General features: G+C 35.4%; 2 protein-coding genes across 9 annotated transcripts in view; both read right to left on the bottom strand.

Annotated features, from left to right (window-relative positions):
• Positions 1-9,892: 9,892 nt before the first annotated feature.
• LOC145691126 (uncharacterized) lies at positions 9,893-39,794 on the bottom strand. Of its 6 annotated transcripts, none has more exons than XM_081766851.1 (5): positions 39,134-39,794; positions 32,846-32,965; positions 21,966-22,337; positions 18,032-18,265; positions 9,893-13,079 (listed from the first exon to the last, which is right to left on the bottom strand). In XM_081766851.1, the coding sequence occupies exons 3-5, from the start codon at positions 22,286-22,288 to the stop codon at positions 12,323-12,325; spliced, it is 1,314 nt and encodes a 437-aa protein (XP_081622977.1). In that variant the 5' UTR covers positions 22,289-22,337; positions 32,846-32,965; positions 39,134-39,794; the 3' UTR covers positions 9,893-12,322. The 6 variants fall into 6 exon arrangements, with proteins under 6 accessions (XP_081622977.1, XP_081622978.1, XP_081622980.1 ...); XM_081766852.1 differs by lacking the exon at positions 39,134-39,794 and adding an exon at positions 38,796-39,006; XM_081766854.1 differs by lacking the exon at positions 39,134-39,794 and adding an exon at positions 38,506-38,659.
• Positions 39,795-58,128: 18,334 nt separating this feature from the next.
• The window catches only part of LOC145691125 (uncharacterized), a 16,560-nt gene continuing 13,740 nt past the window's right edge, over positions 58,129-60,948 (bottom strand). For 2 of the 3 annotated variants that reach the window (XM_081766850.1, XM_081766849.1), the window contains one exon: positions 58,129-60,948. This exon is cut by the window's right edge and continues 4,152 nt beyond it. The gene's annotated coding sequence lies outside the window, so the exon portion shown is untranslated. The other variant, XM_081766848.1, reaches the window with a different exon arrangement.

The raw sequence follows: 60,948 nt of genomic DNA, 5'->3' as shown, positions 1-60,948 counted from the left end.
GTTACGCACGAGACATTGACAGATTTATGCAAGAAAGTGAATAAAATTAAGTTATTAAGATTTCAATATCTGTTTATTGTTATTGAGGTTAAATAATGAAAAATAAACTTCTATACTAACTCAAAGAAACATGAATTTGCTGAGAGAAACTGAATCGAACACAACTAAACATAACTACTAAAAACGTCTACGTTAAGTTACATAGAAACATGAGGCTTAAATACAAATTATCATGATAAATCACATATTTTCCTTTTCATTAGAAAAGTAGGTATCTAAGTTGGTTTGACAGTCTTGTAGGGGGCGAATGGATTCGCTTCAAAACTCTTTAGTTCTGTACAAAAACGGCTATTGTTCACTATATTCTTTCACCCTTTATCAGCACATTAGGTGTTTGAAGTATATTTAAATCTTGATCGAATGAGTCATAAGATCTGTTCTTTTCATCAAAACAAAATATTGTACAACTGTTGTCCATGCATTTCAGATTTGTTACTCTGTAATGTCCCCATTTTCTTCTACATCACTTTCAGACACACATACATACCGATATTTAACCCTATTTCTGGAAGGACCACAATCAAATTTCACTAGGAGAAATACACCTGCTCTAATATTGTCTATATTGAACTCGACAGTTGGAGGATTGGAATATCATTATGAACATCGTCTTCAAAGTTGTATTTTGAATTAATGTCGCTCTCATCACTTGATAAATATATCATTCTGTACACTGGCACTCTTTTAGTTTTCCTTGAACCAATCTAACTTGAATTACCTTGTTCTTCTTCACATTTAAGAGTGTTTTCCTCTTCTAAATAGCCAACAACGAAACAATGAGAAATGATTTTTGCAAAAGGAACGTAAGAGGAAAGAGTTAATTTTTTAACTAGCCTATAACGTTGCATTCTCCCTTTATTTTTCAGTCTCATATTGTTCCTAGGTTTAAGTCTATATTTTCTAGCCCTTTCAGCGCCACTCATTGCTTTTGTTGATTGATTCAGTTCATCATGGACAATATTACTTGGAACAGAGTTACTAGCTTGTGAATCCATATTACTCACTTTTAAAAAATGCAAATCTTCACTGTGAAGTAACAAAAAATCATACCAAACAACCAAAACCCAACTATTTCCCTTCAATTCACTTTCCCGTATTTCAGTTGACAATGGCAGCGTTCAAATGAATGAATGTTTGTTAGGTAGCACAGAGGATCGAGCAGCTCAACAGTTGTACAACATTATGTGCTTTGAACGCCATCAATCAGCGCTCAGACAAATACTCTAAAGACATGGTAATAACACTAAGCGAGTTGCCTAGCAAAGTTCGACTTTGATACTTTGGAATGTAATTTAATGCATTTAAATTAAATTATGGATGCAAATTTTTTGTGCTTGTTAATGTCCAAATGTTAGTCTTAAAATATCAATCTTTTTAGTAAAGATATTGCATACTAACAGTCTTAGAACAGCCAAACAATTGCATGGTTACTTTTCTGTCCCGTGCGTAACGGCGATTCAAAAAAGAAAACATAATCTGACGCTAATTAAATTCTATTTTCCAATTTAAAAACATAATGCACAGTAAGGAGAATGAATGTAGAACATAAGTGATGGTATATAAAATGAAAATGCTGCCGAATTTGAAGTTGTCAAATGAGCTTTTCGTCTGAGTCCCGTGCGTAACACTTAATTTTGGCTTATAACTCAAGTTTGCAGTTGTTTTGAGTGTTTCATTTTATTTAGTTATGCGCTAATAGGTTTTTCCTTAATTTTGACATACTTTTTATTTTATTGTTTTAAAAAGCAGTTTTTGTGTACAAATGTCCCATGCGTCACGCTGAGAATCGCCCATTTATATTTTTGATTTCTGCCATTGTATTCCTTTGCAACAATCATTCTATTCTAATCATAGCATAGATTTCCAGTGTTCTCGTGAAACTAAATTTTGCAGTTCTATTGCTTTATTACCTGAGAAAAAGGAAACTGCAGCAGAGGACAACTCGTCCTTATTCCTAGTAGCAAGTTTGGTTGACTCACCGTTGGGGATTAAGTGGGATTTGGCCAAAACGGTGGGTGATTATTGGTGCAGCTTATAGCGGAAAAACTTATATTCGTTAAATGTGTGGTTGGCCAACCAACTGTTCTCCCGACCTTCATGCAACGATACTAGAATTGACTGTTTTCCCGATCAAGAAATACATTACTAAATGCCCGGAATCGCTGCTTTGGTTGGGAAATCCTTGCTAAAGTGGCTAAACCTGACGTTGGGGCACTATTGATATATAGCATCGTCACCATTTACCCAACGTGGGCCAACAGACTTCGCTACTAGTGTTGTTCATTCTTCCCTTTGGTTGTGAAGATTGCGCAATCCCAGATTCCGAATGTGTAGTTGTCCGCAGTACCAGTAAGCATTTCTTCCTTCTGTGATGTGATGAACAACAAATCCTCCCCTTCCTTTTTGCTGACAAACACTACCTTCGAAATATACTACAGATCTTGAAACAAAACGGTTTGGTTTTGTTCTCTCGGAAGATGTGTTTACAACTTCCAGAATAAACGGGAAGCGAGGCAGGACCAGGGGCTCCTAAACTTAGAAAACAGAATGATTATAAATATTTTGCAGCAGGAATGCACCTATAAATTTTTGTTGGGACTGGTCCAAAGTTTGTGGTGTGCAACACCACAAGACATTACACCTATGTAGTATTGAACCTGTTATTCCGAACTCGAATAGACGACAATTAATTGTTAAGTATTGCCACTTGTATTCTAAACAAAAATAAATAATTAGATGGTTCTTACAAGAAGATGGAGAGTACAGTTGAAGTTTAACATCAAATCTCTACGCTACATTAACCAATTTTCTGCTAAACAAATCTAGTTTTATTAAAGAAGTGTGCAAATGTATTTTGAGTTACAATGTTTTGGAGGTATCCGGACCCCATGGACCATCCCGTGGGTGCGATTCTGTTTTGCAGGACCGACATAGAAACTTTTAACCCTGCTTGGGACGACATTCGCCTAACCAAAAGCCGATATGATTTTTCCATAAGGGTTAATCCCAGACATCCTGCCTACAAGTCGAATACTGGACTGAATGCGATTGTTCTGAGTACCTCCATGACCTGGGGCGCCTGAGCCCTGCTGATTTTACTCTCAGCTCCCCTAAAACTTTCGGTTGTTTATTGGTATGCATGTATGAATGTTAGATGAAAAGTAAACCCTACCAAAATAGTCTCGCTCTTCTATTATAATGTTATGACTACAAACTTGGCGCCCTCCGTCATCCTAATCCAACGCACAACCCTGAACGTAAGACTTGAATGAAGCAATCTAGGAACTAGAAAATAAGTTCAATTCTTATAGTTAGCTATCAAGATTCTACATTATTATTTGTAAATACGTCTAAACTTTGGATACTTATAAAATTCGAGAATGGTTTTCACCCAATAATAAGAAGGAAGTCTATCAAACATGAAGTTTCAAGTGCCCCCTAAACAATCTATCACTCCCTAATCGCCCGTTTTTGTTCCACCGCTGCTTGAAAACGGGAATGGCCCCTGGGGGGCGTTCACGCTGGGAATCGCTGTTCTAAACAATACTCATACCTAAAGCCTCTGAACAAGCCATTGAAGTTGTGAAATATTGTTGTCTAATAGTCGTTGCTATATGAAAATTGACATTGTTTTGGAATTAACTCTAATCCATATAGAATCGTTTATTGTCCGATTTTCCATTGCCACAGTTTATAAAGAATTTAGATGTAATTATAGTGGTTATACTGTATTGTAACCACATTAGCCCTACCTGGCATGATTGATATTTCGTGATCTGATGTTTATTTGTCAGTGATAGAAGACTCTGAGAAAAAGATCCTCCCACTTACGTTATTGAGGATAATGGAGGAGTTCATTGATAACCTAACTTTTTGTGCTCCTTAACACCTATTTACTGTCCGATTTTCAGCGCCCGTATTCAGTACATATATTTCACTCAACCGGTATCTGACTAATTTGCTCAAGAAGAAAAATCGTCTCAACATTTACCATTTGTTACAGTTTTACATAGTGAATAACTACAATAAGGATCAAAGAGACCAAGTGGTTATTTTTCTTCTTCTTTCTTTACGACATAGGTCAGTTACTGTAAGTCTCGATCTAGTACCTGTAGTGAACAGTTACCGTAGTTGACAAAACGTAAACCATTATATTTATTTCGCTGGCTGTGATTTCTTCTAATTTTTTTCGTATCCAAATGTAACTCTCTGGACTACTACTCAGAGTTCTTCCTGGATCATCAAAACGAAAGCAAGAAAGAAGCCTCTGCAATGGTGTGTATAACGAATATTGCAATTATATCACGTAGATTAAATAGCAAGATAGTGTGGATGAAGTAAATGGATTTATCAAAATGTTAAGCAGATGACCGCTCCGGATAAAAACCACTTAAACCTGTCTTCAACGTTGTATCACTACCAATCTGTTCTCCTTTCATATACCTTACCCACAATTACTGCGCTTTCGTTTCAGATCTTCACTATATTTACTGTTAATAACAAGTATTTATTTTCATCCTCCGTTTGCTCTTTCCTTCATCCGTATCCATCTATATAGTGCTACTGTGCAAAATTAGTATCTTCCGACTATTAAGTGTTGCAAACTACGCACTATTCAGAAATTCCTAAAACAATGAATCCTTACTTATCTTCTCACTACGAGGATGTAGGTTCGAAACTATTAGGGTGCAAAAAATTCGTGAATGATATCAGCCTTCCTTGTTGCGTGTTTCAGGGGTATTTGGGGCTGCAGTCCCCTATCAAAGACATATCCTAGGATATTAAAAGTTACAAAACACACACGAAAATATTTATTTTCCTCCGTGCTAACCATTCAATAAATACCATCATGAAAATAAATTTCCTCCAACATCATATGTACTATTTCTCTCTTAGAAAGTCTCTCTTAAAGGAACGTGCATATTGACTTCACGAGGGCTGAGTATACAGTAGATTTAGCACGAATCAACTTGTGCTAGGTCGCCACTAAGAGTACGAATGCTATCTAACCGTTAGAGCAAGACGGCGCCACCTAGGGGGAGAGGCTGGTGGACGCGCCGAGAGCAGGCGCGTCAGTGACGGTAGGTATACGTATAAATAAGAGTAGTGGAAAAACACGTCATACGGTGTAAAACGTATGCATTGTGTATCGCAACGTTTTGCGACACATTCATTATCACTTTGCACATTGCATTGGCACATATTTATTTTCACCATATCTTTGTTATTGAGTATTATGTGGTATAGCGCACAGTTTTCATTTCGTTATTCTACCATTTTATACATTTAATGTATAACATTCTGATATATTTTTATTACTTTTACATTCCTATTGCAAAATTAAATACTCAACTTCTTTCGTAGATTTTACAAATATGTGAAAAATGAGATGAAATCTTTTAAGTTTTACCTCCTACAATTATGGCGAAAAGACTAAAGGAGACGGTGATGATGAGAAAATATTGAAATGGTGCAATGAAGAAATTGGGAGGAAACGGGAGAACCTCGAGGAAAACCAAGAAGACTGTGTCCACCACAAAGTTTACTTGGTATGAAATGGGATCGAGCGAAGGTCCTCATGCACCAGAGGTGAACAGTCTACCACTGAACCACCTTGCCCCAAACCCCATAACATGAGATAACACAAACTTTTGCGACATTTCACTAACCTTTATCTCTGATGCTACTCCCCTCGTATTAGTTTCCGCTCTATATTTATGTATTTCACTTCATTACATCAGTACACACATTCTACACTCGTTAATAACATAGTGGGTTCGAAACACTAGCATATGCTCTAATGTCTGTTTACCTCATATCACATGAATCTGCGAATTCATATGGTCCAAAATTTTACATCGGATTTCTCCATTATTAATCAAGTTACACTGATTATCTCCATTACGTTTTTTGCTACTGGTACTCTCATGATGACATTTTATCTCATACTGTTCATTTCTCCGCAAATTTTGCATTTCGGGCAGCGATCTACGGCAGTTAACCAATCTTTTACACAATAAGTAAAACTCACCTCAGTTATATGACTACCCGACTGTAAAAAGTATGAGAAGTTTATGACTGTGCTCCATATTTCAATTAAATGCAGTGGGTGTTACATTGATAATTTGGTTATTTGGCTCAAAAATATTTTGTGTTTACTTTTTGGAAGATTAAAAATAGCCTGAGTGAGCGTTTACTTTAATGCTGTGATGTTTCCTGTATCAATATAATGGATATCAAAAGCCTTATTCAATCATGTGCACAACTAATTATTGTGTTTGCTGAAACGCGTTTTATACACTGGACAGAGTTCGCTCAATACCTTAGTGTTTGTCAACGCATTTTGGCTGATTGCATTCAACGTCCACGACATTGCGACACGTAAATTTGATTTTCAGTTTGGTGTTCCTTCCGGCACCGAAGCTATATAAGACGGATGTAGGCTTGATTAAGTTAGTTCGTTGCATGAGTTCACTAGTACAGTCTTCTCAATACTAATTATTACTAAAGTGTCGTTAATTCCATACTCATAGTCAGTGGTGTTATTCTAATATTTTAACAATCGGTACTATATATATTAGGGTGTCCCTTATTTTAGATAAATTCGTGTTGCAATACGCACACCCCCCAAATGTATTCTATGTGACCATAAACACGCATTAGTGAAATAGCACAGCTCTCTACAAGAACGTTAACCCGTCCAAAGTCGTGAAATGGCGTTTCCATATTATTATGTAATTTAGAATTTCCAACCGTGACAACGGAGAAACTTGAAGAGACAGGGAAACGAAACTTTGCACGTAGCAACTGGGCGAAGGACGACATATACTCGTGTATTGACAAACAGCACCGAATTAACAGTGTTGCCAACTCAAGACAAAGTTTTGTTTTTGTTAATGAAATGACAAATTGAATATCATCGTTGGAAGCAGCAATAAAAATAAAGGCAAAAGAGTTTGTAATGGCAAAACAGTTATGCAAACTTTTCGAGCAGTAACGTGTAAAATATGTTGGCTCACACAGAGAGTGAGGTAGTAACGTTTTGTACACCTTAAATCAAATATTGACAAGAATTGTTTACGTTGGCTCTAAATCTAGAAGAATCCACTGAACAGTGTTGCAATCAACAGAAGGGAGAAATTGTGTTTGGAAGAGATACAATAACTCGGAAAAGGTCACTAGTACTGTATGGTTTAAAAGCTATAATGCAAGGCAGAAGAGCATGGCAACTAGCCGTGGTTATGTGAGATTGATAACTCACGTACTGACAGATATATTCGGTATCTTGTTAAAGCAGAAAACTAAGGTTTGTACAAGATAGCAACGCTGCACAGCAGCGGCTTTCTTCTCGATTTCATCATGGTTATCAGCGTCCTGAAAAGCCCACGAGTACGTAAACCCATGCAAATTGAAGTGAACTTTGTGGTGGACAAACACCGTGTGCGTGGGTTTTCTCGGGGTTCTCCCGTTTCCTCCCACTTTCTTCATTCCACCATTTCATTCCTTACTCATCATCACCGTCTCCTTTAGCCTAACCGGCATAACCGTGGGACGTAAAACTCAAAGATTTCATTTCATTTTTTCCTTTTCCATGCAAATTGAACGCTGTTTTCATATTTTAACCAGGTTGTTGGGATTTCAACCCGCTGTGCAGCGTTGCCATCTTTCACAAAACTTATTTGTCAGCTTTTACAAGATACCGTATATTTCGGTCAGTTTCGATCTCACATAACCACGGTTCTACTGCTCATGCTCTACCGCCTTGCATTATAGGTTTTAAAGTATACAGCACCAGTAACGTTTTCCAAATTATTGTATCACTTTTCAACTCTATATTTTTCTTCTGTTGATTGCAACACTGTTCAGCGAGTGCTTCTACACTTATAGCCAACGCAAACAATTCTTATCAATATTTGATTTAAGGTGTACAAAACGTTAGTACCTCACTCCCCGTGTGAGCCAACACATTACACGTTGTTTCTCGAAAAGTTTGCAACATTGATCTGCCTTTACAACCTTTTGTCTTTATTTACATTGATGCTTCCAACGGTGATATTCAATTTAGGTCATTCCATTTACAAAAACACAACTTTGTCTTGGGTTGGCAACCTGTTCATCCAGTGCTGTTTGTCAACACACGAATAGATGCCCCTTTCTGTAAAGTTTCGTTTGTCTGTCTCTTTTAGTTTCTCCGTTATCACAGTTGGAAATTCTAACATATTATAATGGGGAACGCCATTTCATGACTGTCGTCAAGTCACCACGGGTTAACGTTCTCGTAGGGAGCTGCTATTTCACAAATGCGTGTTTATGGTCACATAGAATACATTTTGGGGTGTGCGTATCGCAACACAAAAATACCAAAGAAAAGGGACACCTTAATATATATGTAACAATCGGTCTGTATATCAAGAAAGTGCGATCCACGTATTTCCTGAATGCCTTTTTTTACCATCTCTTTAGTGGTAGAAATGTTAACTACATATTCGTGTTATAAAAAATTTGTATGTATATATAGTAAGTAACATTGTGACACTAGTGCGTATGACCTTTGCAAATCCTTTACTAGTTCCTCTCTGGGTCTCCTGAACCTTATATTTACCAATATCGTATCGGTTATTTATTAATTATTTTACCGGAAATTTTATTATTTTTATTAAATGATGGATACTAAAGTCTTGTGGTAATGAACTAGCAAAGGTACGATAATATTAGTGATATTGGTGAAAAGAATCGGTTAAAATATGTGCGCGAACTTTTCTCCCATGGGTGCGCTGGTTGACAGGCATACATACATGACATCGTATTACCGGTATGATAATTGTAGAAGATAAGAAAACACAAGTTGGAGAAAAGAGAGGAAAAGCAAATTTGATGGACATACGAAAAGGAAAGTAGATTGTATGTTCTGTACAATTAAGAGATTGCTGGGTAACCCACGAACTAGAAGCTTCTAAATTTGTAGGGAATGGTCCCCAAAAGATGGCCAAATATTATATTATTCAATATTCAATTTAAATAATGTAATTTTATGGCACAGAATTAAAGGGTTCAAGAGAACAAATATCCCAAAATAATAAGCAAATATTGACAATGCACCATTTAATATTTTCAATCCATTGAATAACATGCTAAGATGTTACACTGTTATGTTTGGCACACATACATACACTTCTTGATAATAAATATTTTTACTATAAATCAGAGTCCAGTGACATAAACTTAGTGATAGATTACTGTAGTTATATCTAATGCAGTTAGTAGTAACTCTTTAACACTGAAAACTTAAATTTATATTTAAGGTCCATGCGTTGACCACAAACATCAACTCGACCTATAATATCTTGTGGTTTTATAGTTTCTTCATTTTATATTTCGAACTGGACTTACGTTTTCGTCTTACAGTTTAGAGATATTCATCTTACATGACTTCTTTCTTCCTTCGAGCCTCAATATTCGTTAATATTGTTACTATTTTTTTAAATAAATTTATTTAAAGCACAAGATATCTGTACAAATAAATTATTGAACCGATTTTAAAATAACTGTTTCCCCACGCTTTCTTGTAACATGCAGTTTCGTTTTAAAATAACTGTTTCCGCATGCTTTCTTGTAACATAGTTTAATTTTGAAATAACTGTTTTCGCTTTCCTATAGCACAGTTTAATTTCGAAATAACTGTTTTCGCATGCTTTCTTATAACACAGTTTTATATATTGTACGACATGGATGAATAAACAATGAATGAATGAATGAATGAATGTATAGTACGAAATTAATTTGTCAGACGCTGTTTCGTCATTATTATGCAAGTGTGGCCATCACATGTTGAATTTTTAAAAATTATGAAAAGAAAAAAGTTTTTATTTTATACACTAAAGCAATGTCAAATTTTCAAATATTAACATCCAGTTGTAAATGATCGAAGCCGAATGTTTTATACTTTCAGCATACGAGTGTATATGAAATAGTAATATTATCAACATCGACAGCGTAGAATGCATGCATTCATTCACTAATATCTGAAATCAGTAAATTTTCCCTCTTTCAAAATAAATATACAGCTATACTATCTCTTTCATACTCTTCTTTACTATTGTGAAGCTCTGAAGCACACAAAGATAAATCTTAGTTTCATAAAAACCGAATAGCGCAAATACGCACATCATTTCAAATTAAAATAGATGATTTCTAAAGAGAAGCTAATCACATTCTTCAAAGATTACACAATACTCCAGAACAATCTCAAAGTAAAATATACAAAATAGGTAAGTTTTGCGATATTTCAACATTGAGAGAACCAAATATTTTTTTCACTATTGCTCGTCGGTAAAATTTGGGACTGGATTGAAATTACTCAAGAATTTGACTTAAGTGCTACGCGCTAGATCCAGACTACACAACCTCTCACGAAGTATTCCATGCCCCGTCTCCTTTAGTCTAGCCAGCATAACCGTGGGACTTAACACTTAGATATCATTTCATTTTTCTACGCCGACGACGCGTGTGCAAACCAGTACAAATAAACAGTTTTTTTTTTTCAATCTAACCTCCCCTAAATATTAATTTTATTTATACTAGAAGTCTTAAATCGAAAAATTACCTGCAGTTAGACACCCGATAATACACGAGGCGCCATCCATTGACACGAGTGCCCTCACTGCTGGTCTAGTGGCTAGCACGTGTCCTTTTGATGTACCTGGTCCCAGGTTTCATACCTGGTGGGAGAGCACAAAAGTTTGACAATCATTCACTTTCATTAACCATCTGTATTCCTTAGACTAAAGGCATTAAAATATTTCACTTTTTCCGTAACTATTAGCATGTCTAATTGTTATTAGGATTAGCGTGACACACAGATGTTCGCGTTTGTCATTACGCTAATCAGGAAAACAACGACTCCGTCATTAGAGAGTACCCTATTCTGTAAATTATTGTCGGAAGTACTTTTACAACATCTTTTGTGAAATTATAACCATACCTGCGTAACTGATTAAAATATCGCACACAACCACTATATTCATTGCTTTCCAATAATATTTGCAATTAATCCGGAACGTTGACATAACAGCATTTACGAAAGATTAAGCAGAAAAAAAGAGTAGCTGAATGCTAATAGTAATGTGTTCATGTTTTGTATGTTTGGTATTTTTCCTCCTTTTTTTTTATTTAAAACAACAAAACGGAGAAAATTAATAAGTTTAATATTATGTCGACCTATTTGGTTATGGTCAACTGCTTTGTTTCTTAACCTAGTTATTCCTCCAAAGTGAATAATTGCATATACTTTCTCCCAATAAACATAATGCTCTCCATCAGTCAATATAAGCACAACTAAGTAATTTGTAGTCACATACACCAGTTCACGGATAGGTAACTACTATAACCTATAGCGGCATGAAAATAACAAACGGACATGATGACGCCAAATCTATCCAAGTTTTGGACCCACGAACTGGAGCGATGCCTTTCGAATTTAGAAACCAGGATCCATATTGGATTAGGCTTTAAGATTCCGTTAGTGATGACTAAAGAGGCTATCAATTACTCAGACAAAAATTATTGGTACCATCAGTTTCGGTTTAGTGGATAAGGTTGTTCTTGTATGTATCTTCCAAACGAAAGTGATGTATATATCGGCTTATGAGCATGTTTGCGCATCGAACTAACCTTAATCGAGAACGACGATACGGACTGTGCCGCAGGCTATCCGCGCACCATCTCGAAGAACTTCCAACCTCAAAGTTTTCCCTAAAACATGGACACACCTGTTGTGGTTGTTTTATACAAAGGTGTTAGCTAAGTGCACAGAGATTCTTTTCCTGTGATGAAGTTGATCAATACCAGATACATATCATCATCATCCAACTTACACGAAAAGCGGAACGTTTGATGCCTAGATATATGAGCATTTCGAGAAAGACCTTGATTTTTCTAGTAAAGTCCTACTATACTCTTCAGTATGTCTATCTGGCAAACCTCGTAATACCTACACGTGCACATGCTTCACAAGCAAAATCTTAGGCTTGTCATAATACAACCGTGTATATATATTTTGCACTCCTTTTATAGCTCTACAGATTAATTTACCTCTGGCAAGTCAATGAAATGGTTCCATGAATATACCGATAGTCGTAAAATTGATTATTGCAAGTCCTGGAGGACTGCAAAATTTACCTCATGGTATGAGACTGATCAGGTTGTTTAATACCAGATGTGAGGCTGACTGGCTGGTCCAATATTGTCAGATGAATTTTTATGATTATGTTACAATATGTTGTAACATGTGAGCATCCAGATACCTTCGTTCCGTAAACAATTCTGAGCACTGCTTACATTTATACTTGCGTCTCTCGCCTGTATGAACACGAGAATGTACTCTCAATCCATTTTGATATGTGAAACTTTTATTACATACATTACAAACATACGGTTTTTCACCACTGTGAATCAGCATGTGTTGTTTCAAAGAACCTGCTCGTAAAAATGTGTTTCCGCAAATCTGGCATTCATGTGGCCGCTCACCAGTATGTTTAAGCACATGAATCTTCAGTTCCCAAGACTGAACAAACGATTTCGAACAATATTCACATATAAAAGGCTTTATAGAGTTATGAACTAACATATGTCTTTTCAAAATCCGATCCTGTATGAAACCTTTTTTACAAATATCGCAGTGATATGGTTTTACTTCATAGTGTGTCTTTAAGTGTAGTTTTAAGTTTCCCATTCGTGTGAAACCTCTCTTACAGTGATCACACTTAAAAGGTTTGTATCCTGTATGGGTATATGTATGTTCTCTGAGAGTTCGAGGATGTTTGAAAGATTTGTCACACTCTTCACACTGGAATCTTCTTTCTTTCTTATTATTCACTGACATATTGCAAGCATTTGATGATTCGCCAGAAGTCTTTAAATGCTCTGGGTCTGTAGAATCATGCTCGGAATCTGACTCTTCATTATTATCGTATGACGTCGACACTTTGATATACCCTTCCAATGTACGGTCATCATTCACGCTAAAAAAGAATAAGAATTTCGATAAGATTTTGAAACAATTGTAATGCAACACAAGAATAATTTTCAAATGCAAATTGTTTTCACATCAGTTATGTAAATCCATATTAAATAAATAACTTATTTGTGACTTATTTCTCATTGTTAAAACACCCACTGTAACAAGCACATATTAGAATTAATAAAATAACCTTCATAATATCTCACACTAATATGCAAACAAGAGTTCTGTAAAAGGTGATTTCCTGGAAAGCTCACCTGGAGCTTAGATTCCATTTCAGATCAAATCCAACGAAACAAAACCTACATAATTTTGCACCATGACTCAAGTACGTACAGCTGTTTTTCTTATGCCAACCGTTTTCCGTCTATTATCATTGCATTAGCCCTACCTCTCCTACTGATAGTTATGAAGACACTTGGATTAAACAAGATTTATGATATAATACATTATTTTCTCTCTACTTGAATCTATATCAACAATAGCTAGTAGAGCACAATCAAAGCCGATCTCTGCTTACTCACCCCCTCTCCTCCTCACTTAAGTATCTGTGTAGTTAGTGCTGTGATAATTTGGAAACTACAAAGAATAGAAATTCCTTTCAAGAACGATGCTTACGAGTTCAAATTTATCACTATTCACATTCCAACCAGTATGTTTTAGTTACAATTGTCAAAACTAGTAGTTGTATAACCAAGACGGAGAACATAAGCAGCGCGTGACATTTGATAATATATCTTACACCTATACAAGACTATGCAGAGGAATCCATCCAGCTCATTGACAGTCTTATTGAGTAAACTGTTTCAACCCATCTGACAAAACATAAACATTTTTACTATTTGCATACAGGGTGAGCCAAAAGAAGTTCTTCCGTGAGACAACCATATTCGTTTCCACTCCTGAGCCACGGGTTTGTATATTTTGAGAGCTTAAGCAACATTAAGCAACTGTTTCACACATATCAAAAAGACAAGACAATTATTTGCTTCAGCATGACTGTACATACATCATGTATGTTTATGTGTTGAATTTATAGACAGACGTTTGGAGCCGAACTGTTATTCACATTTGAAAATTGTTATTTCACTGGCGTTTATACTTTAGATTAATACACGCCTTTCAAAAACACCAAGTTCGCAAAGATTCATCTTTATATATATGCTGCCACAATTTTATTTATTATAGATGAAGTTCAGTGTCCCGTCTTATTTCCGAGGCTATACTAGACGTGGACATACAGTTTGAAGTGAAATCGGAACTACTGTAATGTGTTTGCTTTTCCACCAAGAATCAAACTCAAGTTTTACGTGACAACCACTACACTAACGGTGAGAGCTGTATTTTATTGCATTTCTTGGTTTGTGCATACCACATATTCTCTTAAGTAATATTATGATCACAAGAATGTTTGAGATGCCATCACTCCTACAAAGAAGCTTATCACTCAAACAATAATTTTACAGACTTATCTGCTACTTCTAATATTTAATACTATTTTATTAAATAATCAATATTTGTGAGTTTCTTTTTAGTGTTACGCATTGGTCGTAATCAAGTGTGTATGTGTGTGGAGTAAACTGCACTAGCGAAGAAAACGTCTAGGCATCAATGCAATGGAGTTGATGAAAATGATATTGAACCCGGTTTGTAAGTAAATATATCTGTAAACCGATTTATAAGTAAATGTAAAATGTAGTATAATATAATCTATAATCTAGTATGTCGCTAGGAACCTATGTTAAGTTCACGATAGATACACAGAAATAAATAAGACACAAAAGGCAGTCAAAATTGGCCATAACAAAGAGTAAAAATAATAATGAGCCCTAACAGAGGCTGAATGATACTTTTCGTAGTTATTCTGAGAAATGACGTTTATAATTCAAATCAGCAGAAAGCACTTTATGATAATACGAAAAGACTAATGGTTGCTAAAATTTTTTATATTGTTGCTGTATTATTTAAAATGTTAGATATCCAAGCTAATACAATAGTAGTGCCTGCGAAATATTATACATATTTAGTGGCAATTATCTCTTCTTTCAGAGAAGCCACTAAACATGCTGAACATTACATACATATAATATAATGTGTTGGTTCAAACCGTCGTGTAGTATTCTACATAAATACAGAAAGCACATATTAACATTTTTTTTTACAACTTTTGTCTCATATCAATGTTATAAAACACTGTCTGCCCATTTCATCTCCAGTCACCAGAGCGTATTAAGCCACAATTTATTTGAATATATTCCCCCGTAGAGAAAATCTTGGGGAAAGTATTTACTCGTAATTCCAAGGTATCAGGAAACTTAGATCTCTGAATTTTACAAGATCTTGATAAGTTAAAAACTGCATAAGTAACTTAACAGTGGTGTCTGCACATCTACTTAGAATACTTTATAACATTTCTCAAGCTGTACAATGTCTCATCTGATGCAACTAATGACATATTTACCTCTCAAGTGTTTCTCCATTATTATGCTTTAATGCAACAACCTTAATCTCTCATTGCATGTATGTTAATAATTTAGTGCAAATTTATTTTTTCTGGACTACGAATTTGTTTTGAAATTACTTTATAACGCTATAATTATCTCTAATTATAAAATTTTGAAATACACTATTTCAAATGGCTATGGTTTCTAGGTGTTGGAAACAGTTTACATAAATTTAAAATTTATCCGGTGCAGAATATTACTGACTCTGACAAGCACGCAACTGTTATTTTAATGCCTTACGATTATGCTCCAATGCAAAGGAAACGATTATGATAAACGCTGGAATCACAGAAGTGGAAGGAACGGAATAACTCGAGAAAACACACACGGTTTTGGTCCACCACCACAAAATTTATTTAGCAAGCGCTGGTATCAAACCAGGGACTCCACACCAAAGGAGACCGCTTTCCCATTGAGTCATTGCAGTCCGAGATTACAAGGTAATTCGTAGATCTTGTGATCGTGTTCTGTTTTCTCTTGTATATAAATCAAATTCCTTTAAGAAATATTTGCTTCCCGGGAATCAATGTTTTATTTTACAAGAAGGCTAAAAATGGGCATTACATGTACTATCGAAAGCAGTACTTTGGGCACCCACACATTCAAAATTGTATGCATATACGAACGTTTCCTTATATAACGTTTTATTCCTTTATCTGGGCTAATATAACAGAATAAATTATGCTAACCAACAAAACTAGGTTTTAAATAACTAATTAAGAGGTGGTAATAGACAAGATATTAAAGAACAAACATGTCATACAGGTTAATACAATACCATACCATGAAAATAATTAAAATCAAATTACTGCATGTTGTAGAATATAGTTATCGCAAATATTCTTTAGCAATTACCTTTCGGATAATTACTGCCGACATTCATTTATATATGAACAGCTGGAAGAAAACATCTTTATATTAACTCAAATTAAACGTAGTATTAATTTCTTGGTAGTCATAGGTTTCACTTTAAAAAAAAAAACTAATCCAAGTTTAGAAAATGTAAGGAACATATACTATAATTGAGGTATGGAACAACTAAAAAACATATTGAACACAATCTCAAAATTATTGCCAGAATTCATACTTCTAGCAAATTATGTTAAAATATCATACTAAGGTTCTGAAGTAATTATAGTAATTTAACAGAAAATGAATATTACGTTAGATAAGCTGTAAAGGATATTAAATAAAACGGATGTTAAACAGACGTAAATCGGTTCACAAGTACACTGAAGGAAACCAAAGACACTTCCAGAAGGATGGCTTTGTCATATTTTGTATGGAAGCTTAACTGCAAACAGTAACTTGACACAAAAAAGCAGCTTGTCATAAAAATTCGTATTATAGTGGTAGCTCACGTAACAATAGCAGGTGATTAAAGCTGACCGAAAGCGATTCCCCCTGTCTCCAGCAAACATTCCTTTCATAGACGACACCCCAATTATGATAGGAATAAATGGAACTGAGTAGAATGCAAAAAAATTGGAAAGAATAATGTACAACACATGATCAGTTATCGGTACATTACAAAATTGTAAATAAGAACGGCAAACAAAATGATCGACGGGAAAAATGCAAAAAAAAAAAAAAAAAACTTTTACAAAAATAATCCATATTTATGGTTGTTAAAAAGGATGTTTCGTACCAGACTCCTTATTATCTTCAAGAGAAAAGTGTGTTCATTACAGAAAGGCGACAAAAAAACAGACACTATCGAAATTTGGATACAAAGAACAATGAAGATTATAACGTGGGCGAAACCAAAAAACAATAATTGTGTTAAACCAGTGAAGCAAAAATAATAATATTGACGATATTTTTCAACAGGAAAAGAAGTATAGCAACAATTGAGCAACAAAGTGTTCTGAAACACGTAATAGAAGGTATGGCGGAAGGAAAAAGTATGAAAAGAGATCCCAATTGATATCTGTCAAAATTTGGGTCAAAATCAAAGTTAAGAACGTAATGCATGAAAGCGTTTCATTTCGTTACATGATGATGGTCATCGTAAACTATTTAATTGTATTGGTCTAATTCAAGCATATTATCTATCTTAACTCTTTCAGGTACAAAAAGAAATAATTGCATTGAAATTTCCCTTTTTAGAATGATCATTTAGTATAAGATCAAATAAAGTCAAGATTGTTGAATTTGGAACATCACTATTTTTAGTTTCATTGAGAAATGACATTCAGAAATAGGACATAAATCGACATATCCCCATAACAGCAATATAGACCTTCAAACTGAGCATATCATAAAACTACAAAGTATATTCTACCTAGGTATAAAGAGTTCAACAGTTGCGGAGAAGAAAATGCATGTAACATCACCTGTTTAAACATTTTTAAAAAAATAAGAATCGCAAAGCTTATATGTTTATATATTGACGGAATCAGAAATGAAGCATTGATTCGAAAACGTCACGTGCAAGTTTTACACTTACCTTTTATTTTCTGTTTCATTAACAGTGTCCTCTTCCAGAGATTCCTCCATCGAAATACTTAAGAAATTAGTCGCATCATTGCCCACGTCATCATTATCGTCTTCCATGACTTCTTGTTTCACTTTGATTATTGTATCCGAATTTACATCTTTTTCTTCTGCAACAGAATTATCTTGGTCTTCAGAATGTTTCTGCGTATTCGACGCACGCACATCGCAACTAGCCAGTTTTTCTCTGAAAAAGAATATATTTTACTTCGGTTTTCAGTTTAGCTTACCTTTCAGCCGAGTCTATATGAGACGTGGACCTACAGCTTACAGTGAGATTCGAACCACATGACCTTCCGCCTGAATCGAACACATGTCTCCCACGTCAAAGGTGCATACGCTAATCGCTTATCCACGAGGGAGCTCAGAATACATGTAGTGATCCTCTTCATCCAGTAGAACGCTGCATGTTTGCGTAATACACCTTCGAAAACTTCGACACTTAAACATTTTGACTGAATAAGTTACACCAAATGCTCTCTGCTTCATATTTTCAATTTAAATCCCTATTCTGACATCACCACAAAAGTTCTAACTATAGAGGAAACATCAAATAGATAAATGAATCTCAAGACTATTCAACATTAACTAAAAATATGTATATGAGGTAATTTCAAAACAAAAACGTCGGAATGTATTTTTCTGAAATTATGTCTCTTACGAAATTCTTCCTTAAATGTACGGTAAAACACTTCCCGACAGCAACCTATTTCTTCAACGATTCTTCTTTCTATGTTCAGACCACTTTATTCTACAATTAAGTTTTCTGAAACATTTCAATAATTTTATTTCTATTAAACATAACTGTAATAGACTGCTAGTGTTTACTAAAATGTCTAAATTTTAAGTTTTAGGAGAAATAAATTGATTATCGCATCTGTTTCGTGACGCGTAAGTTCTTGAAGAAATTGGTATTTGTGACTACATTTAAGGAATTCTATTACCATTTACTACTGATCAATTACAAATATTTATTTTGAGAATGTAACATCTGTAACAAAAGCTAGAATAATTCGTTTACAAGTATTTAGAAAATTTATGCCGAACAAACTAATTCATGTATTAATTAAACAAGTTAGAAAAGTATATGAACAAAAGAAGTTTAGTTTATAACATTTATAATAATTCTAAATTACGAAATGTGCACTTTACATAAAATTAAACTGTTATAAAAGTACTTGCCAATAAACAAAGTACAATAACTAGTAAAATCACAAAATCGTAGTGTCATTAATTTCGCAAAGCGAAATTGGTATGCACTCTCCTTATATTATAAACTAATTAGAAATACGAACTCAAGAATTTGGTTCCACAACAATAATTTATATTGTTCAAAAAAGAAATCAATTTACCTACTTACTCTTCTTACTATCTTAAAAAAATTACTGCTCGACTTTTTATAGCCTATGTAAACTAAAACTTGCTTTGACGGAACTGAGACTAAATCCTATAGTTACCTTCCATTTTCTGTTCGATTATCACTAAAAGTGACTTTGTCTGCAGATTCTTCCACTGAAATGCTTAAGAAATCTGTAATATGATTTCCCATGTCATCACTATTACTTTCAATTACTTCTTTTTTCACCTTAATCGCTGTATCTGGACTTCCATCTGTTCCCTCCCGAGTAAAAGTATATGGTGTTCAAAACGTTTTTCTATATTTTTGTCACGCATTTTTGTCGAAACCCCTTCATTAGCAGGGTAGTAATCATTCTTAGGCACCTTTTCCTTGAAAGACAAGGAATAGTAGCGATTACTGGTTTCAATCCATAATCGCTAATAACGTGTACAAAAATAATTTCCCATATGTTACTCTACGAAGTTTTTATAAATTTTGTCACTACGGTGTTATGCACAAATGGATTTTGTGACGTTAATGTTCACGCCCCAGGAAATCACCAGTACTGGGTAGCTTGCATAAGCATTTTCCCGTATAATAAAATAATTCTGCCAGAGGAAATGCACACCACCGATAATTAAATTGACCAGCACTGATAATTTACAGTGAGACAGTGTAGGAATTTATTATTTACTTTCTTATACCAGTACTATTATCAACTAGTTTACTGTACTATTTCTGCAACAAACAAATTCGATTTTCAGTCGATAGCATACAACTTTATTTCAACAAAATATATGACAACAAAAACAAGTAAGATGGCTTACTAGATATGTCTTCATTAAAATAGCCACTTTCATCTCATATGTGTTTAACAAATGTATTGTTTTCTTTTCAATTTCGTTTGATATATAATCTTAATTTTAAAGCTTTCTAGAATAATGGTACTTCGATGTGCCAATATGAAATTTCCGCAACTGACTTCTTCTTTTAAGCATTGCTGATAAATTTTAAATAAATTAGTAAACGATGTTCGCAGCAACTAATACTAAAATTTCAACATATCTCATTTTCTATGAAATGTGCTTTTGTATAATGACTCTCAAATATTTACGTGAAATTAGATAAAATTTACTCCAAATATATATATATATATATATATATATATATATATATATATATATATATATATATATATATATATATATATATATAATTCGCGTAACATGCACACATGTTCATATAATTACAAAACATATTGACACATTTTCCACGTTCTTTAACTTTTTTCTCCTTTCCACACTTAATTTTGATGTTTCTAGTCAATGATTAGATTAAATTATTTTAATTAAAACCAAAACGAAATTTTTTGACGTGTCCAATTTTACTACAACTTACCAGTAACGTTACTTGTCTTTAAATACAAAGCTAATGAGCTGATTCGCAGGCAAGAAACCCCCACATATAACATGCCATCGAACTAGTGCCATAGCGGTGGAGAATTTTGCAAATGTTCGCTCTAATAAGGAGAGCATCTTAGTAACTGTTCCCATCTAGCGATTATTTCTCCAAATTTAAGAGCAGAGATTTTGTTTACATCCTTGCTTTACAAAATCTATATTATTGGACTAAAGTACATAACAATTTTCAATTAAATCTTTCTATTTCGCTAATATAAACATACAAGATGTAAAAGAAATTTTAGAAAATAGAAAATAGTGTACAATAAAAAGACACAAATTAGGATACACTCCGAAAGATAAATATCTGAAATTATAGAGGTTAGCATTTGTTTTCAATTCCAAGACACTTTGTGTTGAAACCTATTAGCTTCATTCTCACAGTGCTACAATGCACTACCTTCTGTTTAGTACAATTTCTTTTTTCAATAATATGTTTATTATTTAACTCAATAAATAAGCAATCCTTTTTGAAATATCTAAAAACGGATGTTCTACGAAAAACAATAATCGCTAGAGGTAACGCGTTTTCTTCCCTGATCTATGTGCATTTGATAATTTTAAAGAGTATGCAGTATTTTCTATCGCAAAACAAATTATAAACATATATTTTCCAAGTCAAAAATTGGTAAGAAACAAAAATCCATCATGATCACATCCACATGTACCGACGATTCATGGTGAAGAAAATGTTTGTGGATTAATTAACTAAATCGGAAAAGTTTCCAAATTCAGTGATTTTTACAAATTATAATATTTACAAGAATATCATATGCTAAAAATCGTGGCAATATATAAAATACACTAGTGTCACAATAAGTTGAATAGCACTTATGCTAATAATAGAATGGTAATAAAATTTGAAAAATCGTAATGTTCTATGCATTAGCTGTAAACTACTTAAGTAACATAATAAAATATGTGATTATGTAAATTATTACTTTACTTGCAGTCCATATATGTTCTTCTTTCCTTCTAAGATAAGAACATTGATTCGGATAAAATTTCCTGTAACCTGAAAGAACTGACAGAACAAGGAACGAAATTATTTCCATACTTAGAAACGGACATGAAAATCCATTACTTACCTTTCATTTTCTCCTTCATAATCATTATGAATGACATTTTGTTCTGTAGAGTCATCCAAAGAAGTATTTAGAAAAGTTGTAGCATCATTACGTATGGCCTGATCACTATCCTCGACTACTTCTGTCTTCACCCTGATTACTGTATCCTGAATACCAACTTTCTCCTCTGGATGAGGAACATCACAGCCTTCAGAATCAGAATCTTGCACTTTTGTTGAACTTTGTTGGTCTTCAGGGTAGTAACTGTTGTCAGGCAATTCTTCTGGCAGATAATCTTCGCTCAATTCGGTTTTGATTTTTACAAATTCAAATTCCGCATCCATTGCAATGTCTCATTATAATTTAAACGATTAAAATTAATTACGATATCTCCTGTGAAAGAATAAATATTGCTTGAATGATTTTACTGGTTAGTTCAGCAATAAATAACAAAAAATACTGCAGCGTTCTATGCAATATATGCAACGATGTAAGACCAAAATCATGACGGTTTAAATCTTCAGTCATACTGCGTGTCATACCATGTATAGTTTGCACAAGAATAATTCATATGGTATCTTAGTATATACGAGGGTCACTACGAAAGTTTTGAGATACGCATTATTGTGGCACACTATTTGAATTCCAACAATTGCGTTCGGTACTGGTATCCAGAGCGAAGAAGCGAAGCAAGTTACAACTCGCCTCGCTTATCGGCGTGGCCGTATCGCCTTCACTTGTTTGTTGATGTGAGCAGTATTCGGTTGTCTAGAATGGAGCTCGAAAGGGGACATTTTCGGGCAATGATCCTTTACGATTTCAAAAGTGGTTTGAACGAGACACAAAGCCTTGACCGTTTGCAGGGGGTATTTGGGGACCTTGCTCCTCCCCGTGCTACAATTTTTCGGTGGTTTGGTGAATACAGAAGAGGCTGCACAACGCTTAAAGATGAAGAGAGAGCTGGACGTCAGGCAACAGCTGTGTCAGATGAAAACATTGCCGCTGTGCAACAAATGATTCGAGAAAATCCTCGAACAACTTTCAAGGACATTGAATCTACAGTGAACATGGGATCACCAGGAGTAACAAAAATTCTTCATGATCATCTTCGGCTCAGGAAGATTTCATTAGCATTGGGTGCTTCACACTGACTGAACAGCAGAAGCGCATGCGTGTGTAATGGTGTGAAGAAATGCTTGCAAAATTTGATGGAGGCAATTCTCGACGCGTCTCTGATATTATTACTGGTGATGACCCTTGGATCAATCAATCTGACGCTGAAAATAAACGCCAGTCTACAGTTTCGATTTTTCCAGACGACAATCCACCCACGAAAGTGAAGCGACCGCGAAGTGTGGGGAAGAAGATTGTCGCAACTTTCTTCTCCAAATCTGGCCATGTTGCAACTGTTCCACTTGAAGAACAAAGGACTGTTACTCAGTGGTACACCACTGTTTGCCTAAGAGAACTGTTACTGAAGCTTTAGGAATGGCGTCCAAGAACTGGATTGCGTGGGATCCTGCTTTATCATGACAGCGTGTCCGCACACACGGCCAACATCACAATTCAGTTTTTAGAATCCACGGAGGTCAAACTTATGACTTATCCGCCGTATAGCCCTGACCTGGCCCCGTGTGATTTTTTCTGTTCCCCAGGATGAAAGATCGCATGCGTGGGAAGAGATTTTGCAGCCCTGAAGAATCTGTAGTGGCTTACGAGAATGAACTTTCAACACTTGAAGAGAAAAACGGCAACACTGCTTCCAAAAGTGGTTTTCGAGGATGCAAAAGTGTGTACAGTGTAATGGTGAAAACTTGGATAAAATGTGTTAAATTGATTTTAAGTATGTAAGTTATTTCACATCTCAAAACTTTCGTTGTGACCCTCGTATATATTCGCTTTACCTGCTGATTCGAGTAGGTAGTTAATGTATAACAACCTACTCGAATCAGCATCTCTACATGGTTTTGCAAAATCATTTCACACCAAGAAACATAATTTCGTTAGTTAATACTAACTAACTGAACATGAATCTATAGCCTTAACTTGCTTTACCTTGTGTCGTCATTTAACTAAACTTGTGAAGGTTAGTCTTTCATAACGAATTTTTCGTCCGTTCGTTTGTCTTGTCAGCAGATACAAGACAGATATGAAAATCTATTATCCTAATTTAAGACAGGATATAATGTTTCCTCTGGTTTTTGTAGTTAAAATTACTATACCACAATACGTATGGAATTCCGAACATACTTTTTAACTTATTCTTCTACTTTGGAAAATACACAACGAAATTGTTCCAACAAATTACATATCTTTTTAATATTCTTGCACCATATTATACTAATAGTTGTAAAGGTGCATTTCGTTTCAATATCGGTGGAGTGTCAAGTAGTGGATGGGATCCCACTTTATATGATGTATCCTTCTCATGTAGCCTCGATGTTCCAAAGGACATTAAACACTCCAATCAAGTACGTGCATACATCGATATACGAATAACACTAACTACTAAGTAGTAAGTAAAAGAGTTACTCTTAACACATATTCAAGTTGGCGTTGCCGACTGGTTTTGTATTGAAGCACGACATTTTCCAGTTACTGCCACTCTCCTAACAAGCCAGAAATGGCACACGTGTGGTGTTTTAGTTTCGCTTTGTTGCCATTTCTTATGTCATTTCAAAAAATCTCAATATTTTAATTACTTGTAGAAGTATTTTTGTGAATATATATATATATATATATATCCAAGCGCTTTTGTCTAGCAGAGCTAGGAGCAAGGTACTAAACCAATAAAGCAGTAATGAGATGACCAGATCTCTCCCTCAGAATATAAAACTATTTAACAAGGTTATGAGTATTTGGGTGAATTCGTAGAGTGGATAAGTTTGCAATAAAGATTAGAGATACCACATTTACAAATATCGTTTGATTACGGTTTCATTAGCCAGATATTCCACATACAAATTATAATTTATCTGATATAAGATTTGCTGGGTGTTGTCACAAGTTTGAAGTTAACCAAGCGGGCGGAAAATTCGTCGTGCAACAACACATTTATTCATATTAAATGTTGTTTATCGTTATTCGCTTTTCTTGGAAGATAGATAGAGAATCCTTGGATGACACATACAGGGTCACACATTGTAAAAATGAAGTTCTATCATAGATGGAATACTAGAAGCTAAAGAAACGAAGGAATCAGAGTTACGATGTTCAGGGGAACTAACTTTACATTATGGTCATGGTCTTATATTACTCGGAATAAAAACCAGGCTTCAAGTGCCAAGATTTCTGCTGACAAAGGGTTGCTCATATGACATTCTAGGTGAAGAAATGAGATTTCTAAGTTTATCATATGTAATAATTTTTGATTCAGTCTTGTTACGAGTACTTCTAAATTATAAATTATATTATAGCTTTGTATTACAAATGTACTAGTATATAATAGTTTTTTCTCTCTGGTATGGGTAGCTAGTTAAATCGATTTCAGAACCCAATCAAGTTATCACCCGGTGGATGGAGAGACAGAAGTTAAAAAGGAGAGAGAATATTGTTGATTTGGGGAATACAGGGTATTAGATGTGCCAGAAAATTAGGTTTATCAAAGTGGAAAAAACTTTTTGACTTTATTACCTTTGACTCGATTTCTAGAAACCTCGCATGGATAACTATTTAAAAATTCAATTTTAGCGCGAAATGAAAATTCTTTAAATACTGGATACAGACTTTAATATAGGTGGTACAACCAAATCAGTTATTTGGCAAATAAGATATATCGGCATTATTGAGGTTGTTATTAGAATTTAGGTTTAATAATGGGCTGATTAATAACAACGTGGTTTAGACTAATATGTGCTTGAAGTTGTCTTAGTTCTAGCTCCATGTGAACTTAAATAATGTAATGGTTCTAGTCTAGAATTAGTCTTAGTAATTGTCTATCAGGTGAGATTTAAATAAAGTAATGGTTATGGTGTGTATCACGTCTTAATAATTGTTTATAAACTGACATTTCAAGAAGGTAATAGTAATAATGTGTAACAAGTCTTGCTAATTATCTATCAAATGAGACTTGATAAAAGTAATGCTAATGGTGCGTAAAAGGTCTTAGTAATTGTCTACTAAGTGAGATTTAAATAAAGTAATGGTTATGGTATGTAACAAGTCTTAGTAATTGTCTATCAAGTGAAACTTAAATAAAGTAATGGTTATTTTATGTAACTGTCTATAAACTTAGACATCAAGGAATTAATGGTCATGATGTGTAAGAAATCTTAGTAATCGTCTATCAAGTAAGACTTAAAAAAAGTAATGCTAATGGTGTGTAAAAAGTCTTACTAATTATGTACTAAGTGAGAAATAAAGTATGATTATGCTGTGTAACAAGCCTATCAAGTGAGACTAACATAAAGTAATGGCTATGATGTGCCAATAAGTCTTAGTTTATCAAGTAAGACTTCAAGATAGTAATGCTAATGGTGTGTAAGAAGTCTTACTAGTTGTCTACTAAGTAAGATTTAAGAGATTCTTCGGCAATTAGGATATAATAATGTTTATAGTTAGTTTTAACCATAAAAAATTGCTATGTCATTTTTGGTTAATTGAACGCTACGACACTCTTCCATTTAACAAAATATGCTATAAAGATTAATGTGTAAAGGTAATGATGACATCTTGCAACATAATTTCAATTTGCTTTAATTTCCAATCGATAAAAACTTTTGATGCCTTAGATTTATTAATAAGGAAAGGTATTGAAAAATATTTTATAGCAAAATTTAAATAATTTTTCATTTGTTTAACACACTTTCATCCAATCAGTATTTTTGCATGTGGATATTCTACCTCTATGTGTATACAAACCACTATTTATATGTGCATGTTAGTGCAAGATATTATTCGACGTTATCGTCATCAAAGGTAACGAGTTATTTATATGCATTTCTAGTTCGATGACGATGCACTACTGATGTTCTTAATCATCAATCATTTTGCTCATGTTGTAAACACCCGAACACTCGTCACTGCATTTGAACTCGTATGGTAACGATGTATACGTAAATTTGTGACTAAAGAAAACATAGTGGAGGAACGAAACAGATCTACCTAGGCATAAATATTTTTAGAAGTTAAGCTATTGAGACAAAGCTTAAATATCCACTTCCGCTTCATCTATAAGATAATTTACACTATTGTCTAAATTGCTCAGTGCCACCTACGTTTTGGATATAAACTAGCACGTTCCGGAGCTACGATTGGAAGTGAAGCACGTATTCAAACCCGCCGATAGCCTTACATATTTGACGTTACCTCCAGGAAATTTTCATGTTACATAAAATATAGATCGAATAATGAAAAGAATTAGCACACTTTACAACGTAATGCAACTGTTATTTGTGAGAAAAATTTTGTTCAAATGAAATGGTAAGGCACACGCTTGTTAATTCGAAAACTCAAAGTATTTTAAAGTTAGTGAAACTACTATTCCCGCTATACCATAATCAGATGTCCCGGCCAACTTTGTTGAAAGCTATTCCAGTCTTGTTTTAACAACTACCTATTATAAAATAGAAAATTAAAAATGTATATTTTATGTAACGAATTAAATGTGTACTATATATGTTTCTGAAAAATCTTTGAACACAAAGAAATGGCTTATGCCAGCGTATGGTGACAATTTCTCACTTCATTTTTTTTTTTATTATTTTTAAAACATAATTACGTGAATCCTAGTTTTTGCTTTTCCACACGCTTCTCGTAGCCTTGCAGCCAATATCAAATAAGGATATTGTTACAAGATAAATGTTTTGGAGATAGGTATTCTTCCAATTAAACGCAGGAGGTGCAAAATAAAATCTTATGTGTTTGACAAATTTACATTTCACCTAGTCATTTCTCATTTTAGAAAAATAAAATATTATTACATACACATGAGAATGTCTTCAGATAGAACTTTTGAAATATTTCATATATATTTCTTTTTTATCTACTTGTGTTATATTATGTGAATTTTGAACATGTCATATACTTTTATGTTAGTTGTACGGAAATATCTAAAATTAGTACTTTTCAGAATATGAAATGTATTTAGAATTTGTGTTCTCTGATATTTAAATGTGAAATATTCAATACGTCAAATTAATACACAATTTTAATATATTCGTTTACTCAAGTTAAATGATAGTTTATAAGTAGTTGTAGATATTTTATCTATATCACTTTGTATTTTGCTCACAAATTAAGTATATTCATGATCTGTGCTAGATATTGTAAGTAATAATCATGGCATACAGGCACTTGATAACCAAACAACGCTACATAATCGTAAAATATATTTAGAAAAGTTCATATTTGATTTACAGAATATTTTCGTAAATATGTCTGTGAGATATTACTTGTTTGTAAATATTTTGTCGTCTGATTTACATTATGAACGAACAAAAATAACAAATTATTAGTATGTTACTCTCCAAAAATGTTATGAATAATTTTAAAGCAAATATGAATGCAAATACCAAAATAATATTTAAAATATAAGACTTTAAGGACGTGCTTACATGCCGCAGGCGAAACCTTGTCCTATTGCGATAACGGTTGCACGATATAACAAACTATCGAACCATTTGTGTCACTAGACTTTAATGGAAGCAAAATGCCTTAATGAAATGAAGTTTTTCGAACGACAGTTTCCAGAGTTCATGCTTCCTATTCAAACTTCAGCAAATATCCTATCCGACCAGCATCTATAACGGTACAAAATCGTTGTAAGTGATTACTATTTAACAGAACACTACGCCACTGCTTCCCTTATCGCTCTGGACATGATTTGGAACAGTTTAAAAAGTTCCGAAGATTAAATTGTGTTTCTTAAAGGGAGTATCTGAGATCATTCAAAGTTATTTTTAGCTATTACTTCAATACGAATCACACATCAGTTCCAGTTTAAAACGAAGAAAATTGTCAGAACTATCCCGAAAGTTTAGTCAGATTTCCCGAGAAGAATATATTGGTCTTTTATGCAAAAGTGTTATGGTTAAAAAATAGATGTTTAATGTCATCCAATTACTAGTGAATTATAGTAATGTGTATATAATCACACGCAAGCAAAAACAATAGTGGTATTCTACATTTTTCTGATGAAAACAAACAGCGCTTTCTTTCTGTCGCTCAGCTGCTCGCACGGAGGCACATACTAATACAGGATTTTACGGTAAGAAGTTCGAGAGGGAGAGAGAGCAGTCAGTGCTATTGCCTTCACCGAACAAAATGGAATGCAACAATACGAAAACTCACTAATCTACATCAACGCAAAATATAAACAAATTAAATTTTTTAACCAATAAAACTGTGTTATTGATAAAATAGATGGTGATATTCATCAACAGACAATATACCATGAAGGAGGATCCTGTATACCTAAGCTAAGAATTCAACTGCAATATTGAAATGTCATCTTTACGTGTTTTATTTTCATTTTGAAGATTAAAACTCATGAGCTGTGTCGTATGTTAACAAATATGCAAAATATATTATTTGAAGATGAAACGGTATAATTATTTCGGTATGCCAAAAAGCTTGATGTGCGAAGTTAATGATGTTGTCACCTCGCAACATAATGTCAATTTACTTTAATTTTCATACGAATTTGTAATACCTAAGATTCAGTAATAAAAAAAAGTTATTTAAAACATTTTATAGAAAAATGAAATACTTTTTAATTCGTTTTGCACATTCCCAACTAATCAGTATCTTTTGCTTGCGAATATTTCATTTCTGTGTGTACAAAATATTATTTACATATACATGTAAGTGCTAGATTTATTGTTGGACTTAATGGCCTTTCAAGCAAAGGAGAAACTTATATGTTTTTGTTTTTTTCAGTTTGGTGCTCTGTTCGGAGTACTGATATTTTATTCACCAATCAGTTTCCTGAGGAAGTAAACACCCGGACACTGCACACCGGTCTTCGAAATCCTATGTGTATGAGGTACATGTAAATTTGACTTGGCTAAAGGAAACAGTCAGCAAACAAACCCAGATCTTCCTAAACCTAAATATTTACAGGAGTGGGGCTATTGAAAATATATATATATATCCTTCGAGTTCACCTATGAGACAATTTGTAGCACTGCCTGAATTACTCAGCGCTAGCCACGCTTTGGATACAAAATGGTGCGTTCGGAATCAAAGCACGGATTCGAGTCCCAGCACCTTTACACAGTACAGATCTAGTTGTGAATCATCTACAATTTCATCTCCCCAATTCAAATTTTTATGATCTGCATGTAAACTTGTATCCTACTTTTAACCAGCAATATACCGTTGCTGCTAACATAAATTTCTGATAATATTACCTGAAACAAAGTACAGCTTTTCAATAAATGTATAGCTAAATAAAATTACGTAAAAATCAGACACGAATAGACAAATGCATCAAAAAAAATGCACAGCGTATGTAATTTGGGAAAGTTTTAAAAATACAAATGTTTCAACAAACTATTAAGTACATATAACGTTAAGGCTAGGTTAAAGAGAAACTGGTATCATATTGCATCCAAAGAAAAAATAACAGAAGTTGTACTGCGAACTGCCTATTAAAATTGTCAGTCGCAAAAAATGCAATAGTCATAATAATAAGAATTTAGGAAAACGAATTCGTCGATTTTTTTTTTTTATTCAGTTCTGTAATACTCCAGAGAGGAACATGAAGTAACAAAATTTGTAAAACGTGTGCAGGGAAGGGTTCTAGAACACTGGTCCCCTTCTCCATTGAGTTGTAATAAGACAGAGAACGTGCCCTGCAGGGCTTCGAACCCGCCTTCACTCGCTCGGCTTTGTGAATTAAGTATTGAGCTGTCGTACAGAAAGGTACCAAGCTACTAACTTACATGGGGGACCTGCGTTCTAGAACCTTCCCTATGTGCAGGGCAACATGAAAATACTCAAGATTTAAGGTGATCCACAAACACTACGGCCTACTCTGAATTCACATAAATAGGTTCTCTGCTTTATCATTCATCGAATGTCATACACGGCACGTATAATGGACGGACGCAGAAATGTATGAACATGAACTGCCTGCGAAACATTTATCAAGGTTACTATTACTTCGAAGATAATTTTGTATCTCACTGTCTTAGGAAATCATGGCATTACCGTTCATTCACTTTGTATGGTGGTTTAATGATTTTAATTCACTTAAAAACGAGAATTAAAATGTAGCTTCTTTGAAATTCTTCAACTGATTTCAAGAATATATACTAGTAAAAATTAAAACACACATGAACCACTTAGTTGCTTACTACAAATCAATTAACTTAAGGTGATTCGACATATTTGAGAAGTAAGTACACATGTAATGTTCTCCCAATCGTCTAGTGCTTGTTCACTGTTTAGTTTTTATGCTAATTGTTGCTTTGTGTGATTTTCCTTTATTTAAAATAAAATAATGGATTTTCCATCAATATTCATAGCGATTTTTCATGTAGCTGAATCCTTAGAAGTAAATTTTTCTCTCTTTCACACCTTTTTATACACATCATTATTAAAGCTCACCGTGCTAACAGCATCTTCAGAACCTACTCAAACGCCTACCACCTCCTTTCCGATGTTACAGACTAACGTATTTCACATTTGATACTTCCCTTTGTGTTCTTTTTTTTTTCTTTTATCTTAGCGTCAGCTTTAAAAATTCTGCTAACCATCTTGTCTCCTCTCGTCAACTACTACAAAAATAAATTGTGCCTGGCATGGTTTCCTCCAACGAAAATGAAGTTATTATCTAGTTTAAATTTTGTCATCAATCACGATACCTACGGTGACGTAACCTAAACGAACTTTTCAAGGCAGGAATATAATTAATATAGGTGAGATAAGGAATTACACAGCAAAAGTGTTTAAATACTGTTTAGTGGAAAATTTATAACTTTTGCGACTACCTATGCACACAGTCATAACCCTATTCGGCCTTAATTTCATCCTACTAAGCCAGACATGCTCCATAAAGTGTAGACATTAAATTGCGGAAGAAGCATTGTATTTACATGTATGTTTGTGATAGATCTCAAATTCACCTGTGTCCAGAGGGCTTAATTTCATGTCAACAAGTAAAAACATAATTATGAAGGATGTAACCAATTTAGAACAATTTACATAAATGTTTGGGGTAGCATTCAGATCTCGCATTTGCGCGATTATTCAACACAAGGTACAGAGAAGGTAAAATACAAACCTTTCAAAAGACGCCTAAAAGATAAGTTACTACCTTACACTGACATTTTAAAACAAAGATGCATATATTTGTTGGACTCTTTTTATAGGACTACAAATATTACCACTGCCATTGTTTATGTATTAAAGTTATTAATTTTCACGCACCAAAATTTTAATACATTCTTTGCCAATAAAGGAAACCTTCACTGTCATAATAGTGCTAGATATAGGGAAAATCTCCACATTCAAAATCACTGTACAGCATTGTTTAAAAATTGTCCCATATACTTATGTCCAACATTATATAACCTAACTAAAGATATTCATAACATTGAATCAATTAATGTATTTAAATCAGTTACAAAGAAGTATCTATTGGAAAATTGTTTTTATTCAGAATGTTGTTTTTATTAATTTGTAGATGAATACCTGTTTGCTAAATGCAGCTTGTAGATTGTATAGTGTAATTTTGTCTCATATAACACAATAGCGTGGTGTTTAGTATGTAATAACTATTTCTTTGTATTTATTTACTGACGTGTGCGATTCATACGCTCGTTTTCCTTCGAGCTTCACGTATGACTTATGGATGAAAATAAAATGAAGTGAAATGAAATTAACACAAAACAACCATAAGAGGACTTCGTATGTAAATTATCACAATAAAACAACTATAAACTTTTCAAGCTTACCAAAAGGAATATGAGAAAGTAAATCCAAATAATCCTGCCCATTGTCCTCTCTCATCTGTACTCGCCTGTTCTTCCGTTTCTTCCGGTGCGTAATGAAAGCAATCCCATTCTGAAGCATACCTAATAAAATATAAAATTATTAATAAAATACAATGTTTTGAATTACGGCATTTCGAGCCGAATTTTGCTGAATTTATAGCCATGCCCAATACTGCGAATACGGTGAGTTAATGTGATTAATTGCACAGCAGATATGTTGGCCGAAATATTCGTAATGAATATTTTGGAGGTCCAGTTCGTTAATTTTTATTCTGAAGCGGATTGTTACGAGACTAGTTCAGTCACGTTGGTGTCACGTTATTTTAAAATAGTTAGAAATATTTAAATATATATTACAATAGTAATGTTATTGTTGTTTAGCCTGTGATGGGTATAGGAGGCTTCTCCCCCTCAATATCTAACGTAATTTATACTAACAAAGGAAGTTCGGGAAAAGCACACGCCTGCAGAATAAATAAGCATTTCACATGAAGGACCAATTCATACTGATTACAACAAGCTAATAAAATTTATGTACGGTTGAGAACTGTTTAAGAGATTGAACTTGGAACTTCACATGAAAAACTGAGTATATGTGCATTTAACTAACTAACTAACTCTATGGAATATGGAACCCGGAGGTTCAATGCCGCGTTCACAAAAGCTCTCCACTGACTTCTATCCTTAGCTAACTGCATCCAGTTTCTACTTTGTATTCCAATCTCTGCGAGATCCATCTTAATATTGTCCTCCCATCTGCGCCTAGGTCCTCCTAATGGTCGTTTTCCGATTGGTCTTGCAGTCAAGACTTTGAAAGCGTTTCTACTTTCTTCCATTCTAGCTACATGACTCGCCCACAAAAGCCTCCTAGACTTGACGACTCTAACAATGATGAGTAAACCATATAAATTATGTAGTTTCTCATTATGAAGTTTCCGCCATTCCCCATTCCCGTTCCTCTTAGGTCCGAATATTCGTCTCAGGATCTTGTTCTCAAATACTTTCAGTCTATGTTCTTCCCTCAGAGTAAGCGAGCATGTTTAGCAGCCATACAGACTGCTCAGCCGGAATTTCGTCTATACCCGGAGATTTGTGTTTCTTTAATTTCTTTATAGCGGTTTCTACTTCTATTTGGTTGGGTTCTGGAATATACAGTTCTTCGGTGTGTGTATCCTTCTCTCCACGCACACTAGTTTTTGGTTGCGAGTTACGCAAATCGTCAAAGAAATCTTTCCATCTATTTAAGATGCTATCCGTGTGAGTGAGAACTGTACCGTCAGATTTCTTTAATATATAAGCACGAGGTTGAAAGCCTTTCTTAAATTCCTTGATTCCCTTATGCATATACCGTATGTTTTTATTTTTACTATTATCTTCAAGTTCCTTAATGTTAGCTTTCAGAAAATCGCGTTTCTTTGTTCTAAATGTTTTGGAAGTTTCCCGCCTGATATCTGCGAAATTTTGTGTAGTCATTTCATTCGGATTTTGTAGCCAGCGTAATTTTGCCTGTTCTCTCTTCTGTTAGTTTTATGCATTCCTGGTCGAATCATGGTTTTCTCCTATGTATTTCCGCGTGTCCCAACTTTTCTTTTGCTGAAATTTTAATGCTATCTCTAATTTCAATCCAGGTATCCTCAACACTAGTGCACTCCGAATCTTCTAAAGCCGAGAATCTATTTGAAACTTCAATCTCGTATTTCTCACTTACCTGGCTCTCTTCTAATTTCTTTAAATGGGATCTCTCCGTTTGCGGACAATGAATATTACCTTTATCCAATGATAACCTCTCACGAATTATCGCTGCTATCAGGTAGTGGTCAGTGTCACAATCAGCCCCTCTAAACGACCAGACATCAATTATGCTAGATTGCCTTCTATATGTGCATTTAAATGCATTAAATACATTATTAGCAACGAATATTGACGTACGAATTTAAATCCATCAGAGATAACAAAAAAAAAAACTGTTTTGCAATAACTAACGGGTTTGTTATTTAATATTAGTCATTATATTGTTCACAATGATGATAGTTTAGAGCTGAAAATTGATCACTGTTGTTGAAGAAATCGTGGAGGCAAATCACTTCCTTGCACCATGAACACCATGTGCAAGTACGTTGAATCCGTCAAGAGAACAGTTCATGTAACAAAAGCGGAAAACAAGTTCGACGATTCGAAAGATATATATATTTTTTCCTGTAACCTGCCTCTTGGAACGCAAACTGAAAGAATCCAATGTATCGCGGTGATCGGAACTGATTTATTAACATGGACACGAACTTTATTTGATTGTTTCGTTGGTACATCATATCATCGGGATGAATATGTGTCCCACTATGTACAAATCTCCTGCCATAGTCTTTGATTGATCGGAATCCAAACACATCAAATGATTGTACAAATCGTGTGCAGTTCTATGGTATATTCTAACCATTATGTCTTTGCTATCCGTCATCCAACTTGCAATGGACAATTTGTCTATGAATGAAATCCAGTGATCAAGCAGTACCAAGTTCAAACCATCAAAGCTGAACAATAATGGTAGCTCTCCATGAGGCGCAATCCTGCATTTACCGTTGAATCTCTCGAAAAGTTCTCATTGTACAGAAATTTTATTAGCTTGTTGTAATCAGCAAAACTTGATCTTGAAATGATATGCTTAGTTCTTATGCAGGCAAGTGCTTTCTTCCGAACCTCCCTTGTCAATCTTGCCTTAGAGTGTCATTAATGTCTATTGTTTCATTTGCTCCTATTTTGTGGGAACGTTTTGTTGTTCAGTGGATACACACTTCGCTAGAGTAACTGTTTACTACTTCCCCCTTTATTAACTTGTTCGTATTAAAATAAATTTAATATAAAGGTTCAGTATTCAATTAAATATAAAGTTTACTTACTGACTTGTATTATTTCTCTCACTCCAGAGAGTCTTTTGATCCCAAGTTAATATGTACTTCGAGATGGTGTGTTTTGTCCTTGTTGCGAGTGAGTTGTTAGCATACTTCTGTGATGATTCATGGTTTTAATTGTGATTGATTGGTGCTGTAATAATTTACAATGTGTGACACATGTTGCATGTGTGCTTGTTCTGAGTTAGTCAGTCATGAGATATTGTTCGCAGGTGATTTTGTGTCTGTATGTGGGTGTGTGTCTTTCCGAAGTGAGTATTTTCATATTGCGAATCATTTCTTAACGTATGTGTTGTTTCATTCGCAATGTGCGCGAGTTGCAGCTCGTTATTTGAATATCGAAATAGTGGCATTTTAATTGTACTTTTCAAAAGAGATCGATGAAAACGAAAGTGGAAAGGATTGCGTCATTGTCGTGCTACTACTGTTTGCAGAGCACGACCTCAAAATAGTTCGTTTCTTTTTGCATTATTTCGTTCCTTTCTGCTATTAATTTTAAAGATTTTCTCTCGAAAATATATTTGAGTCATCATTGTTTCATAATACAGACCAAAGTTTCAAATTTTCTTTATTTCAGCGGGATACCAACTTAATAATTTTACTTTTTTTTTATCTAAGGGACTGCAAGTTCACGGTTTCGTCACAATATACAATCTTTAAGAAAAAACATTTTATAGGCACTGCTGATTAAAACGGTACAACGTATGATCCGTGTACAAGTAATAAAAGAATTAAATAATTTCTGAACATTAATTCCTCTTTATAATATACTTCCACTAAATAGAGTTAACTCCTGTATCGCCGGACCAATGTTAGGAAATTTACCGGGTAAATTAGAGAATTTATTTTGGTTTTTTGAGGAAGAGTGAGTAAAAATCTATTAAGGAGATTAGTTGAAGTTTAGTAAGTGGTGGTTGTTGGTTGTTTCTGATATGTTCAGATAGTTTCAAATCACTTGAGCGTTTGAATAACGAAGGTTATAGACACGCGCGTGTTAACCACAGCATCAAAATTATTTGTACTAGTGATGTTTACAGAAAGGAGCAAGAAATTTTAGGTGGAAAACAGCTGTTTGACCACACATAAGTAGTGGAAAACAGGTAGCGACAGATCAAGTATAGTATACCAGCGTTGGGGAGGAAGAAATAGCATTTCGAAGATCATTTAGTGGAGTATTTTTTAAGGAAAGGAAACCTCCCGCAACAATTTTACATGATTTTCTACTCGAAATTCGAAAAGTTTACAGTCCTCTGTTTTGAATGTAAGTAACTTCTAACTCAACCTACGCTAAACTAACTAAATAACCTTACTTAATCTACCCTAATTTAGTATATTTTTCGATTTTTGCTTAGTCCGGCGACATAGCCCAAATGCCTATAATTATCACACATTTATATGCATAGCGATCTATCGACATAACGTACTGTAGAATGTGCATAAAGCGTAAAGGGACAAATAGAATATCGGCTTTAAGGCATTTCAAGCGAAATTATAAAGACAAATACTAAGCACTACTGATTGCGGATATACTTTCAGTCTGGAAGAATTTTTTTTCTTTCTTAGGACATTACATTCTACGAAGTTTAATACTTTACATTTTGCACAAGTATTTTGTTTGTTTGTTTGTTTGTTTTTAGGATGCGCATGGTTTGTATGAAAGGTATGACTGGCAAAAGTGCACTTTGAGCAGAACATTCATAGGAGCCAAAACCTACCTTAACGTAAACTGACCAAACCTATTACGTACAAATGACATTGAGTCTATTCCTCCAATTGGCAAAAACTAGAACACAGGTTCTCCTTCCCATTTAACTGTAAAAAAGACGGAAAACAATTGGCCCTGCGGGGCACTAACACGTCTTCACTCGCTAACGCTCGCTCGGCAACATTATGTGAATTAAATATTAAACTTTGGTGCAGGAAGGAACAAATCTAGCTACTAACCTAATGGGAGACATGTGTTGTAGAACCTTCCCCGGTCAATGTTCCGTTAAGGGGGTCCAGTGTCTTTGACATCATTTCTTTCTATTGATTTTCGTTTGATTACACAATATAACGTTATATTAGGAGGTTCTATTAGGTTAGGTTAGGTAGGTTAGGTTAAGTTAGGTCAGGTTAGGATAGGTTAGCTTAGCTTAAGGGGGTCCAGTGTAGTTTTGGACCCCCTTAACGGAACATGGACCCCTTCCAATGCCACATCCCGTGACAAAAGTCGCTTGTTCTGATCAAAGTGCACTTTTACTGTATTTTTATATATAGCGTATGTCTAAGTTTCCTGGGCAAGAGCATACATTGTCTCGAACAGTCTTTAATTTGCCCATTTTATGTCGAGAACAGAACCCAAACTCTTACTACTACTACTAACACCACTTATACTATATGGTACCGGTTCCAGTCACTGTTCGGCACAACGTAAACTACTAAAAATAGATAATTAAGAATGGATTCCATACCGGTATATATACGATGTCCATAACTCCATACGTTTGAGAAGATGGATATATCGTACATAGACTACATGCTGTCCATAACATGTTTTTCTTCTATAGATAATGGAGAACATTCCGTCGTGCAGTACAGATCAATAGTATATGTAGTAGTAGAAGTAGTACTAGGAGTAGTAGTAGGAACGAGTTAGAAGCCCCGCAGGACTTTATGACTTCTGTTCTCGACATAAAATGGGCAAATTAAAGACTTGCATAAATTTCTCTGTACATTTTACAATCTGTGGATCCGTATAGTAACACTGCACCCATTCCGTTTGCGTTAAGGCAAAGTATAATTTGCGATCAATGGCACAGGAGTTATGTTTCGCAGAATTTGACAAAGAAGTATATCGATTTGAGTGGCATATTAAATCATCTGAAACGAAAAGTTTTTCCTGCTTCATTTTTTAACCCTTGTACTTATTCCTGACTAGAGGGGGGGAAAGTTCGTAGCTGAAGCACAGTAATAAAACGGTACATAATCGTTTGTTTGTTAAGTATTATCAATTATTTATTTACCTGTATTACTTTTGATAATTTAATTATCTTATATCAATTCAATTTCCACGAAATTTTATAGAAACTTCTAGCAAAATATGGCTTGCGAATATATAGCCTTACTATTTACTTCTAATATTTCGTTTTAAAATAAAAATGAACGAAACAGTTTTTTAAAAAAATACAGAAAAAGCAAGTCTTTAGCAATAAATACCGGTACGTTTTCGTTCTTAAATATAAGTTAAGAAAACATCTGTTTTAAACGCAAATATTAAACTACGTATAGAATAATATATTTCATGTGTGTGTGTGCGTGCATTTTGTATTTCTCTTTTTCAATATTTGTTGTCAAAACTTACCTAAAATATCATTTTGCTAGTATTGTTTCGTTCTGCTATTTTTATTTTTGGATGTTTGGAAATACACTGTGATTGGTCAATAGCCAACTGTTTCTTGTAGGAAGGTCAGCATTATAGAGAAATTACAAAAAGAAGATAATGTTATTTAGGAAGTTAAATCAAAATGCATAGTTTAAAAACTAAAAGAACAAAATTAAATAGTATTAGGATTTAGATTTCTGGGCTTTCGGCATCAAAGGCCATTTAGCCCTTCACGTTTTGAGGGATGATGTCCCTCGGCGAGCACACAATCCAGGGAAAGGGAAGGAGGGAAGCGGCCTGGGACCTATAAGTTAGGTACCACCCCGGCATTTGCCTGGTGTGAATGAGGGAAACCTCATTCAGGGTGGCTGGCCTGAAAAAGCGTTTCACACTTTTTCGACCGAGTGCCCCCACCGGGAATCGAGCCCGGGACCGCTCGCACAAAATTAAATATGGTACAGGAATTGGAACTTCGTTATATTGTTTTCCAATATTGCCTACAGTAGAAGAATGTCGTGATTAATTTCGCTTTTTAGAAATATACAGTATCTTTTCTGTTCTCCCATGTAACCTGGCTGTACGTAGCCCTGGATTTCATTCTCAGTCGAGGAACAAAATTACTGATGTTAACACAATCATTACGATTGACCGTACTTGAATTAAGGGCAGGGTGCGAAATCATTTGAAAATGGTGTGAGGGAAGAAGTTCAGCGATCCACACTAATGCTTCGTGGAGCCTCCAAAAAATTGAAATATTAATGGATTATTATTATTATTATTATTATTATTATTATTATTATTATTATTATTATTATTATTATTACTAATAATAATAATAATAATAATAACAATAATAATAATAAATGTTCAAACTAGTCGTCATTGTTATTTAAAAATACGGCATTTATTCCGAAGTTGGGCGTCCGCTTTCGCCACGTTTTTCCGCTGTTATCTCCTTTACACACTTTCTGAAATTTGTTATTAGGTTCATTCATCCGTGCTCTTCACAAACTTTTAAAAGATTTTGCTCGTTATCAACGTATTGCTTCACAAATGTTAAAACTGTTAGTTCATTGCCCTTGTACAATCGCCATGTTGATAACATAAATGCTCGTTTCTTTCCCACAATGCAACTGTTCAGTTACCTTGCGCCAAGTAGTTCCCTCCGCTCGCCGTATAGTCCCATGTATATAACCGCTTATATATAACAAATAAACAGATTTTTCGAGACTATCATGTATTATCAAGCACACAAACGATCAAATTATCCATATCTTTCCTGTAAACTTTAAAAAATTTGCTGGGAACGGACGCCCAACTTTGGAATTTAACCCAAAAATACTTTAATGTTATTTATTCATTTACCCAAAATTGGTAACTTATCTACTGCATTTAATATACACTTCGGTGCGTATGATCAACACCCTCTTATAATGTAACTCATTATAAGAGGGTGTTGGTATGGTCCGGGATTAGACCTAGACTCTTTTGGGAGCACAGTATCCTTGTGTTTACCATCATATTGAAGACTGCATTCACGAAAATAGCGGTAAAACCGATGTCCTAACCAAACATTAGAACTACTAACTTGAAGCGCTCCACCTGGCCAGCCATAGATCCTCATGAGCTGTAGAGTCAGAGTAGCCCTATAGTTTTTATTGTTTTTTATGAAATTTTCGTTTCTTCGCTACGTACGTAGTGTTTCAGTTTGATCGTTCAGATACGGTCACCTTTGTAAGTCTAAGTAATACTATGTATCTATATTGTATTATTTGCAACAATATATTATTATAAATAAGATATGATTTCAATACAAATACTTGATAGACAACAAAAAGCCGTGTTGCCTCAGTGGTAGAGCGCTCACCTCAGGTGCATGGGATCAATGGTTGGATCCTAGCTAGCACCAAATTCTGCTTGTGGTATACAAACAATTGTGTGGGAGGTTTCTCGGGATCCTCCCGCTTCCTTCCACTATCTTAATCTACCATTATAATTCGTCTCATCATGAAGGTCTTCCTTAGCCTTGGTGAATATTCGTAGGACGTTAAACTTTAGAAAATAAAAGCGCAAACGCTATAATACGATTGATTTGCTGATTTAAGTTTAATTACCCTTTTCAGCATCGAGGCTATGAGATGTGGACCTACAGTTTAAGGTGGAATCCTAACTACGGTAATCGTTCAAATTTTTGTAAGGCGCTTCCACCGGGAATCGAACCCAGGATCCCGTGCACCGAAGATGGTGCGCGGTTGCTAGCCACTAGACGACCGAAGAGAGCCACAATAATACGAGTATCGAATGATTGTGTTACTGTATTTATAGGTCTAAAATATAGTTTGCAATAACGTATCTTACATTAGAGAAAATTTTTAAGATTAAATTTCACTTTCTTTCCGTGTGTAACGAGAGTTCAACATGTGATGGCCAGAAGAAACCCACGTATGAGCAGCAGTAATAGCATCCCATAATTTTAAAGGAAATCCACTGAGTTTAATTATCAATAAAGATTGCAAAGTACTCGCCAACATACGGTTTCTTTCGGAACTTTTAATATGAACAACACTGAATCCACGTTCACAGGCAGCAGTTGATAATGGTACAGAACGAACTTTCCGCGAAGGCTTTAAGAACTTGAAAATCATTTACCGACTTAGAACCTGACTTGTACCCTCTCCATTCTGACACTGTAGAACACCCGCATGGTCTATTAGCTTGCACGCTTGACTTCGGTTAGCGTGGTCCCTGGTTCCACGGTGGGATACAGCTCAACGACCAAAGTGATTCTGATTCTATTATAATCAGTAGGTCCACGTCTCCTTTAGCCTAGCAGGCATAGCCGTGGGACGTTAAACTAAATCAAACCAAATCATTCTGACACTGCAGTATCAAGATTCAATCCAAACAATTAAGCTGCTTTATATACGTCTACGTTACCGTATAAACCACTCAGGCTATTACGATCTTTATTTTCAAACATTGAAAAGCACTTTAGCACATCATTAAAAGTTCCACTTCGTCTATTAAACCCTGGATTACCTGCCCCCTTATTTGATCAAATTCACTATCATCACTCCCTGTATCAGATGCTTGTCTGCAGTGCACTAAATACTTATCTTTACAAAGACTTTGGTAGACATCATCTTTCATACGCATTTCTCTCAGAGCTTGGATTGTAGGGTCAATTTTTTCTCTATTTCATTGTACAGAACTGCTTCCATTTGCATCGTTTTACTAATATTAGACAGAATGGACGCAATATCCAGAAGAAAACCGAGCAATAGAATGTTCTTTTTCCCCAACAGTTTTTTTTTTGTGTGTGTGTGTGTGTGTGTGTGTGTGTGTGTGTGTGTGTGTGTGTTTGTGTGTGTGTGTAAATACCACTCAGTTTAAAACTGTCTCTGTTGAAGTGGTCAGTATTTTCATACATTTTCATACTCCAAAAGTAGGAATTGCATTGTACAAGAAAATTATGTAAAGACTGCCAATAATGCATCCTTCTCGTTTGAAATCCAACGTATGTAAAACAATCTTTTGATTTTCCTGAGGCATCTCTGACTGTCGCGATACTTTTAAGTGTTGCAGATGTAGACGACTTACTGAACACCTTGTAAAGTTCGCCTAACAAACATTCAAAGTTGTGAACAGCATTCACAACACCAAAAACTCTTCCAGAAACAAGATCAATTCGATGTGCCATGCAGTGTACGCTAATTAGGCACGAGTTGACATTTCTTCTAATTTGAGCAGAAACACCTTCGTTTCTCCCAGTAAACACTGCATCCCCGTCCGAACTAAATCCAACAAATTTTTCTTTAAGATTAAAAATATCTATGCCATCTTCGGAAAATGCTTGAATAATTTTCTCTTCATGGGATTTTGCATCGGCATTTTCTACAGGCACTAATTTTAAAAACGACAACAAGGTTTATTTTCTTCGTCCACATATGTTCATATAACAGCAATTGCTTATCCGCAAGCCTGCTTGTAGATTCGTCCACTGAAATTGAAAAACAATCTGTTTGTTTGAGAAATTTTACCAATTTTGCATGCAACTGCTACGCTAGAGAATAAAGGTCTTCATCTCGTCAACAACCGAAAAAGTTAAACACCTGATCCTTTAACAAATATCCTACTTTTTTTTTTTAACAGCATGCATTTAAAATTATTTTTTGCTTGAAAATTTTCATTATAAACCTACTTATATTTTCGTATTAAGGTGTCCCCCTTTACAGATTTTGGTGAGGGGGAAAAGCAAGTGTAAAATTTTTGGTGGGAGGGAAATCCCTCCCGTCCCCCCCCCCCGGGATTTCGCACCCTGATTAAGGGATATCGAAATCCCTGGTGTACGTGGCTAGATCTAGTGCCTCTAGTTCACGAAGTCCTTGATTCGAACACTAAAGGAGCAGTATTAAACAATTCTCCAGGTCTTACTTTAAGTGCTGTTCTAGTTGCTATCAAAGAATGTAAATAACTATGAGTCTGGGAATCAAACCCAGACCTTAACGAGACGGAAGCTTGAGGACTACTATTGCCTTCTCTTGAATGTTAGCCATAAAGTGGCGGGGGGAAATGTAGCTTATTTTGATATTTCTATTCCCTCTCTGCATGGGCGTCCGCAGAAATTTTACGCAGGAGAGGCAACGATTGTAGTTTTATTTTCTTTCTTTATAAAATTAAAAAAGAAATAGTCTTTTACATATAAGACTCATCTCCGAATGGAAGAAACGAGGAAAGTTCTGTGCAATGAAATTGTACAGACGCTGATTTGTGTGGTAGCTACCATTCCGGAAATCTAGGCATAGTTTTCAGTAAAGGCAAATGCTTTTGTACTTTTCTCACAACCTAATATCATATACTATAACTGGTATTTTCAAAATAAAAGTTGGAAACGTTTAAAAAGATGGAGAAAATATATTTAAATTAAATACAATGTGTCTGAAATTTATTTCAAATCATTAACCTGAATTTAATGGAATGGAGGTGGTGGCCTCCTCTTGTTCCTCCACCCCTTCCGACTCTTTCGGACATCCATGCCATTCTCTCTTAACATTTGGAGCCGCAGTAGCTCAGTGGTAAAGCGTTCACCTCTGGTGCTTGGGGTCCCTGGTTCGATCCCAGTTCGCCCAAGTGAACTTTGTGGTGGAAAACACTGTGTGCGTGGGTTTCTCCCGTTTCCTCCTACTTTGTTCATTCCACCATTTCATTCATTTCTCATCATCACCGTCTCCTTCGCCTAGCAGGCATAAACGTGGGACGTAAAACTCAGATTTCATTTCATTTTTCTTAACATTTCAATTGCTTCATGACCGTGTTCCAGTGGACAACATTATACATTCAAAAATGGTTATTTCCTTTTCTTAGACTCAAAAACTAATAATGAGAATACAGGTTTACGCTTGCATTGATATCCGATCGGGAGGTCCCAGGTTGAGTCCGATGGCAGGCCATCTTTGGCATTTTTAGTTTTCTCAAGCTCCACTAGACGAATATTGGGATAATACATTAAAATTTAGGTTCTTCCCGCCTTCTTTCCATTGCTGTTGATTGTTAATGATTCCATTGTCGTTTCCTCTCGCGTTATCTCAGATTTATATAAATATCGGTATACAATAATCCCACACGTTTGAGGATAGGATCAATTTCCTGCATGTTCACGCTCCATTCGTCATTACGAAGTTAACCATCTCTGAAGTAAAGTGAACTCGGCAACATTATTTGAAGAGTAATGTGTTCCATACAGTAACAACAAAAAAGACTTCGATTACTTTCCGCATATATTTTTTTTTAATATTGCAATTTAAGTTTCATAATTTGAGGGGGAGCCTCCGCACCGCAGCATCTGCGGGGATAGCCATCACTGTCTCCTAATTTACAATTTAAAATTTTTAATATCTTGTAAAACAGATATTAACTGATAATAAATTTCATTTGAAGCAGTGTTTTATCCAGACTTGTTAGAGGGAGAAGTTTCTGCCAAAAGTTGTACACTGCTCCCCTCGTTATTTTAAAGATCAAAGCGTACCTTGTAGAAATATATTTTACTGTATCGGTATAAGTTTCAAATTCAAATACACCTGTTTTCGGAATAATTTTTTGGGGATGGGGCATTTCGAGCAACACATACACATACATACATGCAACACATACATCAATCGTCCTCACGAAAGCTACCGGTACTAAATTCGGGCACTTCCGGAACACTGTGCCTAATACAGTTTCTGACGATGGGGTATTTCTAGCGATTGCTAAGCCTGAAGTTTGTGAAGTTGGCCTACCCAAATTAGCTTACCCACTTTTATCTACATGAGCCGTAAGTTCCTCGTTAGTTCCCGTTAGCTTTTACTAAAGTTACCTTAGCCCCGCGATTTTAAAGAAATTATACACAAAAACCCGTGGGTAGGCCAACTTCACATGTGAAGTTGGAGTACCCAACAACCTTTCCCACATTTTTCGACATCAATCGTTACATTAGTTCTTACAAAAGTTCCGTTAGTTCCGTGATTTTGTACAAATTAGAACATAAACAAAAATGTGTGTTTAGGTTAACTTCACATGTGAAGTTGGCGTACCCAACAAGCTTTCCCACATTTTTCTACATGAATCGTTAGCTCCCGTTAGTTCTTACTGAAGTTCCGTTAGTTCCTCGATTTTATACAAATTAGAGCATAAAACAAATTGTGGGAATTCTAACTTCACATGTGAAGTTGGTATACAATACAAGCTTTCCCACATTTTTCTACGTGAATCGTTAGTTCTTACTAAAGTCACATTAGCTTCGCGATTTTATACAAATTAGAGCATAAATATAATTTATGAATAGACTAACTTCACATGAGAATTTTGGGTCAACAATTTTTCTCATATTTCTCGACATGAATCTTTAGTTCACGTTAGTTCTTACAAAAAGTTCCACCAATTTCGCTATTTTATACAAAGTAAAGTATAAGTAAAGTTGGTGGGTAGGCTGACTTGATATTTTAAGCTGAAATGCCCAAGCAGTTTAAACACATTTTACTACATGATTCGTTAGTTCTTCTATAATTCCCTTTAGTTCTTACCAAAATGCCGTTAGTTCCGCGATTGTATACATATTAGAGTATAAATGAACATTGGTGGGTACGCTAGCTTCACAAGTTGGCGTACCAAAGAAACTTCCGCAAGTTTCTTGATATGAGTAACTAGGTCTTCGTTAGATCTTATTAAAGTTACGTTAGTTCCGCACTTTTATACAAATTCTATGTAAATGAAAATAAACCCTTAGCGTTCCAGATGTTATTTTCCTATGTGCGTGCTATAGCATTTTATAACATGCACATGGAAGTCACTGGAACTCAAAGGGTTAATGGGTACGCTAACTTTATATGTGAACTTGGTACCGAATCAATTTAAATGAATCGTTAGTTCTTTTCAGTTGCCGTTAGTACTTACAAAAGTTAGGTTAGCGGTACTTTTTGTAAGAACTAACGATTCATGTCGAGAAATCTGGGAAAACTTGTTGACCCAAACTTGACATGTGAAGTTAGCCTATCCATTAATTATATTTATGCTCTAATTTGTATAAAATCGCGGAACTAACTAAACTTTAGTAAGAACTAACGGGAACTAACGGTGAACTAACTATTCATGTCGAAAAATGTGGGAAAGCTTGTAGTGTACGCCAGATTCACATATGAAGTTAGAATTTCCACCCATTTTTATTTATGCTCTAATTTGTATGAAATGTGGAACTAATGGAACTTTTGTAAGAACTAACGGGAACTAACGATTCATGTCGAGAAATGTGGGAAAGGTTGTTGGGAACGCCAACTTCACATGTGAAGTTAGCCTACCCACACATTTTTTAATGCTCTAATTTGTACAAAATCGCGGAATTAACGGAACTTTTGTAAGAACGGGAACTAACTATTTGTGCCGAGAAATGTGGGAAAGCTTGTTGGGTAAGCCAACTTCACATGTGAAGCTGGCCTACCCATTAGTTTTTGTGTATAATTTATTTAAAATAGTGGAACTAACGTAACTTTAGTAAGAAATAACGGGAAGTAACGAGAAACTAACTGCTCATGTAGATAAAAGTGGATAAGCTAATTTGGGTAGGCCAACTTCACAGACCTCTAAGCCTGCCATATTTTTTTTTATGAGAATAGGGACACCTTCGATCCCCTCCCCCAAACAAACTTTTTAACAGAATCCAATGAACTGTACCTCTGATTATGGACAACAGTATAATAGGCGAAAATTCCGTAACGTACAGCTACTTTTCTCTCTTCATTCCCTGGAGTTAATTGTACGGAATGAAGATTTTATAATCCAACTACAAAAGAATCGCATTAAAAACTCAAGAGATGACATAAAAATTTACAAGAAAACAGTATATAAAATCTCGTTTTATTTAAATCACTGCTTCAATCTACTTTCCATATTCTTCGCGCGTTTAGTAATATTTATTCACATGGCTGTATTTCCCGAAAATTATGTTTATCAGTTTAATCTGATGAAAACTTAGCTGATTTTTCTCCTTGTGTCGTGTGTAATTGTTAGGGCCGAATTTACATACTTCTAAGTCAGATTAAAGAACAATTCTGTGCCCCTAGTGTCTCTGAAAAGATTTTTTATAATTCTCATAAACTTATCTAATGTCTCGCTGGAGAAAAATCACCCATCTTTCCTATGCTTGTACATGCAGGAGTACTCGAAAACATCTTATGTTTACTTGCTTTTTGGTGTTGAAGAATGTCCGAGTTTCCACGACGTGCAATGGCAAAAATAGCATTGCAAATGTTGCACTCAGCTTTGTAGTTCAACTTGGTTGCTTTCAGAAATGGGTATTTCTCCTTCCAATTGAAAGAAAACGTTCACTTCAGTTTAGGCATTCTTGTTGATACAAAATTGGAACATTTCACTTGTAACGTATTATAAACGACAGCTCAGCTCGTGCATTTTATCAAAGCTTGGAGATCCTCTAGCCTACCAACGGATAACTGCACTTCTGCGCTGCGACTCAATTTTTGGTTTGTTCGCTAACAAATCGAAGAGGGTGGTGTGATAACTTGCTCGAAGCTCTTATGTTACAGTTTATTGTTCATTCACGAAATAGAGAACACTCAGCCAATGTCAGAATTTTTGATTCTTTACTATTCGAATAAGATTATATTGATATGAGACGGGATTGAAATACGGAACATTTGCCTGTCCCAATTAAATTTAAGGGGACGCGGGACACTCGGGCCCAAAATCGGGGCTGTCCCGTTTTTTTACGGAACGTATGACAGGCTTAGCGATTGCATGCATGCAATATATATACGAATCAAATCATCTTGATGAAAGAAAGCGATAGAAAAGATACTGACAATAGCTAGTGGTTGGCATGTATATAGATCTGATCTTGCATTTATGGACTCCCCCTCGTATCAGAAACTCACTTCGTTGAATAGTGTCGTCTACCAGGTAGTAGCACTGAACGGTACTATATATATATATATATATATATATATATATATATATATACAGTGGCGTATTTACGATTTTGTTTCGGAAGGGGCTTTGCTAACTTTCGGGGGGGGGATTTGCCTGAAAATGTGAAAATTCTGCAAGATATTTTATATACTTTACTATAGTAAGTAAGATTTCGGGGAGGGCTTAAGCCCGGAAGCCCTCCCCCTAAATACGCCACTGTATATACAGGATGTTTATATTGGGTATTGTACCGGAAATGCATTCTTTATATGTCAATAAGTATGCATTTTGGTATATATATATAATATAAAGAATGCATTTCCGGTACAATACCCAATATAAACATCCTTATTGAGTACTTTACCGTGGCTCATGCAGTTTAGAGTTCAATTGCTACCTCGACATGCTTCGAAAATGTGTAGCATATTATCATATGAACTCCATTTTATTTAGTAAGAGACCAGATAAAATTAGTAATCTCATGGCTTCATATTCAAGAGAATAATTGAACTCAGGTGAAAAGAAAAACTTTATTACAGGTAGACCAAACACCTACGGATTTAGTGTGTTCGTTCCTAATAGTGAAACACTCGCAAAAGCTAAATTAAAGGTTTCAGTTGTATCTCTAGATTTGAATCACGCTTCAAATTTTACATTTTAATAGTTAGAAATAAATTGTTATTAATGGGAAATAGAAATACCAAATTTCAGTCACACACAATGGTATATGCATTAGACAAAGGAAGAAAATATCTTCCAACTCAATTTACAACAATCAATCATCTTAAAGTATGGAACGTTTATAATAAAATATTATATGCATTAATAATGTAATTTTAATCTACATTATTACATATGCTACGCCATTAGCGTTGTGTATTACAACTTGTTCACTAATGACAATAAACAATTCTACATAACAGAACTGAGGAATTATCAAATAGAACTCGTTGAACAAAATAGAAAATTCTTTGATCAAACTTCTCAAATAGTTAGATACATACCGGTACCTATTTTCTAACATCAAAGCCACAAATTTAATCCATATTAAAACCTGGGTATATTTTATCATTTTCTGGATAACATATTCTTAAGTTATGAATCAAATTGCCAATAATATTTGAAAATGCCATTTTTAAATTTAAAAACGCTTGTGACATACTAAAATATAAAGTTGGCACGTATGGGATTTTACTGTGAGGAAAGTTAGTAATTCCATCAACATAACAGAACGGAATAGGATAAGTGAATAACGTCTCTAAATTGTCGTCTAGGTAACAGCAACTGAAGCATAATAATTCACGGTTCAACAATTTATATACATACACACACACATATATATATATCCGGACGTGTTGAGGGAGATGTTAGTCATGTTTGCTGTTTTTATCCACATATCTGTAGGCCTAATAAATGTTACATTTGTTGCGCACGGGCGTAGTGTGGTATGTTAGAAGAGATTGCTTACTCATCAATGTTCCTTTCGCTCCCCCAGGTAAGACGCGGCCCGTGTGACACACCAATGGAGGTGCCCGTGACCAACGTTACCACCATCCAGCGGACATGCATAGAATAATGAAGGGTGTGTATGGTGTGAAGTGTGTTTCAGACAAAACAGTATGAAAGTGGTGTCGGCGTTTTCGTAGTGGCATGGAGACACTGCGCGACACGGGAAGGTGACGAATCATATTCCTAATGAGACAGTTGCTGCTATTGAATATTGCATTTAAACTGATCGACGGGTCTCCTTGGGTGCTATTACTGCTCAAGTACAGGTGTCCAATGGCAGTGTGCATGACATTGTGCGCAACAGACTTGGTTACCGGAAGGTTTGTGTTCAATGGGTCCCCAAGTGTTTGTCCCAGAAACAGCGCGACACATCAGAATGGGAATATCAGTGAACCATTTACGCGATATCAGAACGAGGTCGATGATTTCCTTGGAAAGATCATTGCCGGAGATGAATCCATATGCCAACTTTTTCAATCGGAATCCAACGTGAGAGTATGCAGTGGAAGCATGCAGGATCGCCTAAACCAAAGAAAATCCTCTCCACAACATTAGCTGCTAAGGTCATGCTGACTGTGTTCTACGGGCAAGGGCCTCTGCTAATGGAGTTCCTCCCCAAAGGACAAACAATAAACACCAACAAACACTGCAACTTTCTCCGTCGGCTGGGGCTAGCAATCTTGCCAAACACAAGAACTTTTGGCGTCGTGGAAGTGGGACGTGCTAGAACACCTGGCAGTATAGCCCTGACTTGAGACCCTGTGATTTCCATGTTTTTAGCCCACTCAAGAAACACCTCCGAGAGCACTATGGGCCAGATGAAGTGCAACAAGCTGTGACAGTGTGGTTCCATATTCAATCCAAGGAGTTTTTCCATGACATTCTTCTATCAAGATGGAATAAGTGGCTCAACAGTAATGGTCACTATATATAGATCTAGCCAGTAATAAAGTCTGTACATGAAAATGGACCTTTTCATTTGACTGTACCTGATATATATAAGAATAGTATTGTAATCGAAAGAATATTGTAATCCTTACACGAGGGCATGCCTACGAAATTGTAGGGGGTTTAGCGCTGGTTTTCCTCATGAACGCTTCAGAAGGGTGTGTTGCTCCTACACGCTGCTTTTATTTATAAATGTTAAAAATAAAACATTCAAACGGGAAAAATTTCAACGATTTCGGGTCCAGGCTTACCCCGGTCCAAATCTGACGTAAGCTTGACCAAAGCTCTTGTGGAAAACACAAGTATTGCGACCCCTGTAATCCGATCCCTTGTAATTAAAGATAATGATAAATATACTGCTAGTATTTACATGAATCGTCCAAGTACTAAAAAGTGTTTATCTCCTTTTATTAAGAAAGCGATAAACTATAAACGGGACGGATGAAAGGATAAAAAAAAAGTTAAGAAATGGAACACCGTTAATGGACAGATCAGCGAAAAGTGAACAAACAAGCTGCTTAAGCTAGAGAACATTGCATAGTTTTGATGTCAATAGAAACTCACGCCTACTAATTAAAAATCGAGTTGTGTCATGTTGGGGTTTCCTACATGTCACTGAAGAGATCAGATCCTGACAAACATATAGAAGTGGCTACAATTAAAAGTAAGAAGTCAATTGAACTGCTTTGAACTGTCACTGACTTTAACTCACCAACGCTATCGGAATTTATTACACCGTCTGAAAGTCCGTCCCTATATTCCTAGCCTTCTTCGCCGCTTCAAGTGTCAGCATTTCGGCCCCACTAGCATGTCATGTAGAGCAAGATTAGTTCTTTGTGCGAACTGCAGTAAGGAAAGTCATAGCAGGCCTTGTACCGCCTCCAAATCTTACTGCGTGAATTCAAGAATGAGTATTTAGCGTCTTCGAGGGGCTGTCAGCTTTTCATCGAAAAAGATGTATCCAGGAACTCATGATTGTAGAGAAGATATCTAGTGTCGAGGGGAAGCGCTGTGTTAAGAAAAGCATTCCAGATTCTCTTTCTGTTCTATTCGCTTTAGTTGCGGCTCCCTCGCAAATCCCTAGTGACAAATACCTGACTTTCCCACAGAAATTGAGCTTGTTGCATCGGAAAGTACTCAACAAGAAACCCTAGTCACTGCATCAATTAGCAAACCTCCCAAAGCTATCCGTGTCGTTCATAACAATGGTATCAAGTTAACACCATCTAATCGTCACTTGCCATATATTGCTGGCATTAAGTTACTCCAGCATTTACGTCGTCGTCTTAATGACCCTCTCTCACATGAATCTAAAATCTTGATCAGTTCGCAAGGCACCCTCAAGTTCAATGAAAACGGATGTGGCGAAACTCGAAATGATAGTAAGTGGATAGTAATTAGCTCACGGGCAAAGCTTCGAATTAAACGTTACTTTCCAAATGTTATTACAATGGAATCTTAACGCCTTCAGTTGTCATATAGAGGAATTAAAGCAACTTATCTGAGCACTCATCAAATATTATCTGCTTGCAGGAGACATATTTTTAATCGACGTATTTTTTTTTTTTTTTTACCTTCTTTCACTCTTTATAAATGGTAAGCACACTGATAGTGAAGCTGTTGGTAGTGTCGCCATCGCTTTATCGGACAACTTTAATTTCAGATCTATCAGTTCTAGTTTGCAAGCTGTTGCTGTGAGAGTAATTTTTCCTTTCCCGATCACGATTTGTTTCCTCTACATTTCTTGATCTGAATCATTTACGGCAACCGATCATCTTCCATCTTTGTCATTAAATCGAACTTCCTGTATTGATTGTTCCATATTTGAACACGTGCCATCGCTTTTAGGACTACATCCGCACAGAAGGAATGGTTGATTGGTTATTGACTTCCTTAAGGATTCCTTATTCTTAATATTATTAAGATACTTATTCTTAATAACGATAATCCTACGACTACTTCTGAATCCTGGATGTATTGTTTTCTTTCATCAGTGTGACCCTCGCTGGTTCAACTTGAAATGTATACCCAGATCACTGCGGCAGTAGTAATTTCCCAATATTCACTATAGGTTTAATTGTTGCCAATCTGAATCATATCAAACGCTTCACTATAAAGCGTGCTGATTAGCTGGTATTTCGAGAGTTGAGTGTTTCATCCTCCTGATGATCTCTTCACTGCTGATTGTGTAATCCTTTTGAGTAGTGTAATACATGCTACAGTTGACTCAATTCCAGAATCAGAAAGCAATGGTCTACGGGGTTGAGTATCATGGCATCCGAGAACATCCGTGAAATCAACCTCGTCGCCGAGCTCTTGCAACTTTCCATCGGCGTTACAATGCTGTGAATCTTCAATAATTCCCCATTCACGTGCTCATGCTCGTAACTTTAGTAAATCATCGAAGCGCCAAAGCTGGAAAGACTATTCTCGTGCCTCAGTAGTTAGAGACTTATGACTGCTATTGGACTGACTTTGCTCAATCACTGCCACAGTACTAGTACTAGTATCAGCTCTAAAAGTAGATGAGATTCTCGACACTAAACACAGAAACAGTCAACACGTTTGGCCGAAACTTTTAATCTATCCCTGAGTCTGTACATTATTCAGACGAGTTTAACCACTTTGAACTTATTGACCGCAACCCGCTGGATTTTTGTAGCGTTAATACTAGGAACTCTCAGGTTGCATTCATGGTTCTCGAGTTCCCCTTACGTGAGTCATCCAATACTACTACAGAAGTTGATCGTATGCCTTATTTATATGTTGCACAATGTATCTCGAGATAAAAAGCTCACGTTATTGCAACTGTTCAATCGTATCTGGCCAGATAACTTTTCCCCTTGATAGCATGAGGCTCTGATTCTTCGCATTTTGGAACCATAGAACGCCGCAACGAATACACCGAGCTATTGACACATTGCTCTCACTAGTTGCCTCTGAAAAATTTTTTGGGTGCATCCTGAACAAGCGATTTTTATCGTATTTGGATTCAAATATTTACATATGCAAATATCAGTGGGGCTTTCGCTCATTCCAATCCACTTCTGGCAATATTTTTCAACGTGAAAGTCACTCAAGAAGTGTTCTTTTACCGTCAGCACTTTCTTGTTATTCTTCGATTTGGAAAATGCTAGCGGCACATGTCGCTACGGAATTTTAAAACTACTACTGTACATGACTTGAGTCTTCGTAGCCATATGGCTCAATTTTTAGCTAACTTCCTAGACGAACATTGTTTTGAGGAGCGTATGTTTTTTTTTTTTCTCGGAGTGCTGCCTACAGAAAAAATGTCCCACAACAGAATATTCTTTGAGTCACAATGTTTGATGCCGTGAACAGTTTTCTCATATTGAGGTTCCTGTCTATGGACTACTGATGATGATCTAGCCATTGATTGCTACTCCAAATGCCTTGGCGATAATACTCGATACTTGCAGCTCACACTAAACCATCTTGTTCGCTAGTTCAACGTGAGACTTTGCTTTTCTGGCGAAAAGCACAGTGTGTGCACTTCTGTCACCAAGGAACTTACTTTGTTGATCTGGACTTATATCTCGGTAGCACATGTCATAGGTTGACACGGTCCGATTTTTAGATTTCACTCTTCATCGTCGGTTAAGGTGTGCATGATACGGTACTGTTGTCTCCGAGCTGTGAACTTGCTTCGAATAATTTTTCCCCTTACCTATGATGCTGATCGCATTGTTTTATTGCGAGTATATCGTAGTTTAACTATCTCTGCTAAAACATCTTCATATTGTTCATTCCTGAGCATTCAACTAGCTACTGGTGCTTGTCCGTACTAGCTCTGTTGTTAGGTTTTGTGCATAACCAAATCAACCGCTCTTAGCCTATCATTGCAAGCGACTTCTTAGATATTTTATACAGCAAATTCAGGACATGTATCACTGAATTGTTAAACAGAGTGATTTTTTTATATGAATTTTATTTGGGTCTAGAATTTCTAACTGAAGTCCGATTTTCATGTAATTTGTAGCAAATCAACGGGGAAGAATGGAAGATTTATGGAACTATGTGTACTTGTTTAAATTCATCTGGGGTAATATCGGTCACGCCTCAAGCAGCAAATATTTGCCAGTGTACCTTCAAATTACGAGATGCGGCGCGGAGTGGAGATTTGTTTTCTTCGTTAGATGGTAATCTTGCCAAGCTCAATAAGAAACAGGAAACTGGATCGTTGTATTGGGAATTGTGCTATACAGTTCTGTGCTACTGTGTGACCATGATCAGGACAGTGAGAATAGTGTACTGTTTGAAGCGACATGACTTTCTCGTTAAAATATTTGGAGAACAGAATCAGTTATTGCCATGCGAAGAGCATTTAGAAACAAATTTGTCTTATGTTCTGTTCTAGACAGGAATATAATATGGTCGCTAGTGAATAAATTGGAATAAACAGGATCACATCTGAATGAAACACGGAATCATCGGACTTCGCAGACGAGTGTTGTGGAAGATGTCAGTTATGGACTCCTTAGGTCACCCAAAAATCTCTCCGTCGTTGTCGCAAGAAACCGGCTATACCTATTTAACATGTGATTTATGGATCTTACCACTAACAATTTATATTCTCACCAACACTTAAATTTGTATTCAATTTCGCTTCAAAAATACAAAACTCCATTCCAATTGTAAGGTATACTTCGAATATTTGCTGTTTTTCTTGAGGTGTGGCCGATATTATTCCGGATGAATTTAAACCAGAAACATAGTTCCATAAATCTCCCATCCTTCCTTGATAAGTTGTCACAAATCGCATGTAAACCGGACTTCAGTTAGAAATAAAATACGTCATTTAAAAAAAAAACAATCACCGTGTACTTCAGAAGACCTCAGAGCTTTCAGACTTACGATGGATATGCAGCACGTCCACAGAGCACACGCCTTTGACAGTTCGAGCTTATAAAACTTTTAATACAAACGAAATTTTATGGCCATCTTTTTGCTACATGTTTGTATTCTTTCTCCACGATTCAATCTTCGATTGTCAACATATGCCAAAACAGCACAAAAGTGCCCAGAAATAGCAGCAAGAATTCGGAACGTTGTTGACAGAGTACCCTAATTTTAATGTTATTTTACGGATGGTTCAAAAATTGAGTATTTTGTTATGCTTTCGTCACAGACGAAGACAGTTCGGAATTTAGTCTGGATCACCTGTGTTTAATATTTAGTGCTAAATTAATAGGAGTTTAGGCAGTGTTCGTAGTTTGAAGGAAATTTCCCTAATCTACGGAGATTTCGTAGGTAAATTTAACAGAAGGGATTCTTTTTGATAAAACGCAAAAATCCACGGAAATTTTAGCACGGAGATTGATTAATATAAATGCTTAAAATTTTCTTTATTCTTCAGAAATAAACCAATACAATAGCAAAGGATTGTATGTGCATGAGATGCGTGTGTGTGTGTGTGTTCAAAGTAGCACAACTTACATCCATTGTTGATTGGATGCACCTCTGATGCATAGGGTGCTTGGTTCGATCCCAGCTCGTGTCACGAGAGGTTTATGGTAGACGAACATCGTATGGGTGGGTCTTCTCAGGTTCTCCTGTTTCCTCCCACTTTCTTGGTTCCACCATTTCATTCATTTCTCATCATCACCGTCTCCTTTAGCCTAGGCGGCATAACTGATGTATTTGTATTATTTTGTAAAAAAAATAAGGAAACAAGAAAGAAGTAAAAGCAAATTAATAAAACAAATGTGGTTGGCACTTCTTTTAATTAGTCTTATCACATAACTCCTGTCAAAGGAATTTGACACTCAAGAAACTAGGGAAAATTTGATAAGGGAAAAATTTTAGCCAGTTGAGGGAAATTTTCTTAAGGAAACCTACGAACACTGAGTTTAGGTTGCTCTTAACCACACGCCTCACCTTTCGATTCATGTTTATCTGCACTGGCTCACGAAGCGTTGCAATCAAGCGCGAGGAATGTCATTAATAAACATCCCCAATGCAAGACCTTCTTCTGAGATGCCATTAGCTGGAGCAAAATGGTTGTTGTTGGATACTGAGTACCTGCACACGTCAGCATTCGGAAAATCGACTATGCTGGCACAGCAGTCCAAAATTCCGCATTGGTAGATGTTGCATTGGAGCACTCTGGTGCTCGAATATCCGCAGTTATTTGCCCAACGGCTGCGCTTTTACTGGCAAGTGGATTGAAACTACGGGAAGGAAAATAAGCTTTACTCGGTAAAACTTATTTTCGAAAAATGATAGACGTCGTCGCGGGGATGAGATAATCCTTACACACTTGCAAGACGAACACAATTATCCTGCTTCTGTTTAATCCTTGGCGCTAACTTAATATATCATACAATTGCGTATTCGGCGTATTCTTGTAGAGGTCCGGAATCCTCAGATAATTTAGGGCTACCTAAAAATTTTAATCAGATTTAAGGAATAATGCGGCCTCTGTTGACAGTGTTGACTTTTGGTAATGAGATTGGAATTGTTCTTTTTTTTACTTCTTTTGTGGTAATTACTCTTTCGGCTTTTGCATATTCCGTTGAAAATTTATTTTTTTAAACTTATTACTTTCTACTAGTTTACCTTCTTGTTTAAAGTTCATTTTTGGTTTTTTAATGCACAGAATGTGTCGGCCTTTGTCTTATCGTGACGGGGACAAATAGTCTCGCTGCTGATGTCCCCATTAAGCAACCAGCAATCAATCAATTTAAAAACACTGTCAACGAGAATTTCTTTCATTGCTCGCTCACATATCAATTCGAAATAAAGTCTCATTATGATAGTCATTTTTCTTGGGTACAGTAGACGACAGGAGTTAAATCTTATCCTTTTCTTTATGAAAATTCGCTACAATTAATAGTTCCCAGTGTGACCATAGTTCCAGGTATGTGTGAATATGTGTACGTGATACTTCATACCTCATTCACTTGAACAGACTCCAAATATATGTGTGGGGTTGTGTGTACGTGATACTTTATTTCTCATTAAGTTAGACAGATATAAACCAAAACTAGGACTCCACAGCAGAGATTCCGGTTAACAGCCTTGAACACCAAGAGCTCCAAAGTTCGGTACACCTTAACTTGCTTATTAAGTAGTGACTCGGGTAGACGGAACATAATAAACCCATATTACATTCAGGTTTGTAATAACTGGTTTAGATAATAGAATTGTTTGCCATAATTATATACATCAAGGTTTCCACACAAAGATAATTAATTTAATGTCTTTAACTTTCTTTGTAGGTGCGCGACTTCGTCAATTGGACTTTTCCATACTATTCTTTTGCATTTCAATCAATAGTTGTTATTCTTAATATCTCTAAAATTAATCTGTGAGTGCAACATAGGTCTTTAATAAGTGAAAATAATATAATGAAACAACTTTTTTTTTCCTACAAGTTTATCTATCCCACTTCAAATAAATTAATCTGATACATGTTAACAAGAATAATATAATAAACCTGAGAAACCTCCACTCTCATTATATATTACTATACAATTGCTACATGAATCAAGGTAATCATAATTACATATTTATTTTTGAAATTTACAATAACCAATTAAGGCACATACATATTTACACAATAATTGTGAATGTACCAACATGTATAACAAGCTTACTAAGTTCCTCGGTAAGCATACATGTTGATGTTAATCTTACTTAAAGTCGCGATTGTCTTCGAACTTCCTTATTCAGCAAATATGTTCAGTTTAAATTTATATATTTTTGAACAAAATAGGTTTTATTATACGAATAAGTTTCCTTGTGTTCTTGCAATATATTTCGAAGTTGATTTTTCTTTAGTACTACCTTAAATAATGATATTTATCGTAATTAAAGTCACTCAAAGTCACCTACTCTCGAATTAAGACGTGCATGACATTCTGTTTGCAATAGAAAGTCACTTTTCATGTTTTTCAACTAATAGTAATTCTTCATAAAGTAATATTAAAAATATGTTTGACAATTTACGTTTTTCGGCCCTAGCTACAACCTCGTACAAATAGTATTAAAAGTTTCTGGATGAATTCAGTCAGTTAATGTGTTTCACAAAAAGTTAGGGTAGTGCAACAATCTTGTAACTTTTGTGCAAATACTTAAGACTGCCCTGCAATTCAATGTTTAAGATGAAGTTAAATATGCAGAGACCCTAGCATATCTTAAACAATATTTACATTCCTACAAAACTTTAAAGCCTTACTAAGTCTTACAACAGTATTTAGTATTTACTTGCCATAATCATCTGAAGAACTTCTCCCATAATTCAAGTATAGTCATTGAGAATTTAATTTTGTGACAAGGAATGATTACAACGACTCATACAAGCGATCAACTTGTATTTTGCAAACGACGTTATGATAGACAAAGAAGAAAATGGACAACGGACTGGACCATTATGCAAGTACTCTGTTCGGGATCTATGATTGAACTAATTCAGAAACTACACTATATTTTTCTCTTCCTGGATCTTTGTCTTCCGTGCATATTCATCTTCCAGATGAAATACTAGAAAAACTCAATATTTTGACAACATTCCTTGTTGAGCTGTTATACGCAACATCATAAGAAAGGAGTGAATTGAAGCCCGTCACAGCTTTTAACCTACGTCCCAATTCTTTCACCTTCAATAAATATAAAGATTTCAGAAGCTAGCAATCCATTTAAACCTCTAAATTCATTAGGTATTGAAGATACAATTGCAACTACGTCAAAAGCGAAATAGATATGACGGAAGATAAAACTCAAATATTAGATTAGAAATCACGAGAGAATCAATAATCTTTCTGATTGTCATGGAAGGAACATCGCGACATTATGTAAAGAATCCGTTGCATCGGAAATTCAATAGTGAAAGATAGTGCATCGAACAGAGAAGCATTAAAGGATGTATCAAACGCGTGTGTAAATAACAGTGTGACTTTAATGTGGTACAAATGATGTGTATAAGAGCTCAAGAACAGTCCTAACTGAAGTAAGATTTGAATTCGAAAAGCTGGTTTACTATAGGTTATTACCTCATCTTCGTGATTTAATTCCTAATTCCCGCGTGAAAGAGAAAGATCCAAAACCTAATCTTGAAGTTCGTTATACGGTTTCCAAACAAAATGTTTATGAATTTAATGTCACTAAACAGAGATCGTCTCAGAAAGACAAATTTTTGAAGTAAAAAGCACTCGAAAGCTTATTCACGTTATACCCGAGAGTGCTAGGATTGGTTCTGTTGTGCGGAAGAGAATTAATTCCTGAACCTGCGGGAAAATATTTAATAAGTCAGGCTGATTACTCTTCCTTACAGCTGAAATAACACTTGCTCTTCCACTATGTCCTGTCACAATATATCACAACCCATTCCTTTCTGGATATCCACAAATTCCTTATATTCCCAGCACACCCTGAGAAACTTACATTATTGGTCAAAAGTTTTCAAACAAAAGTAAGCATTAACAAAATACTTAAAAATTAACTCTATGGCCTATAGAACCCAGAGGTTCAATGCCGCATTCACAAGAGCTCTCCATTGACTTCTGTTTGTAGCCAACTGAATCCAGGTTCTGCTTTGTATTCATATTTCCGCGAGATTCATCTTAATATTGTCCTCTCGTCTGCGCCTAGTCTTCCTAATGGATGTTTTCCAATTGGATTTCCAGTTAAAACTTTGAAAGCGTTTCTCTTCTCTTCGTTTCTCGCTACATCACCTGCTCACTTGATGAGCCTAAAAATGTTTGGTAAACGGTGTAAATTATGCAGTTCTTCGTTAGGAAGTTTCCGCCATTCCCTTTCCTCTTGGGTCCGAATATTTGTGTCCAGATTTTATTCTCAAATACTTAGTCTGCGTTCTCCCCTCAGAGTAAGCGACCATGTTTCACGACCATACAACACAA

The sequence above is a fragment of the Thermobia domestica genome, chromosome 7, assembly GCF_964235325.1.
Source record: "Thermobia domestica chromosome 7, izTheDome1.hap1.1, whole genome shotgun sequence".
NCBI classification, from domain to species: domain Eukaryota; kingdom Metazoa; phylum Arthropoda; class Insecta; order Zygentoma; family Lepismatidae; genus Thermobia; species Thermobia domestica.
The sequence above is the reverse complement of the archived record's forward strand: the minus strand, read 5'-3'. Positions and strand labels throughout refer to the sequence as shown.

What these genes read in the sequence shown, in the direction of transcription:
- LOC145691126 (XM_081766851.1), bottom strand. Translation starts at nt 22,288, where the DNA reads ATGGATGCGGAATTTGAATTTGTAAAAATCAAAACCGAATTGAGCGAA. An exon ending in TATGAAGGAGAAAATGAAAG is followed by an intron (nt 18,266 to 21,965) that starts GTAAGTAATGGA and finishes ATTCTTTTTCAG; the next exon opens with AGAAAAACTGGCTAGTTGCG. An exon ending in AATGAAACAGAAAATAAAAG is followed by an intron (nt 13,080 to 18,031) that starts GTAAGTGTAAAA and finishes ATTCTTTTTTAG; the next exon opens with CGTGAATGATGACCGTACAT.